Source organism: Pseudorasbora parva, chromosome 14, assembly GCF_024679245.1.
Source record: "Pseudorasbora parva isolate DD20220531a chromosome 14, ASM2467924v1, whole genome shotgun sequence".
In the NCBI taxonomy this organism is placed as follows: Eukaryota; Metazoa; Chordata; class Actinopteri; order Cypriniformes; family Gobionidae; genus Pseudorasbora; species Pseudorasbora parva.
The window spans coordinates 10,439,303-10,511,391 of NC_090185.1; the positions used below are offsets into that span (position 1 = coordinate 10,439,303).

Genomic DNA, 72,089 nt, shown 5'->3' on the forward strand with positions numbered 1-72,089 from the left:
TTGATACGCAGTGCTGGTTTCAGTTAGTATAAAATAATTATTCACACCCAATTGTTTGATAAAGATCATATCCTGTTTTTGTCAATTTTAGACTGAAATATATGAATTCTGTAATTTAAAGAATAAATTAAACGATTCACTGTAGTAATAAGGGATCATGCAAATGTCATGTGACTGATCAGGTTATTTTAAACTCCAGCCAGCAGCAAAACATACAAAAAAGTCACTACTATAGTTATGAATAGAATCTGATTGTCAGTGTAACGGAGGCCAGCTAGTAGAAGTTGCTGTGCGAGTAAACCTCACTCCTCTGACCTCAAGAGACGCTCTAGCAACTGACACTAGAGGTTGCAGCCTTTAGCCTCCTTGTTAGAGCGTCCGACTCCCATGCCGGCAGACCCGGGTTCGAGTCCCGGTCCGAACAGTAGGGGTTACATCAGCAGGGGTTAATGTAACAGAAAGTGTGCTTCTCTCTGTATAGAGCGCCATCTAGTGTTCAAAATGAGACTTCACATCTGGAACAATAATACTAGCGTGCTCAGGGTGTTTGATACAGGTCAAAAGAGCCATCTCAAGTCTCTGTGATCTTCTGCTCTCTAGATATGGCTCAGGTTCCTCCTTCAGCGACAGTCAGTGGGATTTTTTCACCAGTTTATCATCTGGCAAGAGAAAATGGTGGTGAATATAGTGTTCATACAACAACATCATTTATCATAAGCAGGATCAGCTCTACCATCTAATATAAGCATATCATAAATGTTATTTACACACTGGGTTGATGTTAAGGACTGAATTGAACTGCTAGTTGTCTTGAGTAAAGGTCAGAAGATGAATCCTTTGATATTTACCCATCATCAGTGGTATGATATGAACTGAACTGATAAATGTCTCCATCTGGTGTGATTCTGAAGAACAGCATCATCACTGTGAGCTCAACAGGAAACAGACTATTATCCTGCCGGTGTTCTGACTAGATTATTTAGGCCTTTGTGACCCATCAGTTTTACCCGAGCACAGCAGTTCATTTCATATTCACAATGCACTAAAACTATCAAAACACTTCATTCATGTCTCACTGTTTATAATTCACATTAAATTATTGATTGTTTACTTCAATAAGTTATTACTGGAGAAATGTTGCAATGTAATTTAATGCATTACTCGCCTATTATTTGTATTTATTTGTGAAATTGTATCAATCTCTAAGAGAAAATGGGTTCAAAGCCAATATCGACAAATACAACGTTAGTTCAAAAATAACAGAAACTGTATTTTCACATTACTTAAAGGAAAATGCAGTGAAGGACTACTCACTATCGACAGTCACACTGAAGCTCTTCATGATTTTGCTGCCGATGATAAAGTCCAGAGTCTTCAGTTCTGGTGTTTGTGATGGTCAGAGATCCAGTCTGATGATCCAGCTTCAGTCTGTTAATGTAACGCATGCAAACAAACAGCAGAAGAACGTCATTGATTCACACATTCACTCAGTCTCATGGAAGATCTTCAGCAACTAAAAGGACATCATACAAACCACATCCTGACTCATACACTGCCAGCATATATGCATTCATACAACCAAGAGACCAAAGCACATTTATTAAAGTCTCTGAAACCCCTGATGAATATCAACACTTCAAAATGTCATGTTTGAAGTAAAAATACTGCATATATTTTCATATTTACAGTTTGCTTATCCAATAATTATTTTAATGATATTAATGTCTTTGGTTTTGCGTGCAGGACTGGCCAAATCAAACCTGTAGTCATTCACTATCGTGAGATTGTACTAAATAAACCAAATGTCTTATATTTATCACACAAACAACAGCCATTAAGTCAATGGAACAAAAGTGCCTTTTTAACAATGAGTGTAAACTTCACACAGTCCCTTATTTATTAAAGTTTGCCAACGGCTCTCATTATACAGATAAAGTATTCAGTTATTTTATATTAAAATCTGATGCATATAAGAGGAGCAGGTTTTCATCTGTAATAACACACTCCGGTGGAAACGGAGTACAATAATGTAAAAATGTGGTTGTGTGTGTGTGTGTGTGGTTATTTACTAATGTGATATAAAGCTAAACTACTGAAGGGCAGTGTTATATGATCATTGTGATGTGTTGCTTTTCTCTGTTAGATTGTCAACACGTTTTTCTTTTTTTAGCTGACAGGAAGAAACTGTTCACCTGCAAACTAAACACACATGCTCTGGATGCCCGTTGTCTCTCACACACAACATGTTTGTCCAACCCAACAGATCAAACCACATCTCTGAAGAACACCGACCGCAGCAGCTTTCAGTTTGACTCAGAGGCCAAACTTCACTAAAACTGTGAGATCAGACACGCTTTTAACTTTGTACTTTTTCCATATTTACTAAAATTAAGATCTGAATAAATCAACTCAACAGTTTTAAGATCACAGTTTACAGCCGCACTCACAGTGGCCACATCATTTATTCACACTGGAAAACTGACTACCAGCATGCATGTATGCATTATACCCATTTGTGTTCTGATATTTTTGTGAAATATCAGGACACAAATGGGTATAATGACATGGGTATTACAAGGAGAGGGTGAAATATGAGTACATTGCCCATGTCCCCACTTTTCTAAATGCTTATAAATCATACAGGATGAGTGTTTTTAGAAAGTAAAAATGCAGAATGTTTCCTGTGATGGGTAGGTTTAGGGGCTGTGGCAGTGTAGGGGGATAGAAAATATGTTTTGCACATGTGTGTGTGTGTGCACAAGTGTGTGTGTGTGTGTGTGTGTGTGTGTGTGTGCACAAGTGTGTGTGTGTGTGCACAAGTGTGTATGTGTGTGTGTGTGTGTGTATGTGTGCGTGAGTGTGTGTGTGTGTTGTACCAGGAGGGTCAGACTCTGTCGGAGGAGGACTGACATGTCATTACTTCTGTTGTGTTTGTTTAGATCAGTTGTGCTCGTGTTAATACATCAGAAAATGTTCGGCGTGTTTGTTTTGTTCTGTTTGAGCTGCTGCCGTCTGATCGGTAAGTTATAATTTCTGTCATTTATTCACGAATCACGACTCAATAATAAACTCCTGCTGCGACTCAAGTTAGATTATTTTCATCCACTGTGATCAAATCTCTCTTGTTGTTTTAGGTATTTTCATTTCAATGATTACAAATGCAAATCCTCCTAAGAAATTTAGAAGAAAAAAATTATTTTAATAATTTGAAATATTCTGCAGTAATCATAGACAACTAGAGAACTCATGGCGATTCAGTAATAAACAGTGTTGAATATATCCGGCATATTTGAACTATAATTAATTTATCCTATTTTTATTTTTCTCTACAGCAGATCATTTTGAAACACATTAAAGACTGAATGATTGATTCACACACTTCTGTCTGCTGTGATGTGAATTTTCATTTAGTTTCCCGTCTCTGCTGCTGTTAAAGGTTACAAACTGATCTCAGGCTTTCTAAAGCAACACGAGCATTAATCTGAAAACCTCTTCATGTTCTCCAGGTGTGTTTGGGGCCGAAACAAATGAAATACATTCAGTGTCAGTGATAGAGGGAGATTCTGTCACTTTACACAATGATGTTTCTAAAGTACATGAAGACAACATACTGTGGGAATATGGAGCTGAAAAGTACATTATAGCTGAAATCGTTAGAAGATTTGGATTATTCTCCACATATAACGGCACTGACGGGAGATTCAGAGACAGACTGAAGCTGGATCATCAAACTGGATCTCTGACCATCACGAAAATCAGAACTGAACATGCTGGAGTTTATGAAGTGGTGATATCTGGAACAAAACGATCATCAAAAGCATTCAGAGTTTCTGTCAATGGTGAGTGGAGATGTAACTCATCCTGTGCTTCTTGTTTTATTAGCTTTTTACATATTGAAATATTGAATTATGTTATGTAAGGGATAATGTACATGTAGCCGAAGGTTACTGCAGAATAAACCCCGACAGGGTGATCAGGATCAGGTCTCGCATCACTCTGAAGGGGTTTATTCTGTGATAACATTCGGCTACTTGAACATGATCTGCTTATTACACGGATACTTGCCACATGATTAAATAATTAGGCTTGAAATATTTTATTAGCTCTTTAAACATAAAGCTTCCACGGAGAAATCAGTTGCTAGCAAGAGCAAGTTCAAACGAGACAGACATTTAAGTGATTACAGTCATAGCACTGAACGAAAGACTGAAAAAAATATTGCATAAAGTGAGTGTAGATGGGAACTAGTGATTTTAAACTTGAGTTTATTCATTTAGATCTCAATGTTAGTATATGTTATCAGGTTTTACCGGTTGTTATCGGGGAATAGCATAATACACTGCTCATCATTATCACAATAAACCACAAATAACTGTAGATTTAACCATATGTATGCTTATTTATCTCATCTTTCTCAGCTCGACTGCCTGTTCCTCTCATCAGCAGAAACTGTTCTTCATCTTCATCATCATCCTCAAATTGTTCACTGGTGTGTTCGGTGTTGAATGTGAGTCATGTGACTCTCTCCTGGTTCAAAGGAAACAGTTTATTGTCCAGCATCAGTGTGTCTGATCTCAGCATCAGTCTCTCTCTTCCTCTGGAGGTGGAATATCAGGATAAAAACACCTACAGCTGTGTGCTGAACAATCCCATCAGCAACCAGACCAGACATCCCGACATCACTCAACTCTGCCACACATGTGCAGGTACGGCAGCACGGCTGATATAATGTGTGTGTTTATTCACTGACCTGATCTCCGTCTTCTGTTGTAGATCTGAATCACTTCTTTCTTTATCATTACAGCACCGGACACACCGTCTTCTCCTACTCCAGTCTCTCTGATAGTGCTGATCTCTGCTGGATCTCTGGTGACTGTTGCTGGATTTGTGATCTTCTGGATCTGCAAAAAACACAGAAAAAAAGACAACAAAGGCAAGTGTTACATACTGACTTTAATAAGTATTATAACAAGCTTTAAAAGTATACTCTAAATCATTACTAAAACGCCCTATTAGCTCTAAATGTTCGGTACCTTGAGTGTCTGAAAACATTAGGCTTAACTTTAAATTAACTTCAAGTTTTTAAAAACTGCAGTGTTAAACTTATAATGAAATGTGTGATGCTTTATCTCTGAAAGTCCTGATAATAACACACATACTGTGAAGAATCAGATCTAGTTTGGATTGAGTTTGTTGTTTTAATGAATCTATTATTATCATTGAAACAGTTGAGACGGCTGAAGACGAGATCACTTACGCTGAACCAGCGTTCTACAAAAGAAACGCACAGAAATCGGTAAGAGAATTTATCGTGTCGTGTGTATTGGTCTCATTTCAGCTTTGAGTCAGATGTCGATTAGTGTGTGCTTGTGTTTTTGTCTGCATAAACCATCACATCACAGACATAATAGCACCATTAAAGATATTTTAAAAGCCATAGGAGCATAATTCTATGCAATAAACTCTTGTTAGAAATAAAAAAAAGCTTCAGCTTGGACCTACCACATTTATTATTTTTATTAGGCGTTCATGTGTGTAGAGCTGAAACCTATTATAACTTAAAAATTGCAAGGATCTGAATTCTCTTCTAAAAGTGATTGGACAGATCAAATCGTAGGTTTTAGAGACTTGAAACTTTGAGGGAGTACCACCTCATCTACAACGCCACCAAGGCTCGCCCCAAACGGCCTGATGATGGCACTACAGCAGTCAAAAGTATGCACTATAATATACAGAAAACATGAACGGCTATAACTATGCAGAATTTAGTCCAAATGACTTAGGAATTACTTATCTTTGTCCAAGGTGCCATGACTGTATGAGGAGATTCTTGTATCTTGAAAAACATGGCTGCCATCGACCAATCAAATTAAAGCACCTATCAGACAGGGTTAACAGAGACCGATCGGAACAAAACTCTGTGGGCCTTATTTATGGTCCTAGAAGTCTGAGAAATTTGAAAGAAATTACTTGTTTTAAATCATTGGCGTAATTATAAACACATTGGTTTGTAGTGCAAATAGTTTTACCAAATACAGCACTTTGTTAATTGTCTTTGTGTTTCACACGTACACACAATATTCATTTCATTTGTTAGATCTCCTCATTCTGAACAATTTTTCCTCAAGAATCACAACTGTCAGTCAAATTGTTTCTTAAAGCTACACTATTCAAATTTTCCGTCCGCTCGGCGTCATCAAACTACGCCTTTGTTTTGAATAGGCACCCTTTAGCCAAGTTTGAGCTCAGCAACTTGGGACATTTGGTCTTCACCTCACAGCCGGGGGAAAATAATCGGGATAGGACTCGGCAGAAATCATGTTCATGAATCAGGGATGCGGTTATTAACGTTACTGTAGTGTAAAGCAGAGCAGGACCGAGTGTTGTGGAGCTGAGCACGACCGCTGGAGCGATTGTTACGCAAACACACGGCTCGCGAGGAGCGGGACTTTTATTATGACGGGACACAGTCACCAACACCATTTCCGCTTTTCCGGTCACGAGTATGAGGTAATGCAGCTCTGTTTATCATATCAAATACATTTAAGTGTGTTTAAAATTATGTAATGACGTTCATGTGTGTTCGCGCAGCGGCTGCTGTGACATGTTCACACTGTTAAGAGTAAAGCGCTTCTGCAGAATAAAACCGGAAACTGAGGGTAACGCAGATATGACGCTATTGACAGGCGACTCGCTCAGACGCCCCGGATCCTTGGTTAAAATAGCAATTCACAATTTACAAAATAGTTGGAAACATTTGGGATATTGTAAGAACTCAAATGAACAATATATATTACACTGGCCTGGTGTTTTTTGTATATTTTACAGCAAAAATCCTACATAGTGCACTTACATTTTTTTGACATTATTTAAAAACACTACTTTTGCGAACTAGGCAGAGGTTTTTCGCTCAACCTCAATAACACCACTGTAGTACAGTTCTCAGGTCCCGTTAGGTAAATTATCATAATCTTGAACTTTACCCTTTTAATAGCTATAATGGTAGTTTAGAAATGGAGCATGTACAAAAAAAACATACCTAAAAGCCTATAAATCCTAAATGAAAACTTCACGAAATTAGGTGAGGACATTCAACATATGCTTCTAAACAAGCATGCAAGCTTTTATGGAGATCAAACCATAGGTGGCTATAACGTAGAAAGCTTTCCTTGACAAATTGCTTGTATTGGCTGTAAATGTCGTCTCTTTTCCATGATGGATACAGGTTTGCTAAATAAAACAACTTTTTACGCACGTGTTAGGGTTACTTCACTGCTTTTTCATATTAAACTATGTTATTCCCTTAACTAAAACGAGTTGATACATACCTCTCTCGTCTCAGTGCGTGCACTTAATCTCTCTGAGGCGCGGTGACGATCTGATAGCATATAGCTTAGCCCACTAAGCCCAGTTCATTCACTATGGTACCAAACAGAGATCAAGTTAGAATCAACCAAACACCTCCAAGTTTTCCCTATTTAAATACAGTTACATGAATAGCAGAACGATCATGTATGGTGACAAAATAAAACGTGGCGCTTTTTTAAGCGGATTAAAAATTAAAAAGGAGAACTATAATGTATGGCGGAGTAGCACTTCTGGGAGTACTTCGACTCGGCGCAGTAAAAAGTCCCGGCTGAAAAATCCTCCCTCACATCTCCCTCTCCCTCTCCCATTTCTGTCAATAGGAGGATTTTTCAGCCGGGACTTTTTACTGCGCCGAATCGAAGTACTCTCAGAAGTGCTAATCCGCCATACATTATAGTTCTCCTTTTTAATCAGCTTAGAAGCGCCATGTTTTATGTCATCATACTTGATCGTTGAACTATTCGTGTAAATGTATTTAAATAGGGAAAACGTGGAGGTGTTTGGTCACTTCTAACTTGATCACTGTTTGGTACCATAGTGAATGAACTGGGCTTAGTGGGCTAAGCTAAATGCTATCAGATCGTCACCGCGCGTCAGAGAGATTAGGAGCATGCACTGAGACGAGAGCGGTATATGTATCAACTCGTTTTAGTTAAGGGAATAACAGTTTAATATGAAAAAGCCGTGAAGTATGCCTTTAAAGGCCTTAAAGCACTTGAACACTGATAATTGCTGTTAGCTGCTGTTTTCATTACCTTCTGTTGTGTTTTTTTACAGAAAGTTAAAGAGGAGGATAATGTGGTGTATGCACCGATCACATTGAGAAGATGATCAAACGTCAGTCTTTTTCTAAATGCCAGACCCCAACTGTGTGACCTGCCACAACCTTCGAGTGTATGTATCGTAGGGCTGTGTATTGCCAAGAATCTGGCGATACAATACGTATCACGATACATGTGTTACGATACGATATATTGTAATATATTGCGATATTGTAAGAGAGGCAATATATTGCGATATTTCTTTTTTTTTTATAATTTAAAAGAATAAAGAACACAACCATATGCCTAAAACACGAGACAAAGTATTTTATTTAATTAATACAGTATAATTTATATAACCAATCACTATTTTGTGCAATCTTAGTAAAGTAAAATGTAAAGTGACTGCAGGATTCTTTATGTGTAAATGTTTTAAAGGTTCACAGTATAGCAGTGGCTATTTAACAACAGAAAGTGCAGTCTATTTCATGACTGAATGACTGTTTGTTATATATTTAATAACGTTAAGCTATTTTCTATGAAGCAGTCTATTGTATAAAGTGCTATTTAAGTAACATTACTGAACTGCAGAGCTGGTCATCATATCCGCTATTATCTTTCGTTCTCCTGCCACCGCTGTCAGTTTTGGTGTGTGTTTATTTTGTTACTGAGAGGAAAACTTGCAGTACATTCTATCGACACGCTTCTCAGCAGCACGGGTGACGTCAGGATGTTATGCGAGCTCTGTTTCAATGTGTTTCCCGAGTATTAGATTATAACTTGGCCTATTTTGCAAACAAAATGATTCTTGTCGATTTCCTTAGTGGCTTCTTTTTAGCTGAAGCCAAAATGAGTCCACACTTCAGCTCTGTATACTGCAGGAGCGGAATAATGCTATCTTCTTGAGAGCTGGGTTTGCTAATGTAAACACTAGTGATTCACGCGCTTCTCCGGCTCCGCGTCAGTTATACGTTCTGAGATAACACTGCCATCTAGTGGTTGGGTGTTATATAGTCTGTGGATTAAACCGAACACAAAGCCACGAATCTTGGATGTAAATATATAAATATCGATACAGTCTTTTTGAGAATCGATACAGTATCGCCAAACATAATATCGCGATGTTCACGTGTATCGATATTTTCTTACACCCCTAATGTATCGTGTGATTTTTTTTTGGTGAGAATCCAATCACACTGATGAAAAGTGTGATACTTAAATGCTGATTCATGAAACGATCTGCAAAAGAACTTGCCTTGGAATTTAAGGACATTTAAAGGGATAGTTCATCCGAAAATGAAAATGTGATGTTTATCTGCGTACCCGGAGGGCATCCAAGATGTAGGTGTGTTTGTTTCTTCAGTAGAACACAAATGAATCAGCATATCGATTCATGATTCGGATCGCGTGTCAAAATGCCAAACTGATGAAATCACATGACGAATAATGAATCGATAAGCTGATTCATAACGGTTCGAACCTTTGTTTTGAAATCGGCCCATAACTATATGTCGTTATGTAGTCGTTGTTTTTCAAGAAGTCCTCGCTGCAGCCTGTAGCACGATCACGTACTGGATCAGTTCCAACACGTACTGGACACGCATGCGCAGTGGTCTCATTCACAATTTGATGTCGTCATATACTCTATATATATATACATATATATACACTATACATATATAAATACTCAAACCGCTCAAAAATAATGATTAATAACATGCTCACGCCATCAGGACACACGTTTTGCATTTTCCCTTGAATGTGTCGGCTACTGGTATTTTAAGTTCTTTACAGATCGTGTTGCATTGTACCTTGAGGATTAAAATTACAGAGACATTAACTTACTTGACTCATTTTTCCTTCCACTCAACAGCAAGTATGATCTGAATATAAATTTTAACTGTTTTGCATGCATGTACAGCAAAACTAGGATAATTTAGGCATCACATTTATGAAAAGATGATTTATTAATCAATAATTACTTAATACTATATATCAGTACTACAACTACACAGTTTAGAACATCATCTATATTCAATATTGACCATACATTAAGACTAGCGCATACGCATTATAAATTAACCCAGAGATCGGTAGGCTATGACATTGCCATAACGATCCACCATCCAGTACGTGTTGGATCTGATCCAGCAGCGTCATCGTGCTACAGGCTGCAACGAGGGGTCTCGTTTGTTTTTTTTGCGCACAAAAACGAATTCTCATCGCTTCATAAAATTATTGTAGAGCCACAGTAGTGAGATGGGCTTTGTGACGACATCTTTAGTGCTTTTATGGGTCTTGAGAGAGGAAATGACATTGGTGTCAATGAAGGCCTTTCTGAGCCATCGGATTTCAACACTAATATCTTCATCTGTGTTTGAAGATGAACGGAGGTCTTACAGGTGTTGAACGACATTAGGCTAAGTAATTATTGACAGAATTTTCTTTTTTGGGTCAACTAACCATTTAAGAAATGTTTTCACATCTGAACAGAAATGTGGTTTGATCTGTTGGCTAGACGCTCTTGTTCGTCTGTGTGTTTCTCGTGTGAATACAGTGTCTGTAAGTAGCGTGTGGTTGAAGGTTTTTTTTTTCCATTCCTGCTCTCATGAAACTATCTTCTGATCTACAGAAAACATGCTTTAAAAATAAGTTGCATATTCTTTCAGTAGCATGCTGTTTCTGGTTACTGACAAAGGTCAAATGTAAAAATTCACATTAATTCAATCAAAATAAAACAAATCTAAAATGGCATTTACATATTTCTGATTTCCTGTGTTGACAAAGTTAGCCAAATGGGTTTTTGTCTTTGCCATGTGAATGATAACTATATTAAAATTCCTTCATCAGAGAAAACACACACGTCTATTTTACCTTTTTACAAGACTTCAAAAATGTGTCAATAGTGAAACATCTACTATTCTACACTGACTGAATGAACATTAGATTATTTATGCGCAACTAATGGTGTAGTTATATAACATCAGGGGCTAGCTGGTCGTGTTGACCAGACAAACCTCGACCTTTCAGTTGAACAGCCAAAGGCCCCAAAAATCAACATAATAGACTTAAGGATTCTGGGGGGGAAATTCTAGCCTTTGGGGTTGCAAAGTTATGACTCAAAAAAATGCAATTTCTTTATTATATGTTGCCTAGTGTCAGATGGGTGTGTGTCTGAGCTGCAGGATTGGGGACCATCCAGACAATTTTGGGATCTCTATGATTTATGGTCTCTGGCAGCCATACACTTTTTGGACAGAAACATAAGGAAGTAGTAGAATAATGTGTTTTGGTGAACTGTTCAACATCTAACTCTCAAGAGAAGGACAAGTTGAACCCCAAGATCAGAGAAAATGTGGACAAAAATCTTACCTTAAAGTTCCAGCTCTGGAACCGCCAACTGAGGATATCCGAAAGTTAGAAGATTTTTGACTTCAACCGTTGCTGTGTGCCAGTCATATAATTGTGTGACAACAGAGCCCCTTTCACACTGCACGTCGGACCCGCAATATTCCCGGAACATTGCCGGGTCGCCTTCTGTGTGAAAGCAACCACGTCCCGGGACTGATTACCAAATTGAACCCGGGTCGGGGACCTAGTAACATTGCGGTATTCGACCCGGGACGAGCGCTGTGTGAACAAAAGCCGAAACTAATGCCGCAACGTGTACGTAGTTATCGTGCGACTCCTAGAGCTTGTTTATTCAATAATACAACCCTGCAGTGCCAGAAGAGCTAGTCGGTGTTTTAAACGCAGAGAGTGTTCGTATACAAAAGAAACTAAAATTAAACAAGCAGAAATGTGTGCAAACTGGACACAAGTCGAGACCACGGAGCTCCTTACTATCCGCGCTGAAGCTGAGATCGCTCGCCATTATACATCACATCAGGATGTCACGTGTCAACTCGACCTGGGACCGTTACGGGTTGTGTGTGAAAGTGCACATATTACGGTATTTCGCTGGCAGTGTGAATGGTATGGGAGCAAATGCCGGGTCGCATTATCCGTGTATTTGCCGGAATCACAGTGTGAAAGGGGCTCAGGTAACAAGTCTATGAGAGCAAAATGGGCAATGTGCACAAAAACCCTGCTGCTCCTGACGACACATTGATTTCTTAAGACAGGAACTGATCGGTTTCTTTGACAAACCGGACAGTATTTATGTTTTTTTTTTTTTTACCTCATATCGCGACGCGTCTCATCAAGTTCTCTCATCGTCTATTATGTCCGTCTGGTGAGGTCAAGCTGCTGCGAGCACAGAAGTATATATATAGAATCCTCATAAAGGCCTGCGCAGATCAGTCGAATGAGGTGAAATGGTATATATCTATGATCACAAATACAGTTGTAATTGCCACTTTCTTCATTAAGACGCTGAGCGAACTTGCTTGAAATGGGCCGAACTAACGAACGATCTTGAATTAAATTGTTGTGGTATCCAAATATAAACATCAACCATGACTGCTGACATTTATCTGTGGGAAGGGTAGAAAAGTCCTCACGCCTCCTACACAGCCTGGAACATGACATTTGTGTCCATGAGCTGCCGTTTTCACTATCGTCGAGTGTCGCTTGTTTACCTGCAGTCCCGATGATTCGGCTCTGTCAGTTCTGCCTGACAATGAACATGTTTGGACAGATGGAAATGTTTGGGCATGCATATAAATGATCCTTAACGATTGAGTCACAGTTGGCATCATGTTGAGAATCACTTATTTTTCTGTGGTGTTTTTCATGCACAAGATTTACATATGAAGTAGGAGGCAATGGTTTTTGAGACCCACAGTATGTGATGTCCATGTACTGAACTCTTCACTATGAAATGGTTAATTCCAGTTTTTGTTCTAGGGCACCTTTAATTCTACAAAATAACACCTCTAGGTTTTTAATTAGAAATAAAATAACACTTTTTGGTAAATTATTAGACTTACATAGTGTTGGGTTCTGGTGGCTGGATTCTAGTAGCCTGTTTGCTAGGTGGTTGTTTTCAAATAATAAAAAAGACCACATCTGTGAAATTCTCAATGCCTGTAATCTTTGATATGGCTCCACCTCAATGTGCATCTGAGGGACTTTTCACCCGATTCATCATCCAGCAGATAAACATCCTACGTCTGCTCTAAAAATAGCATCTCATGATGTGCAGAATCCACCAGCACAGGACTGCAAATGTTCAGTAAAGTTTACACACAGATCTGCATTCAATTAAACTCGAAAGTCACGATTTCCAACTTCTAATAAGAAAATGTCACCTGAAGTCAAGACGAGTCACAACTCATGCGGAAGTACTTCGATGCTGACGAGATTATGACGTCACGCACACATGGCGGCAAACGGGGAGGATGTACACACAAAAACTGAAATGGCATCAAATTAGACAAAGTTCTTACGCTACATGGTAATAAAACCCACGAATAAACGTTTGAAGTGACACTGTTGATAACCATAATAATAGTTCTGCCTGTTCATAATCTATAGTTGCCTTTGCTTTTAACTTCCAGGTACAAAAATTAGATACAGAGAAGCATCGTTTAACCACTTAATAGTGGCTGCCCTTAAATTAAATTATTTTTTCAAAAAATAAGAGCTCTTTAAACTGACAAAAATCAAAACCCCTATAGCAAAGAAAAGAACTGATTACATAAAAACAAAAAGACAGATCACAAGCTTCAATTTTAATGGAATTTATTTCTGTGTCCCTAAACATATTTAAAAGTGCTACTGATACTGATGAAAACTAAAAACAATAAATAAAAGTATAGATATTCACGTAACGGTTCAATAAAGCACAGTTCACAACAACACGATAGACGAAATCCCCGCTGCTGAGTCACACTCAACTGGGCGTTCAACACTGGCAGATTCGTGTGTCCAAATACACGCCAAACTTTTCATAAAACAAAAGAGGAAGAGAAAATAAATATTGAATACACATTTCGCGGGTCTAATACAAAACAACATGCAATCTTAAAAGATAAATACTGCGTTAAACTTAGAACAATAAAAAAAATAGTATAAGCAATAAACCAATGTGCGGATGTGAATGAGTAGTGTGGGGCACACTGACCAATTTCGGCGTACATAATCGTAGCGGGAGAGTATAGTTAAACTTCGCCAGACTCCAGGAAGGACGTTTTTAACGGACTTTGGACTCTTGTGAACAGCTTGCCATACAGCAGACAGTCTCAGAAGAGCGTCGCTAGATCGCCGGACTCCACATCGCATCAGACAGCTCGCATGGGTAACGTCAGCATCGGTTCAAACACGAGCCGTCTTCCGTTCCATACGGTAACGAGTTCCTTCAACTCTCTTTCTCACGAATCAACTAGCATACCTTGTGTCGTGTCCTTCTACCTGCTTAAATAGACCTGGCCTCCATTTCCTTTTCCGTTGTTAATTAAACACTCCACCCTTTCCGTTAAAAGTGAAAGTAAAAGTAAACATGGCCATCTCGTTTACTGTACTCAGGGTTGCCAGATGCCAGCAGGGTTTTCCAGGCCAAAACTTCGCGAACAACCGCCCATTTTTTTGGCGTGTTTCTCGTTTAAATACATTGAAATCATTAACAAGCTTTAAAATTACCCATGTGTCGACTAGCCTATCCAATTTAAGAAACAACATTCAATGAAATGAATGCAACGGTCCGTATCCTTCCATTCTTTTTTCGTTTTTAACCATGAAAAATTTTTTTTAAATGGTTGTTGTATTTTTAAATACTATGTTGAATAACAAAATTTATATCAAAACGTAGGCTATACACAAATTCCATGCGCACAAAATAAAATAACTCATTTTTGGATTTTTTTAAATTATAGCTACGTTTTGCATTTTTATAAACTAAAAACGAACAATGTAAATTTACAAATGTTCTTCTGTAAAATTATTTCCAGATAAAGATAGGATTAGTCAAATGAAACACAATAAACTTACAAATAATGATTAGCCCAACAAATTAAAAAGAGATCGGAAATGTCGTCCAATTTTCTAATACTATTATTTGATGACAATACATTTGGGAAACAAAATAGAGCCATTTCTGCTTTTTTCCTTTTAAACAAAAAATCAAGCTGCACCCTTTTTTAAATGACATCTTTCATTCCGAAATACAATAATGAATGAACATAAAAGTACACAGACTTTCTATGCCTCTGTTCGTAGTCATTCTATTGATTCCAGAAGAAAAGGCACTGCTATGGGCACTTTTAAAAAAACAAAAAAAACAAGTTATAAATAATTTATATTATTTTTATTATTAGCCTACTTAAGAAAAAAATATTAATATTATTTAAGAAAATTACCTTGTAGCCTATCTGCTAATTCTATTAATCAGTGTTAAAAATAAAATAAAACCGCATTTCCATATTTTATTTCTGGTTTAAAAAAGGAAAACGGAATGGACGCAAACGCATCCTCAGTCTGACTATCATACTATTAAACTATAAGCTTATGTCACGGAAAATAATGTGATCAACTTAGGCGATCAGTCAGTTTATTGTCAATAAAAGTCTCTTAGAACAAAAGCCTAACATGGAAACATTGAGTGGATATATGGACATACACAAAACCCCACTTTAACATTTCAATTATTTCAAATACATGAAACATGCATATTCATTAATAACACTGCATGAAAATCGTGCTGACCATATTATTTATAGAACATGTGTCAGTGTGCTCTTTGCAGAAGCAGAACGTTCGTGCAAGGTGGGCCATCTCTACACAAAGCACGTCAGCCAGGCCAGAGGTGTATAGCCTGTAGTGTGTGTGTGTGTGTGTGTGTGTGTGTGTGTGTGTGAGTGAGTGAGACGGCTGCCTGTTGAACAGAGGGTCGCAGGAAGAAGGATCTGAAGTGCCGGTGTTTCGGCTACAAAAAACCCGCCGCACTGATCCAAAACCAGCCCAATTGTTATCCACCCGCCCAAACCCATTTTGTGATAATATTTCTCCACATTAGGCGATATATTGTTCCTACAATCTCTCATAATTTAAGATCTAAGACTGTTCAATCAATTGTTTTATTAAAAGACAGTGCTGTCTGATATTACATTGCCACAGTCGTACTGTAGTAACAATCTCTATAATAACTGTTACTACTGTTTGCCGGCTGCTTCATAATTTATTATCATTTAGTTATTTGTTTAATATATTTATTTTTTGTATAGCACCTTTAAAAGCAGGTTTCTCAAAGCATTTTACAGACAAGCATAACAGCAAATGAATAAACATAATGTAAGTACAAGAAAATAAACACATAAAGTCAAGTTCATGTAAAAGCAATCCTAAAATAAAATGTTTTAAGAAGAGATTTAAAAGTCACTAATGAATTTGCTTCCCTGATATCGGCCGGGAGAGAATTCCAGAGCTTAGGAGCATAGACAGAAAATGCTCGGTCACCCCACGTATGAAGCCGTGTCTTCGGGACAACCAAAAGACCACTCTGAGAGGAGCGCAGATTGCGACGTGGTGTGTACGGGATTAACAAGTCAGTTAAATACTCAGGTGCCAGATTGTGCAGAGATTTATAGGCCAGCATAAGGATTTTAAAATCAATACGGTACCTAACAGGTAGCCAGTGCAGGGACTCCAAGACCGGAGTTATGGTCCCTGGCCCTGACCCCAGATAGTCCTCTAGCAGCTGAATTTTGAAGAAATTGCAATTTATCCAATGATGATTTAGATACCCCAGCTAGAAGACCGTTGCAGTAGTCAATGCGTGTAAAGACAAAAGAGTTAATCAACTTTTCAGCTACCGAAAAGGATAACATTGGACATAGCCGGGCTATGTTTCTGAGGTGATAAAATGATGTCTTAAGTGTATTCTGGACAAACGGCTCAAGTGACAGTGTGGCATCAAATATGACACCCAATTTTTTTAAGAACATTTCCCTTGTTATAAAGTGCATGACATTTCATTAATATAGTGTCAGTCCATACTGTATTAGAGCGCCATCTAGTGTCATAACTAGGAATTCATCACTCAAAGAGTCCAGTTATTGTGAGTAAATCAGATGTTTTAATGGCATTTATCACATAAACACGTTTCAATAAATACTTAAGCAAAGTATTTCTTCACAAAATAAAACTTCTTTGCACAGATTATCTACAATAGTTATATAATGAAACAGTCATCTATGGCCAGCTGTTATTTATTCATATTATGGCACAATCAGTTGAAAAGAATTTGGCAAATGACAGCATTATAACTCTGACATGTAAATGTTTTGTCATCACAAAAACAGACATCATTATAGTCAAACCAGAGCAGTGCAAATGCTCTTATGATCTTATAGTGTAAATGACACGACATAATCGATCACTGTTAGATCACTTTATCAGCTCTAATAAACATTCAAAGCACTCACTGGTAACACGTGTCTTTGTTCCTTATTGTATTACAGATTTACAGCCGAACCGTTTTAAAGCAATATTTAGAGAATTCAATTACTAAAAGAATAGTGTAAGTGTATGGTTGTACGCCTTCCACAAACGATTGCTATCAGGATATGAGGAGACTTTTAACCAGCATAACCGAAAAACATTTTTTTTAGAGAATCAACTATTCCACCTTAAACAAAATTCTGCTAGAAAACAAAATGATCAGATGTTATATCTTATGTAATAATTGAATGCATCATATAATGATGTAATATCAGATATCAGAATATAAATATCAGAATATAAATAAACCAAAAATAATAAATAAAGAAAAATGAATACAGTAAAATAATTACTCTGGGTGACTCTGGATGATCAAATATGTTTTTAGGATATTTTAGCTGATGAAAGGCTATTCAGCGAAATAATGCTCGGCCCCTCAGTCGATCTCGTCTGTTCGCAGTGTAACCTAGAAGAAAACACACAGGACAGTGAAATAGAAAACAGACATAAGAAAAGGAGCAGTGCTTTTGCATGTTTGAGTAATGTAAATGTGCTGTCTAGTAAAAAGAGTCTACTCGGAGAAATTACAGTTTATGTGAGGAGTTAAAGGGATAGAAAATTCTGTCATTGATTCCTCCTCCTCATGTCGTTCCAAACCCGTAAGACCTCCGTTCATCTTCAGAACACAAATGAAGACATTTTTAATGAAATCTGAGAGCTCTCTGACTGTAATTAACACTTTCAATCCTCAGAAATGAAGGAAAGGGAAAAAAAAAAAAAAAAAAAAAAAAAAAAAAATCGCAACAATAGTCCATGAGACTCCAGTGGTTCAACCTTAATGTTATGAAGCGACGAGAATACAGTTAAATTGCAGTCTATGGAGACCGAGAGCTCTCGGATTTCATCAGAAATATCTTCATTTGTTGTTTTTTTGTTTTACGGGTTTGGAACAACATGAGGCAGAATAATTAATGACAGAATTTACATTTTTACATTTTTATCCCTTTAAATACAGTATAAATATAAACCAACATGTTTGTATAGTGTTTTTATCAGATAATTGCAATTCAAGATTATTGGAAATGAAGAGATGGTTTAAAATAAGCTATAGTGCTGAGATGTGCTGAGATAGTGCTCAGCATGGCATTATTTTTACCACAAGTTCTCCTTTTTTCATACTGTAGACTATTGCTTTTATTTCTGTGTTTTATGCTGAGAGACTAAGAAACAAGAAGTGACACTACACTAGTCTGTTTGGGGGTCTATATAGACCAGCAATAAATAATAACGGTGTGTCTATTTACACCAAGTGCTAATAGCACGCCTTGTTTGCAAGCGCTATTCACACTCTGCTCAATGCCTGATTGGGCCACACAAGAGTACAGAAAACACACACACACATCATCGCTATCCTTTATAATATCTTACTGGACCCTCCTCTGATTTCAGCAGTGTGAGACTTTTCATTAGATGTCCACAATATCTGATCGCCTCTCTCTGTATTTTAAATGGACAGATTCTCTCTCCATTACGGACTCATCTGAGCCCAGATCACGTGACAACAGCACACAGAATATAGAGAGAGATTAGAGCAACAAATCTAAATCAACTCTGATCAACTCTGATTTATCTTTAAACACTATCTGACTCACATTTACACTCACATCCCATCATTACACTCACTACCCATCAATATGTATTTAAATTCATGTGCCTCACAGTCAATCTTTAATCAAATAACTTCCCCTCCCTCTTGGGGCGGGGCAACCTGTCACTCACATAAGATTCACCAATCGCAAACCACAATCATCCAATCAATTCCCTATGGACCAAGTCAAGTTCCAAATTTAATCTTATTCCATATTTCATATGGATACACGTCACCAAATGGAAGAAAATTCTTTAGTTTTATGCTAACTTTAATACTGATTTGATCTATAAAAAAACATTTGATAACTGAGAGATGTGTTTGAATGAAACAAGACCTAAAAGAAATGCCGGCTCCAAATACCCAGATGAGCATCATTATATAGCAACACATTATATAACAGTCATTATCGGACAATTAACTGACCTCATATGCCATGACTCTCCAATCAGAATCAAGCATTTAAGAGAGCAGTGTAATAAATAATTGTATTTATAATTCAAAAATGTAAAAGTGCCCTTTTGTATTTGAATTGTATTTCATTGAACTGTACAAACACACATACAATCACTTTGTGTACAGCACACACATAAAAACACACAAAATGCTGCAAAGCATGAAACGTTTGAAACATTATGCACAATTAAATACTTACTCTTTAGTGTTTTTTTGTCTAGACTTCGAGTAAATCAGACCAGCAGCAGCAGCAGCAGCAGCAGCAGCAGCAGGAGCTACTATGGCCAGCAGCAGCGGGTAAATGAGAACAAGTCTTTCTGCTTTATCATCTACATGAGAATCTGGAGAGAATAGAGAGAGGCGTTAGACAAGGCAAGTTATTTAATATAGTAAACCACATTTCACAGACTCACACACAATGGTAATATCTGTAAGAGATGAATACAAGCAATACAAAAATAACCGTAACAAACTTAAAAATGTATTTAATGAAGTGCTTACAGTGCAGTCAGTAATATGCTGCACAGCGCTCAGTCAGAAAATGCACAGCTCTACATAAATGACCATGAAGGAAACGGTCACAGTTATGTTTAGTCTTCAGTGTCTCGTTTGGTTTTAGGGTATGATCCCGTTCACACAGATCTGAGAAAACGGTTAAAACGCTGTTATGCTGCTAGGCCAGTAGATGGCGATGTCACTTTGCAAAGAAACAACACCTATAGGCCTAACCCTAACACGTAAAACACGACGTCATTGTTTTTACAAATTGCTCTGTTTGTAATTTACACAGAGATGAAGGAGGAAGGCGGAAGGAACTGTAAATTATTTTAGTGCTAAGAACTGCTTTTAAGGGAAACTAAATTAGCTTCAGAGTAGAGTCTAACCCAGCACAATAGTATGCTGACTGGCCGAAAGCTACATAGCCGCATACCAGGCAGGGTGCCCATGCTGACCCCTGACCTCTGCCGAAAGCACCAACAGTGGGCACGTGAGCATCAGAACTGGACCACAGAGCAATGGAAGAAGGTGGCCTGGTCTGATGAATCACGTTTTCTTTTACATCTGGTGGATGACTAGGTGAGTGTGAAGTGGGAAGGAGGTGATTCTCGTGATTCTTGGGTAATGTTCTGCTGGGAAACCTTGGGTCCTGCCATCCATGTGGATGTTACTTTGACATGTACCTAAGTATTGTTCCAGACCATGTACACCTTGGAAACAGTATTCCCTGGTGGCTGTGCCTCTTTCAGTAGGATAATGCGCCTGCCACAAAACAAAATTGGTTCAGGAAAGGTTTAAGGAGGACAAAAGGTTTTGACTTGGCCTCCACAATCCAATCCATTCATGCAAAAGAAAGGAACTTGCGTCAAAGGAGTCCTTTGGTTTGGCAGCAGGAGAAATGTACCTAGCGCAAACGAGACCGGACAGTGACTGAAGAGGTGTGTGTGTCTTTTGTGCTGGTGGTGATTGTGATGGTGATTGACTGCAGGTGCGGGTGATTAGTATTCTGGTGAGGGTGTGCGTGGTGAAGCTGTGACTTGGGAGCCTGGCATGTCTGTGACAAGTGAGTCCATGCCTCGACGGGTCAGGGCTGTTTTGGCAGCAAAAGGGGACCGACAAAATATTAGGATGATCGGTGAATATATATAGCCACAAAAATTACAGAAAAAAATGCTACAGAACTTTACATCTTTTAATAACAATCAGCCACAGTCATGACTTGAAAATAATATTTAAACAATAAGCCATGAATTTATTAATTCATGACATAATGGAGATACAGTTTAGGTTAATGTTAATGGAAAAAATATATAATTATAGACCTACTTTTTCCCCAACACAAATCATTGCTTGTCCGTGAAAGTGTTAATACAATCGGAGGAGAGGCACTGACCTGATGGTACCAGTAGAACTACAATTTTATTGCTGAGCCATTAATAACTAAATTATACTCACCATTAAGAGCGACATTGAAGATCTTTGTTATGCTGAATCTGTCTCTGTTGATCAGTAGTTTATAGAGTCCAGTGACTGTGTTTGTGATGTTTGTGATGGTCAGAGATCCAGTCTGATGATCCAGCTTCAGTCGGTCTCTGAATCTCTCAGGACACTGAACTTCTTTACAGTTATAACTGAGATTTCTAGTGATTTTAGCAATACAAGTATCATTAAAATACCACATCATCCCATCATTTGGTTTTCTTATTTCACCAAGATCAAAAGTGACAGATTCTCCCTCCTTCACTACATTTGTCTTCATTTTATTCATCTCTGCATCAGGAACACCTGAAAACACAAATAAACAGCAGACTAGAAACAAGAAATAACTGTCAAAATTAATATACATATTGATTTCCTAGATTTTGTGAAATTCACTCAAAAGCAATATTAACTGCAAAATTACTAAATATTTGTGGTTAAAAAAATATGTGCATATGTCTTTACTCATATATACTTAGAACGTTTAGGTTACAAATGTAACCCCATTCTCTGAAGTGTCTAGGTTACTGATGTAAGTGTACAGAGACGTTACGTTAGAGACTGACGAATTGACATCTCGCCTGAGCGCTCCATCACCTTTGAATATTAACAAAACCACCAGTGGACATTGCCGTGTGATATTTGCATATCAAGCCACGCCCCATGCTGCAAGGAAGTAAACTGTACTCAACCATTCAAGTTCAAATTTAACCCATTCAATCACAGCATAAGGGCACCGAGCCTAGCACAGGGTCTGATAAGCCATGCATGCACACAAGCACCGGACCTGGTGTCAGACACCTCCACCGCATCTGACTGCAGAAGGTGATGGAATTTCAAGCAGTGTTCGCCTGCTGGGAGTAAATGGAGCACAAATCCCATCCTAGGAGGGGAATGGCAGTGCAAATGGGAGACTGTCACAGTCGGGAACACAAAGAAAATGGTGCGAGGCAGACAAGGTAGAAATGAGGAAAACAAAAAAATTCAGGAGGCCATGGTGGCCCACAAAGTTCAAGTGGCCAGTGCTGCCCACTGCGTCCAGGCGCAGGCAGAGCAGGGCGCCTCAGTGGTGTAGGCAGAGCAGGGCGCCTCAGGCCATCCTTAAAAATATTCTTGTTTGCCGTAACCCGACCGACCCTGTCAATTTAGGGCCGACTCAATTTTTTTTTTTTTTTCCCTTTTAGTCCGACCGACTTGCCGCTTGTAAATTGGCTTTAAGACCGACCAATTTCTTTTTTTTACTTTTCAAACAACTAATACAACAGTAATAAAATAATATGAATTATATTTTAGTAAGTATTATAAATGTATAAATTGCCTGGGCCATACAAACGAAGGCTACGTTCTTTCGTTTATAGAAAAACCCGTGACGTCATCTATGTTTACACTATGGTTAACGGATGTCACACTATGGCCTGCACGTGCGTTCGTTTCGGTTCGGCTCATACTCTCATTCACTGAAACGTTAGACTGTTAAAGTCCTGTCGGAGATTTCGCCGCATTGTGTGACAGGAGTCAAGACCATGGACACGTTACACACACCAGGCAAGTGCACTGCAGAGGGGAGGGCTTTGAGCCCCTTCCCTTTTTGAAAATGAATCAAAAGTGCCCCTCTCAACATTTATCATTACTATATTGTGGCGAATAAAACAGATTTTGAATTATAATTAATATAACAACGTGTACAAAACAGTAACAAATGGCGGAAAAGTCGTTTATCTTGTCTCTGTCAGTCTGAAATGTCGTTGTCATAACGCGTTGCTATGGGTAGCGTGTGTTCTGCTCGACCCCAGCGCGTGGTGGGAGCGGCGGCACTGGTTGTAACTTGAAAAATAATGCTTTATGTATGGTTCTGTCGATGGATACACGTGCACTACAACAGCGATAATAAAAGAAAACGTGGGCAAAACGGTCTATCTTTGTAAACTGTGTTCAATGCATGCGAGTGCTGCGGTATGACCAGTCATTTTCGCCATCATCACTCAGTATATTCGCCAGAAGACGCGAATGAGAACCTTCTGCAGTGAGAGAAGATCTGTCAATGTGCGCAGCGCGCGCACGTCTCACAGCGCGCAAATATTGAGTTCTTTCAAGTCTTGCGTTTGAACGGATAAACTCACACAAAAAGTATGTCAACATGTCGATCTTGATGAGTATCCATCAGACAGTCTGTAAGTTATATGGCTTAAGAGAACTTTATACAGTTGAGAAAGACGAGCATATCTCTGTATTAGGTCTTAAAGGGGCAGTAGCCTTTACTGCTGTCTGTCAAACAAAAGTAACAAAAGGACTCACTCACTGCTCTTGATTGAATAGCTGGTTATAGCTACTTAATTAATTGAATTCATAAAAACAACTTTTTGCTTTTTAATATTCAAATGCACTAGTCTATATCACCAGATGCGTTGGTCTGGCAAGAAGTGCAAGCCACTTCAGAGACACAGATAGTTGCGTGTTCAGATTTAACACAATCGAGCGTAAAAATAAGAAACATATTACGGGGAAAATACTAAAACGGGAAGACAGCGGGAAAAGAGCTAAAATACGTGAGAAACCCGGTTGTTACCCGGTAGAACAAAGGGTTGACAGCTTTGAGTCAATGACAGCTAGCTGGTGGTTGGAGCCTTTTCTTAAAGAATGCACCTGAAATTTATGCAATAAAAATGTTTTTGACAAATATTTCAATTTGTTTGTGGTCTATATAGCCTGCAATTAGCCTACACGCCCGAAGGCACGGCTTGAAGACCCAGTCAGTGATGTCACGATATGCCAATTTGTTTAAATTCATACCTACGTAAATCACCATCACCAAAAATGTACTTTTTTTTAAATATTAAAATTTGAAAAAAAAAAATATAGACCTACCTACCGACCCTTTTTAAAAAATTTTTTACTGTTACTGCAAACCAAAATATTTTTAAGGATGGCCTCAGTGGCGCAGGCAGAGCAGGGCGCCTCAGTGGTGTAGGCAGAGCAGGGCGCCTCAGTGGCGCAGGCAGAACAGGGCACCTCAGTGGTGTAGGCAGAGCAGGGCGCCTCAGTGGTGTAGGCAGAGCAGGGCGCCTCAGTGGCGCAGGCAGAACAGGGCACCTCAGTGGCGCAGGCAGAGCAGGGCGCCTCAGTGGTGTAGGCAGAGCAGGGCGCCTCAGTGGCGCAGGCAGAACAGGGAGCCTCAGTGGTGTAGGCAGAGCAGGGAGCCTCAGTGGCGTAGGCAGAGCAGGACGCCGGGGAAACTTCTCCGGTCCAGCAGTGTCAACCGGAACAGAGTCCACCGGCACTGGAACCACCGGAATTCGGACCACCGGTGCAGGGACCACCAGAATACGATCCACCGGCACGGGAACCACCGGCATCGGGACCACCGGCACAGGGACCACCGGAACACGATCCACCGGCACGGGAACCACCGGCATCGGGACCACCGGCACAGGGACCACCGGAACACGATCCACCGGCATAGGGACTACCGTCACACGATCCACCGGAACTGGGACCACTGGAACAGGCACGGAGGGAACCTTCCTTCTCCTCCTCCGTTTCAAGACTACCGGAACACGATCCACTGGTACAGGGACTACCGGGTGGGTGTTGAATGTGGAGCCATTCTTCCTCCTCCTTCTCCCTGAAGGGGTCATCGGAGGACTGGGGACTTGGCAGTCTGTGGGGAAAATTGGGCGAGGCCCAAGAGGTGGAAACACCACCCCTCCAGGGCACTCCTACACCCTCACGATCGTACACATACCCTACAAATTGCCAAAATGATAGTGTCCCCAGCATTTCCATCTCCCAGGCAATGATTGGCTCATTAAGGCGGGTGTTAAAAATGTCCTTGAGCTCTGCCGGACTGATGTTGAGCCCCTCCGCTACAGGAACCGGTAAGCAAACTCCTTTATGCTAGCTCCCTCCTTTCCCTCCTGGAATGGAGTCTGCTGTGTTGACCTTCTCCTGATGCAGCTGAAGGGCAGGGAGATGGGAATAGGAAGATGCCCATTCTGCTGAGTCCTCTGATGGTCGTATCCTTATGTCACGGTCGGGAACACAAAGAAAATGGTGCGAGGACTCAAGTGCAGAAATTATTGATTTATTTACAAGAAAATAAAACATAAACAAAAATCAAAACCCACAGGTGAACTGAATCACATAGCTGAGTCTCATGCGGATGCCAATGCACTGAAGCATTCTTTGTTTAAATTAGCTCAAAGTTACTGTTAGATGTAATGTAATTATCTAGACAATCGTTAAAAAGTTCAATTTGTTAAATTTTTGATTTAGTGATAGGGCTCTCAGGCTAGATCCCAATTCACTGACATAACTCTTAGTGACTGACTGACTGGGAACTGTATAAGACATACATTTTTGAACCAACTGTCACATTCTGCTTGTCAACAAGCATAATAACGGAACAAAGTAATTTACACTGTATTTACATTTTTATATAGAAACCATTAGGGTGACCAGACATCCCGAAATCAAAACTGTTGTCCTGAATCCCGAATCTGGCCCTAATTGTAAGCAAAATCTTGAGTAGTTATTGTCTGATAAACATTAAAAACTGTCTGCGGAGGTTAAATCATCCTGCAACCAGCCCTGCGGGCTGCTCATTGGCTGCAGCATCTTTTTTCTAAATTCTAAAAAAATACCATAGGCGCAAATTTAGATATGCATTGATAAGCTAATTTTCATTCATTCCGTTGGCATGGCTGGTGTCCCGGAACCTTTGAATAAAAATATGTCTGGTTCAGGTTTGAAATTCATTGTGTTTTGTTATAGGCTATGCAGTCATATATCATAGAAGCCCCCCATCCCATCACCCCAGACCGCAGATATCCCCCATCCCATCACCCCAGACCGCAGACCCCCTCCCCCCCCCATGCAGAAACTAGATGTGAAATGAGATACTAGAAACACTTCCACGGATATTACATATCATATTATTGAAAGCATTTCTGATTTTAAACATTTAGTAAATGACTCACCCCTGACAGAAACACTAAAGGTCCTATCATAGCTTTTGCTGCTGATGATCTTTAGTTTATAGAGTCCAGAGTCTGTGGTGTTGATGCTTCTGATGGTCAGAGATCCAGTCTGATGATCCAGCTTCAGTCTGTCTCTGAATCTCTCAGTACCTTCATTACACTGAACATCTGTACAGATCTTACTCTTATTTCCATTGATTTGAGCGATGCGGATGGCATTAAAGTACCATTTAATTCTGTCTTGTTGGTTTGTTTGAACATCAGTGTGTAGAGTGAGTGAATCTCCTTCCATCACTGACACTGTTAATCTGTCTGTATAAACACCAGACACACCTGAAGAAAAATTAACAGTTCATTATAAATCATGTTTGAGACAGTGAAACAAAACAAAAGGAAAGCGCTGTGAATAAGAAAAAATTATGCAGACCCATAAAGATTGTATGGGTCGTGAAATATAACGTGATTCATGGTGCATATTCAAAATACAATATATGCCTGACATATGCGTGAAAGAAACAGTAGATGAAGGGATCAGGACGAATCTAAGGGCCCTACAGCGGGACCAGCAGAACCCCATACTTTCCTGTATGATTTTGGTATTTAAAGGTGCCCTAGAATGAGTTGGAACAATATGTAAAATCTGATATCTACATCTACGATATCTGCAAAACTTGTCAAGATACAGTTTTACAGGTCCATTTACAACCCTATAAATTGTCCCTAGGATGTAATGCTCTGTTTTTGCCTTATTTGGAAGTGTCATGAATATTAATGTTGAGCTCTGCTCTGATTGGCTTATTTCAGCAGCTCACAGCAGTTCAGTAAAGCGGCTCCTGAGTCCTGACAGAACACAGTCGGCCCGTGTTCTATAGAGTTGTTCATGAGAACGGTTTGTGTTTTTGTGATCGCTATAACTAATCTTGTCATAATTTTAATTTGTTTGTTAGTTGGACTGCCGTGCTCGTGTTCTATCGAGTTTCTTCATAAGAACTGTTTGTGTTTTTGTGATCGCTATAACTCTAATCTTGTCATAATTGTAATATGTCGTTAGTTGGACTATCTGCTTGTGTTCTGGACTATAGAGTTGTTCATTAAAACGTTTTCAGTTTTTGTGATGGAAGGGTTGACTTGTAGCCTAGAAATCTAGACGCACCCTAGCGGCAGCAAATTTAATTTGCCCGCAAGTGTGGTCTAGCAACTCTCAATTCCTATCTGAGCTGTTTTCCTCAGAATCTGGACGACCCAATCACATCGTGTAGGTAGGCTATAGAGTCGGCGGGCGGGGCCATAATGACGACGGCCGAGTTGCGTTTGCGTGCTTCTAGTAACACAGAAACTGGCGAACGGCGGCGATCTTTCGAATCAGCTCTGCCCGCGCCTCCGGAAGACTTGGAGTTAAGCTTTCCTCTGAGAAAAGAACAAAGAGCGGCACTGAAGTCATTCTTAAAAAGGGAAGATATGTTCAGAGTTTAGCCGACCGGAAACGGCGAATGTTTAATCAGTCAGCGAGCTCCCCTTCACCGACGTTGCTCCGGTTGGTGTACCGCTATCCTATCGCGTGCAGAGGGAGTTTGAAAGACAACCGTTTATCCCGCCCCTCGGACTGAGCCCTGTCTATGGTGAGTTTCCAGACCAAACATCTTGATGTGGGTCTGGCTTGTCAGGCTAGTTGACTTGTTCATTTAAAAAAAATAAAACTCACCTTTAAGGTTCAGTTCTGAGTGTCACTTCGGGTTCGAAACTCGCACCACTTTGTGGTCTGCCATTTCAGAGAAGTGTCAGGGGTTGTAGAAGTGTCAGAAAATCATGTCGTTGTCGTTATTGTGGTTTATGTGTTATAGCTATATATTAACATATATTACCGTTATATATCGATAGCTTACCACTGCCCATAAGGGCTGGGATTTTGAGAAGTGTCCTGTACTGAGTGTTTTGTCAATGTTTGATTAGTGGTGTTGAGAGTGTAAAGCACTGTTCAACTTATGTTGTTTTTAAACGTGCTATAGAAATAAAGGTTGTTGTTTTTGTTGATTAATACATTATACTATTATACTACAGTATACTACAGTACTACTATTAGGTTACTGGTAGATAGTTTTTCTCTAATAGAGTTTTCCTCAGGGTGGATCACAGTAGAAGGAGCGAAAGTGCAACAGACGCTAGTATTGAAGTAGACTGACAGATGTTGGAAGTAAATCTGATCCGACTGAGCTAATATCAAACAATCGTCATTGTAGTTCAGAAGCAAACTTTAAAGATTTCCTGTGTTGTGGAAGGTCCTTGAGGTCTATTGTGACAAACCAGTCCACGGATCTGATCTGTGGCACGATTTGTCTCAATTTGAACACTTTGAACTTAAGATAAGTATAACTGACTGGCTCAAAGGATGCAGATCCAAAATAGGATGCAGCCCACCATCCATCTTTGGGATGATAAAATAAAAGCTGTAGAAATGTTTTTCTCTGTCGGAAGGAGGAACATGTTCTAGGGCCTCCTTCCCCAGCAAATATTTTACCTCACTCTGTGTAGGACCCAGAATATCCTGGGTGGGTAAGACCCACAGTGTGTTGTGTAACCCTTTTCGATTGTATGCTCTGAGACTGATCAATTAACCAACTGAGTAACCAATTTGGTGCCCATGAAGCAGTGAACCATTAAGGGAACAACCAAACTAGTTTACTCTGGGATGCCCCTCAGGGGGAGCGAATGTAACCGGTCCTCTGCTGACCGCCGTTACGCTCTCTCTCTCTGCGTTGTGTTTAAGAAAGAACCAGGACACTCTCACTGCTGCTCATTAATGGGGATCTTTATTGACATCAAACTGGCTCAGAAATGGATGTTGTCTGTGAATTAATATGCACAAAGATATCTCTTCATGGAAGATTCACAAGATATCCTCTCTCCAGTGCATGCAATGCGAACTCATTTGTTTACAATTTAAAAGAAATAATACTAACATTGAGACATAGCATTATTCACAGTGCAAGAACATGAAAATGAAATAAAAGTGAAATACCTGTGAATTAATATGCACAAAGATATCTCTTCATAGGGCTGGGCGATATGGCCAAAAATTAATATCCCGATATAGCTAATTTGATATCCCGATAATGATATGCATAACGATATAGCAATTTTTCTGTTAATCCAGTTTATGAATAGTCTATACAAAATTGCAATGTGGAAATGCAGTTTGAAATGATATACAAAACAAATAAAGGTAGTATGGACTACATTTTTATTTTATTTAGAACCTTTTTTCAAGCAAGACTGTTGGTAAAGTTAACAGCTGCCTAGGGATGTTAACCGATGACCGTTTGGCCGATGGTTGACCGTATCAACGTTAACTGATCAAAGTTGTCGGTTGAAAAAAAAAGAAGTGATCTCTAAATTAGGCTATTATACAGTGGACTAAACGCTACTACAGTTAGCCGTCTCATTCCAAAATCTTTTTGTGTGAAGTGAACATATCCCTCGCACTCAATATTTCATAATTCGCCTGTTTGTACTTAATAAACCAATAAAAACATTTGGCGCGAGGTCACAGCGTTTGGGTTTGCGTGCTCACAAGGTTTGCAAAAAGTAAACACTCGAGGTTAGAACCAGGGCAGACGACAGTATGAAGTGTGCATTTCGCTTAAGATGGGCTTACATTTGGAAATGTATATTACATACATTTCAGTGGTAACACAAGGTGTTGATCGTCTTTCTTTATTATTGTTAGCTCTAACTCGAACTAAAGCGGCGTCTCTTCTGAGCTTTCATTTTCTTAAATGAGCCGCGGCAATGTTACAAATGAGCTTCTAACGCTAGACAAATGCCTTTATTTTCAACGCGATCACCTCGTACCCAAACCATTTCGAAACTAAGGAGCCATTTGTCCTCAGATTACAAACAAGCTCCTCGGCGGCGCGTTTGTGGGACTCATGTTTCACGCTGTGGGGGATTTTAAAAAAGTGACGTGATTGGAAGGGAGGCGGCAGCGCTAGGACAGTGCGTGTGTGTGTGTGTGTGTGAGAGAGAGAGAGAGCGGAGCGCGGCTCGCGGCTGTTATTTCAAATAGCGCAGCATATTTTAAACTAATCGGTTAACCGGTTTCAACCGGCTAATGAGGCTCGGTGGTCGGTCAAGAAAATGTTTAGTTTTCGCCATCCCTACACCTGCCATTAAAATATTTCAATATATGGCTGGTGTGCCACGCGTAAAAGCCCGTTGCAGCGTCTGTGTCTGAAGTTTGTTTTGAGCACTTATGCCACCACTCTGGCATAATTACTCTGAGAATTACCCTGGTCTGAACCGCGTCTACTACTCCATGTTTGTTGTTTATGTATTGCAGCGTGCATGGGCATGCCGTGGCGTGAGGTGCATCGTGACATAAAATTCTGCCGTAAACGCCTTATCGTGGCGTAAGCGATAGAGCCTTATATAAAACGATAGACATTTTCTATCGTCCAGACGATATATTTCGTCATATCGCCCAGCCCTCTCTTCATGGAAGATTTACAAGATATCCTATATGACATAATAACTGTTAATACTCAGAACCATGCCAACAACATATCATTCCATGCACTCGATATAACTACATATTCTCAATTCACACGGATACAAAACATACACCAGAACACTGCTAATAGTCTCAAGATAGTCCACAACAAGATATAGGACCAATTTATACACTTTAAAGACTTAATTTGACCATAATACAAAGAGCTCAGAAAACTTTCTTCTTCTTCTTCTTGTTATATGGCCGTTCACTCCGTTGGAGTATTACCGCCACCTACTGTATAACTTATTTACTTGCATGGGTGATGTATCTGTATAATTATTGTTTAATTGCCCCACCCACCCCCAAAGGATCAGATCCCATGCTTTAACTGACGCTGCATGTTCAGCTCCTCCAGTTTCCACAATGGGCTCCTCACTCTCTGAGATGGATGAAAGCATTAGGCTACTACATCTATATCTTATGCTCTAATCCTGTACACTTTAAGAAGGTTAAAACCGCCGTATATACCTGATTATCTCTCAAATCCTTTCCCAATAGGTCCACTACACTTACTGGTCTAATCTTTATATTGCTGAATAGACTATTACGATCATCATGATATTTAGTACACTTAAAAAACACATGTTCTACCGTTTCTAATACATTACATTCATCACACATACCATTTTCATGCTTCCCCATTATTGTAAGTGTTGAGTTTAACCCTGTATGCCCAAACCTTAATCTAGATATCATAACTTCTTCCTTTCTATGTCTTCCACAAAACTTCCTTTTTCCTTACTGATTTTTTAATATTATAAAACCATCTGCCTGTACTATTTTCCCATTTTTGTTGCCACAGTTTAATTATTTCCTTATTAATCACTGATTTTACCTCACTTCTTCCCAGGGGTACCTCAATATCCACCAAATTTTTCTTTAATGCTTCTTTTGCTAATTGATCTGCCTTTTCATTCCCTACTATCCCTATATGTGCTGGTACCCAACAGAAATAAATTACTATATCCTCTGCTTTCATTCTGTACAATAATGTATACATTTCCACCATCAGGTCTTCTCTACCAGTTCTTGTTAAGTTTATACTTTTAAGAGCTGATGAAGAGTCTGAGCAGATTACAACCCTATTTGGTTTAACCTGTTCAACCCACTGCAATCCTACTATTATAGCACTTAATTCTATGGAATATACAGATAGTTTATCACTTAATCTTAAACTTATTTGGGATTTAAATCTGGGAATATACACTCCTATTCCCACTTTCTGACTCACCGGTTCTTTAGATCCATCTGTATAAATCTGTACAAAGGAATGAAATGTTTCTCTGATAAAACCACTGATTTCAAAACTATTACTATACCCTTCTTCTTTTTCCCGGGCATCTAATAATCTCATTTCGACAACAGGTTCTGTAATATTCCATACTGATACACCATGTAGTGGTACATTAGGACAGATAACTTCATCCTTCAGGTCACACTCCTTGACCCATTGCTCATATTTCCATCCAAAACTATTCCCTCTATTCTTTTTATATTCCCAGCAATCTTTTAAAACTGTTCGTGTATGATGATTTCTTTCACTTCCCTGTAGATTAACCCAGTACATCAAAGACATTTTCTCTCTTCTCAAATCTAATGGCATCTCCCCCATTTCAACCCTGATGGCATCTAAAGGGGTTGATCTTATTGCTCCACAACAGATTCTAAGTGCTTTAGATTGAATATTTTCCAGTTTCTTAATCTCTAATTTAGATCCAGCCCCATACACTGCACATCCATAGTCTATACTAGAGCGAATTAATGCTTGATATACATGCAATAATGAGCTCTTGCTTGCTCCCCATTCATATTTGGATATTGCTACCATACAATTTATTATACCTTTACATTTGTGTTCAATTTTCTTAATAAGTCTTTTCCATTTTAATTTTTCATCAAAGATTAGTCCAAGATATTTGAATTCTGACACTCTTTCTAATGGTTGGTCATATAATCTCAGTGTAATTTGTTCCATCTTCTTCTTCTTTGTAAAAATCATATATTCAGTCTTTGATACTGAAAATTTTAATCCCCAGTCTACTGACCATCTTTCAACTTCATATATTGCTTCCTGTATTCCTTTGACTATACTCCTAAGATTCCTACCTCTTTTCCAAACTGCTCCATCATCTGCATACAATGCCTTTCCAGTGTTAGGATTAAGTTTTTCAAATATATCATTTATCATTAAATTAAACAAAATTGGACTGATTACACTTCCTTGTGGGGTTCCTTAATGTCGACGTAAGGGCAATTGGTCTATAACTGTTAGCTTTTGTTGCATCTTTCCCTGGTTTCACTATTGGTATCACTATTGCACTTTTCCAATCTTTGGGTAATATGCCTTCACTCCATATGTGGTTATAAAGATCCAATATTGCTTTATAGGCCACCTCTGGTAAATTTTTTAACATACTATAGCTGATCATGTCTCTTCCTGGTGTTGTATTCTTTGAATTATTAATGGCTATCTTTAAATTCTCAAAAGAATTAAATTCTTCATCCATACCGCTATCAATTCCTTGTTTTTTTTACATCGCAGTGTGAAAGGGGCTATAGGGCTCTCTCCTCGGGCACCAGCTCAGAAAACCGCTTACCTTTCTCCAGTGCATGCAATGCGAACTGGCGAGAGGCGCACACTCATTCGAAAATGGCGTCGATGGAGCACCAAAAGAAACTTCAAAATAAAAGTCCCCATAAAGTTTACAGCAAAATAAGCAAATAATGCTCAAGGAAAAACGTGAATAAAACAATAAAAGGGATTTTAGCGAAAAGCAAAGTATTACATACTTTTATAAAATACTTTAACTCGTTACAGGAACATCCCAGAATGGCTACGTGTCTGGACGGACACTGATATTTGTGCTTGCTGAAGACAGCTGCGCCCCTAACCACACAAGGTGGCTCGGTTGGAGGAATGGTACCCTGGGGTAGGGCTGTGGTCAAGTCAGAGTACAGGACAGGTCAAGACCAAGTCAAGTCCAAGTCTGAAGAGGTTCAAGTCCAAGTCAAGTTCAAGTACAGGACTAGTCATGAACGAGTCAGAACTGAATCCAAAGAGGTTGAAGTCCAAATCAAGTCCAAGTCCAAATCAGACAGTCAAGAGACAGAAAAATAACTTAACTATCGATAATTTATGTGATGCGAGAGACAGCATATCTTCTAAGATAATCATTTTACATTATATTTGTAATGATCAAAAAGCATGCGCAGAGTAACACAGGATCCAATTAGGCATTTTAATTACTTTAGGTATAGTTATTTCACTAGTTACATAAAGCTGAAGTGCCAAGCCCGGGCTAGTGTTACGGGCTTGGTAGTGCAACATTTAAGTGTATTAATGACAAAACACTTTTGATCAGTACATAGAGTTTGGTTGAGATCTGTGAATTAAGCCACTTTATGATGACTCAGTAAGTATTCAGTTGTTTTCAGAGGCTGTGCGTAAAGGGTTTAACAGTTTTTAATGCCTTTTATCTTTATGTTTTTCATGTTGTTTTACATTAGACATGTAAATTCAGTCTATTTTCATAATTTTATTAATATTTTCAGTAACACTTTACAAGAAGGGTTATTTGTTAACATTAGTAACATTAACTAACCATGAGCAATACATTTGTTATTGTGTTTATTAATCTTTGTTAACCTTAGCTCTAGGGCTGTCCCCGACTAAGGATTTACACATTCGAACCAGAATTTTCGAATCTCTCTATGGTCGACCGATAGTCGAATCATCTGTGTGTGTGTAAACCATAGACCGTAAAAAAATAAACGGTATAAACGGGTTGGGAAGGGCAGGACACTAGTCAGCAGGAGACTATTTTTATTCTACTTTACACACGGCACACAGCCACCACTTTTAATAAAGTGATCAAAACTAGGCTACACTACACATTCGTAAATTAACCGTTCTCTCATAACATTTAAAAGCCGCGATCGAAACACAGAACATCACACAAATATATAAAAGAACATTTTGATAAATAAACCTAAAAAAATACCTGCCTAGAGAGGAAAAGATCACTTTGAGTGCGTTTATATGCGCGTTCTTAAGCCGATTGTGCCTAAAGAGGGTCGCACACCGGACTGAAGCTCAGCGCCGTATCTCACACCGGGCAGACGTGAACATTATATACGCGCAAGCTCAATTTTGAATCGACTTCCGACAGAAGAGCTGCACGATGAGTGTATCTTGTAGCACAGGGTGAAATCAGTATTCACGATTTGAGGGAAATATACATTTAATCTCCGCGGACAGGCGTCGAATGCCGCCATCGGTGTATGTGTGTTCGAATTTTAAAGGCGCGTCTTTATAACACTAATATTGAGCACCCCCATTTTGCCAAAATGGTATGATCCTCGTTTCATAACACCCGCAAAGATTCGACCATGAGATCAGTGGTCAAATCCAGTCCTGCATATCGCTGCATCAAATCTTCGACTATTAGGGGTCACCCCTATAGCTCACAATGCATTAAACTAATATTCACAAGCACAACTTTTGATTTTAATAATGTATTAGTAAATGTTGAAATTAACATTAAAGCCGGTTTAAAATAGTCCCAATATAAAAACTAATTGTAAGTGTAGCTACTATAATGATTCAGGGTAAGACAAAAACACAGTTTGGAAAATGGATTCATCTACATTCTCATTATATAATTTTTGTCAATCTTAAACAGAAAAAAAAGTTATGGAGATCATCTTTAACTTAGATTAATAAATGCTGTAGAAGTGCCGTTCATTGTTATTTCATTAACTAAAAACATGCTGGATTCAGTTCAGCCAGCTGGGTCATTTTATTGGGTTATTATTCATATTTCTACCCAGTGCTGGGTCAATGTAACCCATTTGACCAAACAAGATATTATAACAAATAAATGACTTACCACAGTCGAGCAAAACACACGCTGATATCAAAATAAAAATGAAGTTAATTTTCCCCATATTTCCTCATGAAAAGATTCTAAGAAATGTGCATATTATGTTCCTCTCCTTTCACACCCTTTGTTAAAGAAAGGAGAACTGAATGTAAGAACCTTGAAGAACTGTTGAGAAGATTCGTCATAACAGAGAGCCTTCACAGGAAAGAGTCGTCATAGAAGATCTGTCAAGGTTAGGTTTGAGGGCTGAAGTGTGAAATTTTTGTTTGAAGTGTGAAAGGAGGAGTCTGAAATCCACTGCCGCTTCAATATACCTGTATATATTTCCTAATTAAATTCATAATCAAAACATTAATCAATATTTATCTTCCTATATTATTATAATGATTATTTCCAGTTATGATTTTGCTTCATGCTTCTTGTTTTCTAAAGTGTCTTTCATTTAATTGACCTTTTATATTTCCTTTTACTGAAACACTAAAGAGTCAAGATGAAGATTGCCTGTACTATTGTCTGTCCCTCTCATTGAGAGAAAGCACGTTATCAGTATGTTTTGGTTAGAACTGGAGCTTAATCAGCTCCAACCTTGGAGAGACTGTGTGTGTATGTGTGCAATATTCTGTGTTACAGAGTGAACCGTTTACCTCTCTAAGGGAGAGAATCCAAACCAGGAGTTTCTGTTGAAAAAGGGTACCTTTATCCTTTTCCGAAAAGGAGGGGATTGCAATTTGGCGCTTCTCCATTCCAGTGTTGCGATTGGCTGCTGGCATCAGAGGCCCACCCTTTTTTCCTCTGTGGAACTCATTTGCACAATTAGAAGTCTTTAAAGTGTCTTTAAAGTTTATCAATGTATTTCTCACTTTCCAGAAACAGAAGGGCAGAAACTGCATGTGGACCAATGAGAGGTCCTGTCCTTCCTGGGCTTGGTACCAGAGGTCTTCTTCTTGCCCTCAAAGAGGTGTCTGGTTGTTGTCCAAGAATCTTTATCTGATGGCGTTGGGCATTTTGTTTGTGCTAGTTTAACAAGATCCAATCAAAATGTAGCAAACCTTTGTCCACTGTAATGGACAGAGAAGGGCCCGGCCATAAACTGGGCCCTGGTGTGTGCTGTCCACTACAATGGGTTACACATTTTATCATCTGTGTCGCAACCAGTGATGCCAGTAACGCGTTACTCTAATCTGACTACTTTTTTCCAGTAACGAGTAATCTAACGCGTTACTATTTCCAAACCAGTAATCAGATTAAAGTTACTTATTCAAGTCACTGTGAGTTACTATTTTAGTCATTTTCCTTTGTAAAAACCGACAGCTTATCAAAGTTCTCAGCCCGAGGGCTGGAGCCATGTTTTTTATTTATTTATTTTATTTTTTACATTGTTGCAGCCATTAAAATAGTTCAGTTTTTTTTTAATGTCAAAGTAGTTATTTTTCGTTTCGTTTTTTATTATCCTAATTTTGTTTGTTAAATTAAAGTTTATATAGGCAAGACAATTCAAGAGTTGGTTTGAGAGACTATGCTATTAAACATGCGGTTAACTCACTGGGTCGTCACATAAAAAAATTAAAACTTTAATTTAACAAACAAAAATTGCTCCAAACATTTTTCTAAATGAACTTAAAAAATAAACGAAACGAAATATAACTACTTTGACATTAAAAACAAAGTAGGCTAGTTATTATACCACCACAAAGGCATTTCTGACGAGCTGAGGCAGCTGATAGATTAGCCTACTGCTCACAACATGCTCGCAACGGTGCTCAAAAAACCCGAAACGGGCTACACAATCTAAACAAACAAAAAAAAAAGTACAGGCAGGTTGTCTTATAGCCTACCTTACACTTCAGCAAAATTAATATAAATCCGATCTTCAATTCCCGCGGTATATGCTCATTTAACGGAGTTAACATCATGTCACGTCACAGACAAGGGAAAAGGGTGCGAGGACTCAAGTGCAGAAAAGGATATATTTATTTATAACAAATAAAACATAAACTCAAAACAACAACCCACGAGGGGGAAAACATAAACTAGAAAATACATAAATGGAAACTAAACACATACCACGTAGAAGTCACTGGGGGAACGGGAGACGCAGACATTACACAAGGATCCAACACAGACTGACAAACACAAGGAGATATAAAGGGAACAAACAAGGCAGATAATGAGGGAGAACAGGTGGGGCAAATTAACCAATAATCAGATAACAAGGGGGAGGGAACTGACAGGGACACGAGCACATGCTCAACATAACAAAACCCACAAGTGCACACACGACAGGACAGGCATGTGACATTACCCCCTCCTTAAGGAGCGGCTACCAGACGCTCCACTAGGGACGGGAGGGACAGACCCGGGCGGGACGGGAGGGACAGACCAGGGAGGGACGTGAGGGACAGACCAGGGAGGGACGGGAGGGACAGACCAGGGAGGGACGGGAGGGACAGACCAGGGAGGGACGTGAGGGACAGACCAGGGAGGGACGGGAGGGACAGACCAGGGAGGGACGGGAGGGACAGACCAGGGGGGCACGGGAGGGACAGACCAGGGGGGCACGGGAGGGACAGACAAAGAAGGTACAGACAAGGGAGGGGTAAACAAGGGAGGAACGAGGAAAACAAAAAGTTCAGGAGGCCATGGTGGCCCACAAAGTTCGAATGGCCAGGGCGGCCCACCGAGTTCGGGAGGCCCACCGAGTTCGGGAGGCCCACCGAGTTCGGGAGGCCCACCGAGTTCGGGAGGCCCACCGAGTTCAAGCGGCCGGGGCGGCCCATAGAGTTCAGGCAGCCAGGGCAGTGCGGGTAGAGCAGGGCGCCAGGGAGGCGCGGTGAGTGCAGGGGGCGCCAGGGAGGCGCGGTGAGAGCAGGACGCCTCAGCGGCGCGCGGAGAGCAGGACGCCTCAGCGGCGCACGGAGAGCAGGACGCCTCAGCGGCGCACGGAGAGCAGGACGCCTCAGCGGCGCACGGAGAGCAGGACGCCTCAGCGGCGCACGGAGAGCAGGGCGCCTCAGCGGCGCACGGAGAGCAGGGCGCCTCAGCGGCGCACGGAGAGCAGGGCGCCTCAGCGGCGCACGGAGAGCAGGGCGCCTCAGGGGCGCACGGAGAGCAGGGCGCCTCAGGGGCGCACGGAGAGCAGGGCGCCTCAGGGGCGCACGGAGAGCAGGGCGCCTCAGGGGCGCACGGAGAGCAGGGCGCCTCAGGGGCGCACGGAGAGCAGGGCGCCTCAGGGGCGCAGGGAGAGCAGGGCGCCTCAGGGGCGCAGGGAGAGCAGGGCGCCTCAGGGGCGCAGGGAGAGCAGGGCGCCTCAGGGGCGCAGGGAGAGCAGGGCGCCTCAGGGGCGCAGGGAGAGCAGGGCGCCTCAGGGGCGCAGGGAGAGCAGGGCGCCTCAGCGGCGCACGGAGAGCAGGGCGCCTCAGCGGCGCACGGAGAGCAGGGCGCCTCAGCGGCGCACGGAGAGCAGGGCGCCTCAGCGGCGCACGGAGAGCAGGGCGCCTCAGCGGCGCACGGAGAGCAGGACGCCTCAGCGGCGCACGGAGAGCAGGACCCCTCAGCGCCGCAGGCAGGGCGTTGGGGAAACTTCTCCAGTCCAGCAGTATCCACCAGCACTGGGACCACCGGAATACGATCTGCTGGCATTGGGACCACCGGAACATGATCTGCCGGAACTGGGACCACCGGAACACGATCCACCAGCACAGGGACCACCGGAACACGATCCACCGGCACAGGGACCACCGGAACACGAGCCACCGGAACTGGGACCACCGGCACACGATCCACCGGAACTGGGACCACCGGAACTGCCTCCGGGGCTTCGGATAAAGCCCTGTGCTCCTTCCACGCATGCAGGACTGCCACCACAAAGCATCCCATCACAGCCCTCCAGGCCGTTTCCGGACTCAGGACCACCGGAACGGAGTCCACCGGCACAGGGACCACCGGAACACGATCCACCGGCACAGGGACCACCGGAGCACGATCCACCGGCACAGGGACCATCGAAGCACGATCCACCGGCACAGGGACCACCGGAGCACGATCCACCGGCACAGGGACCACCGGAGCACGATCCACCGGCACAGGGACCACCGGAACACGATCCACCGGCACAGGGACCACCGGAACACGATCCACCGGCACAGGGACCACCGGAACACGATCCACCGGCACTGGGACCACCGGAACACGATCCACCGGCACTGGGACCACCGGAACACGATCCACCGGCACTGGGACCACCGGAACACGATCCACCGGCACTGGGACCACCGGAACACGATCCACCGGCACTGGGACCACCGGAACACGATCCACCGGAACACGATCCACCGGCACAGGGACCACCGGCACAGGGACCACCGGAACACGATCCACCGGAACTGGGACCACCGGAGTTGTGGATGACACCCTGTGCTTCTCCCAAGCATGCAGGACTGCCACCACAAAGCCTCCCATAACAGCCCTCCAGGCCATGTCTGGACTCGGGATTCCCGGACTCGGGACCCCCGGGACTGGCACCGAGGGAGAACTTTTCTGCTGAGTCCTCATTGTATGGTTGGATCCTTCTGTCACGTCACAGACAAGGGAAAAGGGTGCGAGGACTCAAGTGCAGAAAAGGATATATTTATTTATAACAAATAAAACATAAACTCAAAACAACAACCCACGAGGGGGAAAACATAAACTAGAAAATACATAAATGGAAACTAAACACATACCACGTAGAAGTCACTGGGGGAACGGGAGACGCAGACATTACACAAGGATCCAACACAGACTGACAAACACAAGGAGATATAAAGGGAACAAACAAGGCAGATAATGAGGGAGAACAGGTGGGGCAAATTAACCAATAATCAGATAACAAGGGGGAGGGAACTGACAGGGACACGAGCACATGCACAACATAACAAAACCCACAAGTGCACACACGACAGGACAGGCATGTGACACATCAAAGCAAAAGATTCCAGCATTTTATTCAGCAGCTCATTTTAAATTCAATGATCGCAATATGAGAGAGAGAGCGACCTAAGCACTGGTAAGATCATTAGTCTCATTATTTTATATTGAAGATGATTGTGTTTTGTGTGACTTATTTTAAAGTTTCATTTACGGCCATATGCGTTGGCTTGCTTTACTCATCTGCAGCGATGTTGCAGTAGCACCGTCATATCTATCTGACTACAACATAACACGCTCTCACACATTTATTTTTTAATTATTTGCCAGGAGTAAAATTTACACATGTGGTTTAAACAACCAGATATATTTACATTTGTCCGGTTTAGTTTGAAATGCTTTCATGCACCTTCTGAATTGGTTTGTTTGAGTGATCGGAATTAAATACGTCTGGAAAGACTCTCGGAAGGCATTTAGGCCTACTCCTGGTCATTTCGCAATCAGATAGATACCTGGTCAGAGAAAACGAATGAAGGAACCAGTTGTAAAAAGGCCATAACTCTAGCAGCTGCTCTGAAGAAACGGACTCTTTAACCCTGCGCGAGCCATATCTTGACAGTGGCGCAAGCTATCATGGTCTCATGTTGTTTCCACCAGCACATCTCAATGTTCATTTTAATTATTAAAATAAATATAAAACGAAGGAGAAGCCTAAAAAAGGGGGCGTAAAAAAGTCGGGACCGTCAGTCTCGGGCATAAATACAATAAAGTGTGTTGCCAAAAACGGTTGTCATTTCTATTTTGAGGCGACAGCGGTGTTGTCGGCAACTGCTGAATGTAACTAATAAAGTAACTTGTAATCTAACTTAGTTACTTTTAAAATCAAGTAATCTGTAAAGTAACTAAGTTACTTTTTAAAGGAGTAATCAGTAATCAGATTACTTTTTCAAAGTAACTGTGGCAACACTGGTCGCAACAGGAACGATATAGGCCACTTGCTTTTTATGGCTATCAGGGGGGCAAACTGATTTTGATTACTCAAGCTTCACTTCAGAAATGTATAATAAATAATAATAAAACGAGATGATTTGTTGAAATATTTGAGATGTACAGTTTATTTAAACTTCAATATATTAGGACAAGTGTTTTTTTTTTTTTTACGTCTGTCAGGTTTTTTAACATCAAAAGACTTCCATATAGTGCATCTCCGCTCATAACTCATCTGGAAGCTTCCTCGTTCCTCGCCTGAGATGTTCTTTTAAAATGGCTATGTTGATAGGTTCAAGGGTCACAGGATGGATGATTTAAGTATCGGTAAGTTATAAAGATTTATATTGCACTCAGGATTCCTACGTGTATTTTTACTTATCTCTGAATCTTGGCCATAATAAGCAATATAAATGTTTATATATTGCTGCTGTGGCGGAGTAAGCTTTTATTTATTTTTATTTTTGAAGGAGACCGATGCCCTGGGCGACAAGCAGACTGTGAGATGTTAGACTGTTTTCTGTTTGTTTGTTTTGTCATACCCAACAACTGAATGAATATACAACCGTTTTAAAATGAATACGTTTATTTTACCATGTCATTTTGAAAGATTTACACAATATTCCACTCCCCCATACTTTTCACAGCGTAGTCAGACCACAGTGTTCTTTTATGGTCTATGAGTCAGATCTCTATTCTTTAACACACAACATGTGTGAACTAGGAGGGTCTTCAAACTCTTCTGGGGGAGGTTCACAACCCACATGAACCCGTTTGTTGTGTTTGTTTCATTATTAAACCAGACCTTTAACTGAGCTGTTGAAGAAAATGATTCACATGCTTTTTTTGTTCTGTTTGTGCAGTGGTAAGTTATAAACCTTTATATTGCTTATTATATTCAAGATTCAGGTATAAGTAAAAATAAACAGAGGAATCCTGAAACCTGTTTTATACTGATCTAAATATCTCATAAAATGTATAATAAACTTGCAACTTGACACATAACTTCACACCTTTTGTTTGCTCTTTGCATTTGAGTCATTTAAAGGTTACGAACTAAAAATGATTTCACGTTTTGTCAACTGTCCTAACTTGTGACAACCCTTCCATGTTCTCCAGGTGTTTTTGGTGAGTCAGTGTCAGTGATGGAGGGAGATTCTGTTCTTTTACACACTAATGTTACTAAAATACATGAAGATGAAGATTTACTGTGGAAATTTGGAGAGGAAACGACTTTTATAGCTGGAATCAATAGTGAAAAAAAATTGTCCACATATATCGGCACTGATGGGAGATTCAGAGACAGACTGAAGCTGGACGATCAAACTGGATCTCTGACCATCACAAACATCTCAACTGAACATGCTGGAGATTATAAACTAGAGATAAGTGGAGAGAAAGAGTCATCAAAAACATTCAGAGTGCATGTCTATGGTGAGCAGACGTAATTTGTCCTGATTTTTATATTATTATTTTAATATTTAGGTATTCAAACAATTAATCACAGACACACTCACTGTCATCACCATTCACTGAACAAACTGAAATGAAAATAAGAGCCTTGATTAGATTTAACCTCATTTACATTTATACTGTATTTCAGCTCATCTGCCTGTTCCTGTCATCAGCAGAGACTGTTCTTCATCCTCAAATTGTTCACTGGTGTGTTCATCATCAGTGTTGAATGTGAGTCATGTGACTCTCTCCTGGTTCAAAGGAAACAGTTTATTGTCCAGCATCAGTGTGTCTGATCTCAGCATCAGTCTCTCTCTACCTCTGGAGGTGGAATATCAGGATAAAAACACCTACAGCTGTGTGCTGAACAATCCCATCAGCAACCAGACCAGACATCCCAACATCACTCAACTCTGTCACACATGTGCAGGTACGGCAGCACGGCTGATATAATGTGTGTGTTTATTCACTGACCTGATCTCTGTCTTCTGTTGTAGATCAGAATCACTTCTTTCTTTATCATTACAGAAACGGTCGGACCATTTCCTCCTCCTCCAGTCTCTCTGATAGTGCTGATCTTTGCTGGATCTCTGGTGATTGTTGCTGCATTCGGGATGATCTGGATCTGTAGGAAACACAGAAGAACTGACCCAAGAGGCAAGAGTTGCCTACTACTTTTAAACAAATATACTCTAAGTCTTATAATAAACTAACTCTTCACGTTTCTCAAAGTGCATCACAAATGTCATCTCAATTAATTCAATACACTGCAATTCGTCTACACTGCAATTCATACACTATATTGCCAAATATTGCCCAGTTTTGGGACGCCTACCTTTACATGCACACAACATTTAAGGACATCCCATTCTGAATTCGTAGAGTTTAATATGGAATTGGTAATATGGAGCTTTCCACAAGGTTTAGGAGTGTGTTTATGGGAATCTTTGCCCATTCTTCTAGAAGCGCATTCGTGAGGTCAGGCTCTGATGTTGGATGAGAAGCCCTGGCTCTCAGTCTCCGCTCTAATTTATCCCAAAGGTGATCTATTGGGTTGAGGCCAGTACTCTGTACAGGCCAGTCAAGTTCCTCGACACCAAACTCGCTCAGCCATGTCTTTATGGACCGACGCTTTGTGCACTGAGACGCAGTCATGTTGGAACAAGAAGGGGCCATCCTCAAACTGTTCCCAAAAAGTTGGGAGCATTAAGAATTCCTTTCACTGGAACTAAAGGGCCAACCCCAAACCCTGAAAAACAACTCCACACAATAATCCCTCCTCCACCAAACTTTATAATTGGCACAATGCAGTCAGGCAAGAGAAGTATATTTGGTCACTTGGTCTCCAGAGTGCTTTACACTACTGCATCCCACACTTTGGTATTGCACTTGGTGATGTAAGGCTTGGATGAGCTGCTCAGCCATGGAAACCCAGTCCATGACGCTTTCTATGCACTGTTCTTGAGCTAATCTGAAGGCCACATGGAGTTTGGAGGTCTGTAGCTATTGACTCTGCAGAAAGATGGTGCCTTCTGTGCACCGTGCACCTCAGCATGTGCTGACCCTGCTCTGTGATTTTACATAGTCTATCACTTTGTGGCTGAGTTGCTGTTGTTTCCAGTTGCTTCCACTTTGTTATAATACCACTAACAGTTGACCATAGAATATTAAGTAGCCAGGACATTTCACGAATGGACTTGAATTTGAATTCTTTTACAAATGTTTGTAGAAGCGTCCTCATGCCTAATGATTGATTTTATACACCTGTGGCCATGGAGGTGATTGTAACACCTGAATTCAATCATTTTGAGGGGTGTCTCAATACTTTTGGCAATATAGTGTATCATGAATGATGCAAAACCATCTTTAGTTTGCATCATTATTTTTTTCCCCTAAAAGCAAGTACTGTCCAAACCAAGTCATAGATTTATTCATAGATCCAGTCAAAGACATAGTTTAGTCATTTCTGCTTTAAATTGAGATCCTTTCCCTTTATTACTCGTCCTCTGCTATTCACAAGTCAAACAGTGTATGACCCAATAGCATATCTGGATTTTCAGTGATCCAGAATTGCTAACTTTTGACTACATTTATTTCAGAAGCATGTTTTTCTAACTTTATGGATATTGTTATTGTTGTTCAAACAGTTCAGACTTGTGAAGATGAGATCATTTACACAGAGCTAACATTCTACCAACAAAAAGCATGGAAATTGGTAAGATCATTTACTACTAATGTACTGTTTCTCGGAATCACTTCAGAGGTGAGAAACTGCCTCACGTCACACAAATGATGCTGTAATTTCCTGTGGTAAAAAAAGACAAAGCTGTTATTCCACTGACAGCATTAAAGAAGAGAGAGAAAGAAAGAGTGTTTAAAGGAAACTCAGAATTTACAGTAAAATGTAAAACAAAAGTGAAATTAGAATGTGTGACCTTTCAGTGGCTGATTTTGGGGAAATGCTTTGCCTAGCCATATTTAAGTTGATCACATGATTTTTCTTTTGCTTTAACGCTGTTTTTAACTATGTCAGTTCCATAAAAATATATTGGTCTAATTTGAATTTGAACTTGATTACCCTTTGACTAACTGCTGTAGTTGGCCAGATTACTTAAGACACACACAGTGCATCTAAAACCGCACAGCCTGAAGAGGCAATTAATTTGGATCTGAATTTACTTCATGACCGTTACAAAAATCATTTTAATATGTCACGGTAAGGCTTATTTTCTTTTGGCCTTGGTCATGGTTTTGTGGTCTAAAGTCCAAAAATGGAGGGATGTGCCTTGTACAGTATGTCCCCAGTCAGTCAGCTAGAAATGATCCATCTATAGCCACGTTTCCACCATGGGAACTTTCCGCAGGAACTAGGGACGTTGAGCTTACGCAGCATTTTGTTTCAACCTAAAAGTCTATTACAGTACGTGCAGTAAGAGTCGTTTGCTATTCGACCGATGACGAGGCTCTATTAAGTTTATTTGGGGAGGACGAAATCCAGTGGGCTCTGGAAAGTCACACGCAGTCCTACGTCAGCGGACTAATCTTCAAGATACTTTAGACCATGATGGGAATGCAGACGGCAGCAGGTCTGGGTGTGGGGAGTTCTCGGGACAAATTGTTTGGGGTAATTTAGGTGGAAACGGGGCTTTTATGTCAAAATGTGTCGATGAGGAGTGGATCTGCAGCATTACAACTAAATTTATTTCAACTCTGGTTTTATGTGTCTTCCAAATACTTGACAAAATTGGCATTAAATGTTTTTTTGTTTTCTATTCAGTTTGCATTATGCTAGTAATATAACATTGTTAAACCTCTGCAGTTCACCATAATATTGTCAATATTTGATTTTAATGGAATTCCCTTAATTATGAAAGATGCAAAAACAGAACGGCTGATATAGATTAATATTTGTATTAATTTTTTAAAGAATGTTAAAGAAGAGGATCACACAGAGTATGCACCTGTCGTCATGAGAAGTTTTTTTTTTCCCTACCAGATCCTGGTGTAATTGGGGACTGAAGTTTTTATTTTCCGCAAAATATTTAACAATTTTGGACTGGTTTTATTTGAAGTATTATTGAGAAATCCCAGCAGACATGCAGCCGAATCATTCTAAGGGGTTTGAAGAGAGATGTGGATTCATGATATGCTAAAGAATTGTTCTCCAATCTTTATACCAATTATAAAAATTGTATAGAGATCAATAATGCATTGTCAAGTTTGACTCTTAAAGCCTCAAAATTCTTTACATTTCCCTTTCTCTTTCTCTCTTTACATCTGTAGAAAAATGTGGTTTGACCTGATGGGTGGAGAAATAGGCTGTGCATGAAGTGAAGTTTAATAAACTCAGGTTTGCATCTTTACAACAAAGCAGAAAAGAACAACCTGGCACGTGGATTTAAATGTAGGCCACTAAAATGCTGGCCTAGCTCTGCCCTGCTACGTACTTCCGCTCAATTTTCATTTTCCTTCAGTACTTCGTCTGGGACTGCGGTGTAGTCTTAGGTTTTCTCAGAATAAATTTTTACCGGTCCAATCAGCGAACAGAGGGAGTGACTGAGAACGATGACGTTGATGTCGAGCGCTAGTTTGAGATGTAGTTCAGTAATGGCGGCGGAGAAAGATGCAAACTAAACCATTCATTGCATTGTGGCACCGCTGCCGAATATCCAGAAGTTAAAGCCGGAGCAATAACAGTCTTTGCTGGGGTTTGTTGGTGGCCATGGTGTTGTGGCCCTCCAACAGGGTAAACTCGGGAAAAGATTGATTTTCCAGATCGCTTTGTTAGTGATGAAGGAGTTGCTGAAGCTATTCGGACGGTAACTGTTTCTCGTGGGGTCAGAAGGTATTGCCATCATTTAAATTACAGGGACTGGTCAGTTATTTTATTGCCGTCCGTCTCTCACCACCCGCGGAAAAATCCCCGGCTGAGTTACCTAACTTACTGCTTTTGACAAACGCAAGGTCGTGTTGATGTAACAGCTGTCCGAATTCACATCTCTAAATTTTCAAGAATATATCACTTCAAAATTCACTGTTTATAATCCTTTTTTGACAACTGCAGAACACCGTAGGAGTGTGCTTTGCTGTTATTTAGATTCATTTCTGAACTCGTATTTCTTTAAAATGCTGGCAATTGTTTACAAGAGCAATATATTTCATCACCGCTCAAACAAATTAAAATAAAAGCATGTAAACATTTGAGTTGGTCTGTTATTTATGTCAGCATTTATCATACCAAGCATCTGACATTTTATTTACAGCATACAATGATGTTACGGACCACGTGAGCGCCGCGTTCCCGATCACAGAACTCTCCCCTCCACTGTGAATAAATCACAATCCAAATGCACGAGTTTTAGGTTTTATCACTGAGGTGGCCTGCTCAAGTGCACATTTATTTTGACGGATTTGTGTGAAACAGGCGAAGGGCGCATGAAATACGTCACGACCAAATGTTAGCGATTGGTTATGGCAGATCCAATAGTTTTAAACCTCAACAGAGTGCCTGCCTTCGCGGAAATAAACCCTTGTCAATGGAGAGTGGCTTATGTACAAATGAAATGTACGAGAGTCTGGTAAGACGAGGCTACTAAAATGCCAACTTGGGATTGAGATCACCACTTTAGGAAATATAATAAATATTTTGTTCACAATATAATGGGAAAAATCATTACTGCATGTTTCAAAAGTGAACATGATCAGTTAGAACCAAAAAATGTTCTCATCATTTCCTCACCCTGTTGTTCCAAACCTGTATGAGTTTCTTTGTTCTGTTGAATACAAAAGAATATATTTTGGTGACAGTTGACAGTACGGCACTGACTTCCATAGTATTTTTTCCCCCCCTATTATGGAAGTTAGCGGCTACCATCAACTGTCTGGTAACCAACATTCTTCAAAATATATACTTGTTGAACAAAAACTCATACATAGGTTTGGAACAACATGAGGGTAAGGTAACCCTTCAACTACATTGCGATTGCTCTTACTTCCATAAGTAGGCTTCCAGGGAGTATTACTTTAACTAGTGAAAGAACTGCATTGCAATTAAATCAGAAGAACTGAATATGAATCAGAATCTGCATTCATTTGTCTGACGGGAAAAGTGGTGAAAATGAAGCTTCTCTTTAATTTGCTATCTGTAATCTTGTTTTTACTCGACAATAGTAAGAACATTGTTACAATCCCATTCAGAAATATAATATGTACATATGAAATATCAATGCATGCTATATTTGCTCAATTGGAATTCCATACACTGACATAAAAATGTATTCCATATATCTTATAGGTTAAGTTATGCAAGTCGGCGGAGGCAGTGTGATGCTTCGGGCAATGTTCTGCTGGAAAACCTTGGGTCCTGCCATCCATGTAACTGTTGCTTTGACACGTACCACCTACCTAAGCATTGTTGCAGACCATACACACTTTCATGGAAACATTTTCCATACATGATCAGGACAAAAAACTTTTTTTCCAGTATTTAGTGGAAACTGTCTGCATGGTGCTAGCACACAGGGCCTTAGTTACACACTTTCAAAAATAAATTTATAACCAAACAAATCAAAGACTCTTTTTGGGGTGTTTATTACAGCTCAGACAACATATACTTATCACTTTTAGGAGTGGTTTGTTAAACTTCAAAGATTTTCCTGTAAAATGACACCAAAATTTAGTTTTTAGACTGTATTGGGGTATGGGAAGCTTTTCAATTTGGGTAGGTCAAATCCAGGCGGAAATGGTACCAGAGAAATTTAGTGTAAATAAGTTACTTTGTGTAAAAGAAATGCCAAAGTGATGCATATTTCCATTTCAAACACTTCTATCACTGACAACAGTAGTCGGGCCAGGATATTGTCATTTAAAAGTTGTTGTTATTGCAGCCCTCAACTGATGTTGATGTTGACATGTGTTTTGGCCTGAAGCTCCGCCCTCCACCTAATCGACCAATCATGAAGTCAGTAGTGGTTGGGCATCCGGGTTACCAGATCTGCTCTCGTTACCACAGCGGCAGCTACAAACGTTCCTGCTGATCCTGCAGCCAATCTGTTAGGTTATAACAGAAAAAAGCAGCAAATTAGCAAATTACAAAAACAATGTAAATTAAAGCTGTGAGCAGCGATGACGGACCCAAGCCGGCGGCACCGCCACCCCAGTGGCATCAGCTTAACTGTGCACATCAGGCAATAGGCATTTAATATGGGAAAAAATAAATAAAGGGACTATGTCAAAGTCATTTGAATTCACCTCATTAACAACTGGTGCTGCTATGACCAGGAACCACAACAGTCGCATCTATGAGATCAATTACATTTCTTTCATTAATTTTATGTCTGATGATGTCAAATGTCAATCTCAAATGAGTGCAGAATACTGTCCAAATGCTGAAGTTGTATTCTCCTTACACTTCTCTTTATGTGTTTTTGACCTACCGTAGCTTCTGTTTGTTCACCAATCTTATGCAGCAAAAACCAAGCTTGTTTTTATTTCGAAATGCGTAGCATTCAATATTTTTTTAATAAAAATAAAATAAATAAAGCCAAATCACAGAAACCTCAACAATGATTTTAATGTCAGTGTCAGGTAAGAGTATATGCAGGCATACATTTTATGGAAGTTAATTGTAAACAGCCACTTTTATAAAATCATGTGAAATTACCTTTTTTAAATCCATTTGAAGTCTATCAATAAATAATTGGTTTAAAGAGGTGTCATACATGATCTTTGGAAACATAGCACATGACCTTCTTTAAAGCCCATATTATAGAAAACACACACCCTGTTCTGAAAAAAATAAAAATAAATTACTACTGTCTGAATGACTAAATTAAATCACAGATGTCAGGTGATATAAATTGTAACTCGAATTGAATTTAGAAAACTAGTCCTGTCTGAATAGTGGTATATAGTGTCATAGTTTAATTTCAAATGTTGAGATATTATTTACTGCAAAATTATTTTAATCAAATGTATTAGGATATAATATCCTAATAAAATGTGCAAATGCATTTTTTTGAAGCTCAATTTTGAAAGTTCAGAAGACCAGTATTAATTTAAAGATATTATATATTTTTTAATTTTTTTTTATTTACTTATTTTTCACACTAAAGTGATGGTTATTTGTGATTGCCTATGATATGAAAGGGTTAAATTATGAAAAAATAAGAGATAAGGTGGCACACACACACACACACACAGTGACAGAGACCCCCTACACACACACACACACACACACACACACACACACACAGTGAGCCTGAGAGAGGGAGCGTGAGGGAGGGGAATGACAGACATAAACTCTACCACGCCCATTTCTGAGTCTTTGCTTGCACCTTCTGGACAGCATATCTGATGTGTGTGTTGAGTTTCATGCAATTTCAAGCATGCTAAGAGTCTCAAAAACACCCAAAAAGATTATTAGACTTTGACACGTTGCCATGACAACAGTATTTCAAATATCAGGAATCCATTTATATGTCTATTGGTTTAAATTCTGTGTTTTATGCTGAGAGACTAAGAAACAAGAAGTGACACTACACTAGTCTGTTTGGGGGTCTATATAGACCAGCAATAAATAATAACGGTGTGTCTATTCTCACCAAGTGCCAATAGCACGCCTTGTTTGCAAGCGCTATTCACACTCTGCTCAATGCCTGATTGGGCCACACAAGAGTACAGAAAACACACACACACACATCATCGCTATCCTTTATAATATCTTACTGGTCCCACACATACAATCACTGTAAGTACATCACACACATAAAAACACACAAAATGCTGCAAAGCATGAAACGTTTGAAACATTATGCACAATTAAATACTTACCCTTTAGTGTTTTTTTTTGTCTAGACTTCGAGTAAATCAGACCAGCAGCAGCAGCAGCAGCTACTATGGCCAGCAGCAGCGGGTAAATGAGAACAAGTCTTTCTGCTTTATCATCTACATGAGAATCTGGAGAGAATAGAGAGGCGTTAGACAAGGCAAGTTATTTAATATAGTAAACCACATTTCACAGACTCATACACAATGGCAATATCTGTAAGAGATGAATACAAGCAATACAAAAATAACCGTAACAAACTTAAAAATGTATTTAATGAAGTTCTTACAGTGCAGTCAGTAATATGCTGCACAGCGCTCAGTCAGAAAATGCACAGCTCTACATAAATGACCATGAAGGAAACGGTCACAGTTATGTTTAGTCTTCAGTGTCTCGTTTGGTTTTAGGGTATCATCCCGTTCACACAGATCTGAGAAAACGGTAAAACGCTGTTATGCTGCAGATGGCGATGTCACTAAAAGAAACACAACGCCTATAGGCTGAACACGTAAAACACATGACGTCATTGTTTTTAAAATTGCTCTGTTTCTAATTTACACAGAGATGATAGCAGTATTGTTTGAAATAAAGTGTGCACGTTAAAACCCATAATTTAACCCTTTCCATAGTTCCTAGAAATAATGGCGGAAAGGAACTGGGAATGATTTTAGAAGAACTGCTTTTTTTGGGGGGGGGGGGGGGGGGGGGGGGGGGGGGCTAAATTAGATTCAGAGTAGAGTCTAACCCAGCACAATAGTATGCTGACTGGCCGAACGCTACATAGCCGCATACCAGTCAGGGTGCCCATGCTGGCCCCTGACCTCTGCCGAAAGCACCAACAGTGGGCACGTGAGCATCAGAACTGGACCACAGAGCAATGGAAGAAGGTGGCCTGGTCTGATGAATCACGTTTTCTTTTACATCTGGTGGATGGCTGAGTGTGTGTTCTTCACTTTCCTGGGGAACACATGGCACCAGGATGCACTATGGGAAGAAGGCAAGCCGGCGGAGGCATCGTGATTCTTTGGGCAATGTTCTGCTGGGAAACCTTGGGTCCTGCCATCCATGTGGATGTTACTTTGACACGTACCTAAGTATTGTTCCAGACCATGCACACTTTTGGAAACAGTATTCCCTGGTGGCTGTGCCTCTTTCAGCAGGATAATACGCCTGCCACAAAACAAAATTGGTTCAGGAATGGTTTGAGGAAAGGGATGGGTACCGAAAACCGGTATTAAACGGGCCCCGGGGGTGAATTTTGAAAGACCGTTGGATCGATAAGCTCGGACGTTATCGGTTCTGCTGTCGGTACTTTTGAAAATACACGTGACAAGAGAGAGAGAGAGAGAGAGAGAGAGAGAGAGAGAGAGAGAGAGAGAGAGAGAGAGAGGCGAGAGCGCGGCGCAAACGACAGCCGAGGACAGAACTAAACATTCAAACATAGCCTGGTTACACTTTAGATCTGTGATAGCCGGCTTTTATTTTAGATTTTGTCTTCCAAAGATTATAATAATATTTATGTCTAGCGCAACTTAATTCCCTTTGCAGCAGTAGCCTACGCTGCCATTTCTCCCTAAAACTCAAACGCAATGACAGAATCAGCACGATCAGTGATTGTTGTAAAATACAGTCTAGCTACTGTTGGTAAATTGTGGGATGCGTTAAATAATAAAAAGAGTGATTAAAAGCACAAAAATGTGCGCAAGAGATTGTTCCCAAGTCGGCGCGCGCTCTGAAACAGCCCGCGACGAGACGAGCAAATTACACTTTCGGTTTCACACTCGCGTCTAAACGATCAAATGTACACAAACATCTATGTCAAAATGACCGGCTTGGATAGTCCCTTAAACACAACACAGTTTGTGTCTAAAATCGACGTAGTTATTATGGATATAGTTGGGAGAAAATGTAGTGCATCTGCCTATGATCAGTCGCCTATAGATATGTCTTAAAGAGGCAGCAGTGTAAATAAACATGCTGACGAATTACTGCGAATTAAACAACCAAATGCAAAGAGAAAATCACTCACAGCTCTTGAATGAATAACTTCTGCTTAAATAAGCATTATTTTGGCTATTTATGATGAACAGTGTTATTTTTTGATTACTTCTTTCTGAAATGAAAGCACTGCATGTGTAGGCTGTGTATTTTTGTTAATTGTGTGTGTGTGTGTGTGTGTATATATTATATATATATATATATATATATATAATCTCAAAAAGTACCGATAAGAATACCGTTAAAGTACCGGACCGATAAGCAGTATCGGTAAGAGTAGTAATACCGTTAAAACATTAACGATACCCATCCCATTGAGTTTGAGGTGTTGACTTGGCCTCCACAATCCCCAGATCTCAATCAGATCGAGCATCTGTGGGATGTGCTGAACAAACAAGACCAATCCATGGAGGCCCCACCTCGCAACTTAGAGGATTTAAATGATCTGCTGCTAACATCCTGGTGCCAGAAACCACAGCAAACCTTCAGGGGGCTAGTGGAGTCCATGCCTCGACGGGTCAGGGCTGTTTTGGCAACAAAAGGGGGCCGACAAAATATTAGGATGATCTGTGAATATATATATATGTAACGGTCGGGAACACAAAGAAAGTGGTGCGAGGACTTAAGTGCAGAATTGATCATTTATTTACAACAAAAATAAACATAAACAGAAAACAAAACCCATGAGGGGGCAAAATACATAATCAAAAACATGAACTGAAGACATACCAACACAGGGAACCGGGAGACGTAGACGAGACTAGGATACGACCCAGACTGACAAACACAAGGAGCTTATAAAGGGAAGAAATTAAGAGGTTCCCTCACCTCTCCAGGTGGGAGAAATCAAGCGCTAATCAGATAACAAGGGGGGAGGGATCAGACAATTACATGAGCACATGCTCAGAATGACAAAACCCAAATGTACACACAAGACAGAACAGGCACTACCCCCTCCTTAAGGAGCGGCTACTAGACGGTCCTCTAAGGACGGGAGGGACAGACCAGGAAGGGACGGAACAAGGCGGGACGGGAGGGACAGACCACTGCGGGACGGGGGGGGACAGGGGAAACAGACAAGGACGGAACACACCAGGGAAGGGTCAACAAGGGGAAAAAAAAATTCAGGAGGCCATGGTGGCCCACAAAGTTCAAGTGGCCAGTGCTGCCCACTGCGTCCAGGCGCAGGCAGAGCAGGACGCCTCAGTGGCGCAGGGAGAGCAGGAACGCGGCGCAGGGAGAGCAGGAACGCCTCAGTGGCGCAGGGAGAGCAGGAACGCCTCAGTGGCGCAGGGAGAGCAGGAACGCCTCAGTGGCGCAGGGAGAGCAGGAATGCCTCAGTGGCGCAGGGAGAGCAGGAACGCCTCAGTGGCGCAGGGAGAGCAGGAACGCCTCAGTTGCCGCAGGGAGAGCAGGACGCCTCAGTGGCGCAGGCAGAGCAGGGCGCCTAAAGCGGCACAGGCAGGGCAGGGTGCCGGGGAGACTTCTCCGGTCCAGCAGGAACAGAGCCCACCGGCACTGGGACCACCGTAATACGATCCACCGGCACTGCGACCACCGGCATCGGGACCACTGGAACACAATCCACCGGCACACGATCCACCGGTACTGGGACCACTGGAACACAATCCACCGGCACTGGGTCCACCGGAACACGATCCACCGGCACTGGGACCACCGGCATCGGGACCACTGGAACACAATCCACCGGCACACAATCCACCGGTACGGGGACCACCGGAACACGATCCACCGGCCCTGGGACCATTGGAAAACGATCCACCGGCGCACGATCCACCGGCATTGGGACCACCGGCATCGGGACCACCGGAACACGATCCACCGGCACAGGGACCACCGGAATACGATCCACCGGCACAGGGACCACCGGCACATGGACCACCGGAACTGAGTCCACCGGAACATGGACCACTGGACCTGAGTCCACCGGAACATGGCCCACCGGCACAGGGACCACCAGAATTGAGTCCACCGGAACACGATCCACTGGTATAGGGACCACTGGGTGGGTGGTGAATGTGGAGCCATTCTTCCTCCTCCTTCTCCCCGAAGAGGTCATCGGAGGACTGGGGACTGGGCAGTCTGTGGGGAAAATTGGGGGAGGCCCAAGAGGTGGAAAACCACCCCTCCAGGGCACTCCTCCACCACCACGATCGCACACATACCCCACAAACTGCCAAAATGATAGCGTCCCCAGCATTCCCATCTCCCAGGCGATGATTGGCTCATTAAGGCGGGTGTTAAACATGTCCTTAAGCTCTGCCTGACTGATGTTGAGCCCCTCCACTGCAAACAGGAACCGGTAAGCAAACTCCTTTATGCTAGCACCCTCCTGCCGGAGGGAAAGGAGTCTGCTGTGTTGACCTTCTCCTGATGCAGCGGAAGGGCAGGGAGATGGGAATAGGAATATCCTTATGTAACGGTCGGGAACACAAAGAAAGTGGTGCGAGGACTCAAGTGCAGAATTGATAATTTATTTACAACAAAAATAAACAGAAACAGAAAACAAAACCCACGAGGGGGCAAAATACATAATCAAAAACATGAACTGAAGACATACCAACACAGGGAACCGGGAGACGTAGACGAGACAAGGATACGACACAGACTGACAAACACAAGGAGCTTATAAAGGGAAGAAATAAAGGGGGAACAGGTGGGAGAAATCAAACACTAATCAGATAACAAGGGGGGAGGGATCAGACAATTACATGAGCACATGTTCAGAATGACAAAACCCACATGTGCACACAAGACAGGACAGGCATGTGACAATATAGCGCCAAAATTACACAAAAAATGCTACAGAACTTTACATCTTTTAATAACAATCAGCCACAGTCATGACTAAATAATATTTAAAAAATAAGCCATGAATTTTTTAATTCATGAGATAATGGAGATAAGGTTTAGGTTAATTTTAATGGGAAAAAAATACAAATCATTGCTTGTCCGTGAAAGTGTTAATACAATTGGAGGAGAGGCACTGACCTGATGGTACCAGTAGAACTACAATTTTATTGCTGAGCCATTAATAACTAAATTATACTCACCATTAAGAGCGACATTGAAGATCTTTGTTATGCTGAATCTGTCTCTGTTGATCAGTAGTTTATAGAGTCCAGTGTCTGTGTTTGTGATGTTTGTGATGGTCAGAGATCCAGTCTGATGATCCAGCTTCAGTCGGTCTCTGAATCTCTCAGGACACTGAACAGCTTTACAGTTATAACTGAGATCTCTAGCGATTTTAGCAATACAAGTATCATTAAAATACCACATCATCACATCATTTGGTTTTCTTATTTCACCAAGATCAAAAGTGACAGATTCTCCCTCCTTCACTACATTTGTCTTCATTTTATTCATCTCTGCATCAGGAACACCTGAAAACACAAATAAACAGCAAACTGAATTATCTTCTTAGGGGGGGAAAACTCCACAACAAGTAATAACTTTTAAAATGAATATGCATATTGATTTCCTAGATTTTGAGAAATTCACTCAAAACAAGATTAATTGCAAAATTGCTAAATAATTGTGGTTAAAAAATATGTGCATATGTCTTCACTCATATAGACTTAGAAAGTCTAGGTTACAAATGTAAGTGTATGGAGATGTTACGTTAGTGACTGACAAATTGACATCTCGCCTGAGCACCCCATCATCTTTGAGTGTTAAAAAAAAACACAGTGGACATTGCTGTGTGAGATTTGCATCACAAACCACGCCCCATGCTGCAAGGAATTGTACAGTACTCAACTATTCAAGTTCAAATTCAACCCATTCAATCACAACATACGGGCACCGAGCCTAGCACAGGGTCTGACAAGCCATGCATGCACACAAGCACCAGACCTGGTGTCAGACGCCTCCACCGCGTATGACTTTCATAAGGTGATGGAGTAACTCCAAGCAGTGTTCGTCAGCTGGGAGTGCATGGAGCACAAATCCCATCCTAGGAGGGGAATGGCAGTGCAAGTGGGAGACTGAGCCAGCCTCTCCCTACATCACATGCTTGTAGACAACCCATGGGAAGAAACAGGCTCTACACTGAGATTATAGAATCTCATTAATGTTTCAGGTGTCGCCCAGCCAGCAACTCTGCTTAGTGTGGTGCCTTGCGCCAATGCCCAAGAGGCAATTGATATGCCACTGCAGTCGAGGTCCTGTCCTGGTGCCAGAGGCAGCATGCCCATTTACACATCACCCCAGCTGGTGGAGGCATCTGTTGAGACAACATGCCTGCAAGGTCTGACCACAGGCTGAAATCTTGGCCTTAGTTCGGAGCAACTGTCACTGGAAGCGAGCCACGGTGCCATGGCCATTTCGGGAGTCAGTCCAGTCCTGAAGCTGTTAGCGTTAGGGTTATCCCTATCGACGTGATTGCGTCTGTGGATGTCATATGCCCCAGGAGCCTCTGAAAACTTTTCAGCGGAACTGCTGTCCAGCCCTTGAATGAATTGAAGCTGTTCAGCACTGATTGAGGCCACTTGTTCGAGTGATGAGCCATCATGTTGACAAAGTTCAACTCAATACCAAGAAAAGAGATCATCTGCACGGGAGATTTAGCAGTTTTCCCAGTTGATCTGAAGCCCCAGATATCTGAGGTATCTGAGCACCAGGTCCCTGTGTTCGCCCAACTGATCTCACAAGTGGGCCTGAAAGAGCCATTCGGCGAGATAGTTGAGGATGCAAACACCCACTTCCCGTAGAGGGATAAGGGCGGCCTCCAGAACCTTCGTAAAGCTGTAAAAACATTGTACTGGTATGCCTGTCCCTCAAACGCAAAGTATAAGAATGGTCTGTGTCGAGAGAGATTTGAGACATGAAAGTATGCATCCTTCAGGTCGATCGCTCCAATCTCAGGGACAGACACATCTGAAAAGACGCTTCTGTGTTAGCATTTTGAATGGGCTGCAATCTCCACATACAGGACAGGGGCCTCTACATCTTCACTGAGGTGAAACAGATGCTGCTGAACCTGGGGAGACGCCGGGTGAACTGAATCACATAGCTGAGTCTCATGCGGATGCCAATGCACTGAAGCATTCTTTGTTTAAATTAGCTCAAAGTTACTGTTAGATGTAATGTAATTACCTGGACAATTGTTAAAAAGACCTAAGACTCAAGCTTAAATTTTTTGGATTTAGTGATAGGGCTCTCAGGCGAGATCCCAATTCACTGACATAACTCTTAGTGACTGACTGGGAACTGTATAAGACATCAATTTTTGAACCAACTGTCACATTCTGGTTGTCAACAAGCATAATAACGGGACAAAGTAATTTATTTTTTTTACTTTTTTATATACAAACAATAGGGTGACCAGATGTCCCGAAATTAAAACTGTTGTCCTGAATCCCGAATCTGGCCCTAAATGTCCCGAAAATTATACTAAAGCAAAATCTTTAGTGATTGTCTGATAACGATTAAAAACTGCCTGAGGAGGTTAAGTCATCCTGCAACTAGCCCCCGCCAGCTGCTCATTGGCTGCAGCATCTTTTTTCTAAGTTCTAAAAAAATACCGTAGGGGACTTGGCGCGAATTCAGATATGCATTGACAAGCTAATTTTCATCCATTCCGTTGGCATGCCTGGTGTCCCGGAACCCATCCATCCATCCATCCATTATCTTCCGCTTATCCGGGGCCGGGCCGCGGGGGCAACAGTCTAAGCAGAGACGCCCAGACTTCCTTATCCCTAGCCACTTCCTCCAGCTCCTCTGGGGGAACCCTGAGGCGTTCCCAGGCCAGCCGGGAGACATAATCCCTCCAGCGTGTCCAGGGTCTTCCCCGGGGCCTCCTTCCGGTGGGACGTGGCTGGAACACCTCCCTGGGAAGGCGTCCAGGAGGCATCCAAAATAGATGCCCGAGCCACCTCAGCTGGCTCCTCTCGATGTGAAGGAGCAACGGCTCTACTCTGAGCTCCTCCCGAGTGACCGAGCTTCTCACCCTATCTCTAAGGGAGCACCCAGCCACCCTGCGGAGAAAAACTCATTTCAGCCGCCTGTATCAGGGATCTTGTCCTTTTGGTCATGACCCACAGCTCATGACCATAGGTGAGAGTAGGAACGTAGATTGACCGGTAAATCGAGAGCTTCGCCACGACAGATCGGTACATCGCCTGCATTACTGCAGATGCTGCACCGATCCATCTGTCAATCTCCCGTTCCATCCTTCCCTCACTCGTGAACAAGACCCCAAGATACTTAAACTCCTCCACTTGAGGCAAGAACTCTCCACCAACCTGAAGTGAGCAAGCTACCCTTTTCCAACTGAGAACCATTGCTTCGGACTTGGAGGTGCTGATTCTCATCCCAGCCGCTTCACACTCGGCTGCAAACCATCCCAGTGCATGTTGAAGGTCCTGGTCTGAGGTTGCCAACACGACAACATCATCTGCAAAGAGCAGTGATGAAATCGCGTGGTCCCCAAACCGGACACTCTCCGGCCCTTGGCTGCATCTAGAAATTCTGTCCATAAAAATTATGAACAGAACCGGTGACAAAGGGCAGCCCTGCCGGAGTTTGACTTTGACTCTGACTTACTGCTGGCAATGTGAACCAAGCTCCTGCTCTGGTCGTAAAGGGACCGTACAGCCCTAAGCAAGGGGCATACTCCCAGAGCACCCTCCACAGGGTGCCACGAGGAACACTGTCGAATGCCTTCTCCAAATCCACAAAGCACGTGGACTGGTTGGGCAAACTCCCATGAACCCTCCAGCACCCTGTGAAGGATATAGAGCTGGTCCAGTGTTCCACTTCCGGGAAGAAAACCACACTGCTCCTCCTGAATCCGAGGTTCCACTATCGGCCGAATCCTCCCACGCGATGCTGCAGAGGCGTGTCAGCCAAGACAGCCCCACAACATCCAGAGACTTAAGGTACTCAGGGCGAATCTCATCCACCCCGGCGCCTTGCCACTGAGGAGCTTATTAACTACCTCGATGACTTCAGCCCGGGTGATGGACGAGTCCCCCTCCGAGTCCTCAGCCACTGCTTCCTCAAAGGAAGACGTGTCGGTGGGATTGAGGAGATCCTCAAAGTATTCCTTCCACCGTCCAACAATATCCCCAGTTGAGGTCAGCAGCTGCCCATCTCCACTGTAGACAGTGTTGGTGGGGCACTGCTTCCCCCTCCTGAGGCGGCGAACGGTTTGCCAGAATCTCTTCGAGGCCAACCGATAGTCTTTCTCCATGGCCTCACCGAACTCCTCCCAGGCCAGAGTTTTTGCCTCCACAACTACCCGGGCAGCCGTCCGCTTGGCCTGCCGGTACCTGTCAGCTGCCTCAGGAGCCCCACAAGCCAGCCAGGCCTGATAGGACTCCTTCTTCAACATGACGGCATTCCTTACTTCCGGTGTCCACCACCGGGTTTGGGGATTGCCGCCTCGACAGGCACTGGAGACCTTACGGCCACAGCTCCGAGCAGCCACGTCGACAATGGAGGTGGAGAACATGGTCCATTCAGATTCAATATCTCCAGACTCTCTCGGGATCTGGTCGAAGCTCTGCCGGAGGTGGGAGTTGAAGATCTCTCTGACAGGGGGTTCAGCCAAACGTTCCCAACAGACCCTCACAGTATGTTTGGGTCTGCCGAGTCTGTCCAGCTTCCTCCCCTACCAACGGATCCAACTCACCACCAGGTAGTGATCGGTTGACAGCTCCGCTCCTCTCTTCACCTGAGTGTCCAAGACATACGGCCGGAGGTCAGATGAGACGACCACAAAGTCGATCATCAACCTTCTGCCTACCCTTATGCTTGAACATGGTGTTCGTTATGGACAAGCCATGGTTAGCACAGAAGTCCAATAACAGAACACCACTCGGGTTCAGATCAGGGGGGCCGTTCCTCCCAATCACACCCCTCCAGGTGTCTCTGTCACTGCCCACGTGGGCATTGAAGCCCCCCAGTAGAACGATGGCGTCTCCAGTCGGAGCACTTTCCAGCACCCCTCCCAAAGACCCCAAGAGGGCCGGGTACTCTGCACTCCCATTCGGCCCGTAGGCACAAATGACAGTGAGAGACCTATCCCCGACTCGAAGGCGCAGGGAAGCGACCCTCTCGTTCACCGGGGTGAACTCCAATACATGGCGGCTGAGCTGGGAGGCTATAAGCAAACCCACTCCAGCCCGCCGCCTCCCACCATGGGCAACTCCAGAGTGGTAGAGTCCAGCCTCTCTGTGTGGTTCCAGAGCCCAAGCTGTGCGTGGAGATGAGCCCAACTATTTCTAGTCGGTATCTCTCGACCTCCCGCACAAGCTTTGGCTCCTTTCCAGCCAACGAGGTGACATTCCATGTCCCTAGGGCCATTTTCCGTGTCCAGAGATCGGGTTGTCAGGGGCCTCGCCTTCGACTGTCGCCCGATCCACTATGCACCGGCCCCTTATGATCCCTCCTGCAGGTGGTGAGCCCACAGGAGGGCGGCCCCACGTCGCTCTTTCGGGCTGAGCCCGGAACCTTTGAATAAAAATATGTTTGGTTCAGGTTTGAAATTCATTGTGTTTTGTTATAGGCTATGCAGTCTAATATCATAGAAGCCCCCCATCCCATCACCCCAGACACCCCCCGTCCCCCCGTCTTGAATTTCAGCTAATCTCATCTGGTCACCCTAGAAACAATGCAGAAACTAACTGTGATACTAGAAACACTTCCACGGATATTACATATCATATTATTGAAAGCATTTCTGATTTTAAACATTTAGTAAATGACTCACCGCTGACAGAAACACTAAAGGTCCTATCATTGCTTTTGCTACTGATGATCTGTAGTTTATAGAGTCCAGAGTCTGTGGTGTTGATGTTCATGATGGTGAGAGATCCAGTCTGATCCAGCTTCAGTCTGTCTCTGAATCTCTCAGTACCTTCATTACACTGAACATCTGTACAGATCTTACTCTTATTTCCATTGATTTGAGCGATGCGGGTGGCATTAAAGTACCATTTAATTCTGTCTTGTTGGTTTGTTTGAACATCAGTATGTAGAGTGAGTGAATCTCCTTCCATCACTGACACTGTTAATCTGTCTGTATAAACACCAGACAAACCTGAAGAAAAATTAACAGTTCATTATAAATCATGTTTGAGACAGTGAAACAAAACAAAAGGAAAGTGCTGTAAATAAGAAAAAATTATGCAGACCCATAAAGATTGTATGGGTCGTGAAATATAACGTGATTCATGGTGCATATTCAAAATACAATATATGCCTGACACATGCATGAAACAAACAGTAGATGAAGGGATCAGGACGAATCTAAGGGCCCTACAGCTGGGCCAGCAGAACCCCATACTTTCCTGTATGATTTTGGTATTTAAAGGTGCCCTATTTCAAATGATTTGAAACAATAAGTTAAATTGTTCTCTGATATCTACATAGAGGGTATGTGGCTTATTTAAGGGCAAAAATTGTCCAGATACAGTTTTACAGGTCCATTTACAACCCTATAAATTGTCCCTAGGATGTAATGCTCTGTTTTTGCCTTATTTGGAAGAGTCATGAATATTAATGTTGAGCTCTGCTCTGATTGGCTTATTTCAGCAGCTCACAGCTCACAGCAGTTCAGTAAAGCGGCTCCTGAGTCCTGACAGAACACAGACCGGCTGAATGACACACTTTAAGCAGAACATCTCAAATGGAGATTGCTGAAATACTGAATTATTGCTGAATTACTTGTTGGTGTTTTCAGATCATCCGCGCGTGTGAGAGAGCTTGCGTGCATATGGTTGCAGGATTGCACATGTTTAGGTAAAGCACCGGATAGTATACGTGTTCTTTTCACAGAAAAGCTCTGATTGGGGGATTTAAATTACTGACTCTAATACTAATTCAATTTTTCATTCTAGGGCACCTTTAAATGATTTTCTTGTACACTAATCTATTAAGAAGCAAGCTATAATGAATGTTTTGTTTCAAGTGTATGCATGCTTGTGTGTGTCACCTTAAGGTTCAGTTCTGAGTGTCACTTAGGGTTTGAAACTCGCACCACTTTTTGGTTGTTCTTCCATTTTAGAGAAGTGTCAGGTGTTGTAGAAGTGTCAGAGAGTCATGTCATTGTCATTATTGTGGTTTACATGTGTTATGGCTATCAATTATCACATTATACTATTTGCTACAGTACTACTATTAAGTTACTGGTAGATCGTTTTTCTCTAATAGAGTTTTCCTCTATTAGGCTATAAACTGTCCTTTGGGATAGCAGGGTGGATCACAGTAGAAGGAGCGAAAGTGCAACAGACGCTAGTATTGAAGTAGACTGATTGTTGTCGGAAGTAAATCTGACAAATCGGATCTTTTAAGGCTGAAAAGGTTTTGTCCATGAAGAGGAATCGTCTAAACACCAAAACCTCAATAAATTCTGTTCCTCAATAAAAATCAATTATAATCTTTCCTTCACCCACCCCAAACTGCTGTGCTGCAGATTGCTCCACTATATTATCAGTCTTATAAGCACTACACTGGACTAAAACTACACAATAAACCAATAACAAGTCTTAACTTTTCCCACCCCAGACAGCTCTGTTTCAGCTTTATTACTTTCCCTCTGCCATAAGCAATGCACTCAACAGCATCACTTTTGTTATTCATACCATCACAATCCAAACAATTTATGAATAATTAATTAACAGTGTGTCTGACAGTTGTCTTTCTGCAACTGACGTTTCGACGCTGTATCGAGATCCCGAAGCGCGGATGCTATGGCGTTCCGACGGGGTCTTAAATATGACTTTGCTACATCCACTCGTCTCAATGAATGTCTCACTCAACGTCTTAACTTTTTTTTTCTGCTATGTATTCCATTCAATTTAAGACGCAAACAAAAGCATACACGTGACGCAGACGTCACGTAAATCATGCATGGCAGTGAAGTGTATGGCAAGCCTTTTTAGCATTAAATACACCTTCCCATACTAGTCATAAATCAGTTTTGACTAGTCATAATTTCAGTTCCAGATATCTCCTCTGCAATTTTGACTAGTCGTTATTGCAATTAAGATATCTACAATGTGATTGTGACTAGTCATAATATGGATTGAAGATATATTAATTTGACTAGTCATAATATACATTCAAGATGTCTATAATGCTATTTTTACTAGTCATATTCTTCCATTGACTTTCATTGGAAAATATTTCCAGATATCTTCAAATGTATAAATATGTGGTTTTTGACTAGTCATAATCACATTTAAGATATCTTTAATTAATCAATTTTAAAGATATTCAAAATACATTTGTAGATATCTGCAAATAATTTATTACTAGTCAAATTATAATTGAAGATATCTTGAATTGGATTTTTGTCTAGGCAAAACTTAATACGAGATCTTGAATTGGAGTTCTTCCTAGTCAAAACTCATTTAAAGATATCTGCAATTTAATTATAGATATCTCTGTCTGATTTTTGACTAGAAAGATCTTTCTTTGGAGATATCTGCAATTAGCTTTGTGACTAGGAAGAATATAAATGTAGATATCTGGAATTAACATTCTGACTAGTCAAAAATCATTTATAGATATCTTAAACATGCATGCAAATATGCCACACCTTAAACATTTTATTAACCAATCCTACCGTGGAAACCGTTGTCATTTGATATTTTGTTTAAGAATTGTATAATAAAAGTCCTGCGTCTTTGATTTCTTTCTGTATAAAGGAGTTTAAAATGACCAAAGACGCAGGACTTTTATTATACAATTCTTAAACAAAATAGCAGATGACAACGGTTTCCACGGTAGGATTGGTGAGATTTATTCTGCGCTTTGGTTAATTATATTTAGGTTAGATTTAAATGAGATATATTGACTGGTAGGTCAAGACAGTGACGGATAGTTAGTAATAGGATCGATATAGGCTAGTGACACATTCATATTGGCTATGTTAGAATTTTAGATATAGAATATATAGAATTACATTTATATATATAGAAGATATCCATAGGTGATATATAGATAGATATGGAGGCTCCACATAAGAGAGTACATCTGGTGTGGGAGCATATCCATTTGGAAACACCACAAAAAGTGAGATGTGTGTATTGTGTATTGTATTGGCCCAGAATGTATGATCCAAAATTTTCAGTAATTTTTCCTCATTTGTATGTACTTGCTAAAAATATATATATTTGTGCATGCCAGCAACAAGTGTCACTTATGAGAGGATTTATTCAAAGCCTGAATAAATTATATGTAAAAAAAAAAAAAAAAAAAAAGTCGACTAAGTCCTTCAACAGCAGAGCAATTCATATTTTGCATAAAAATGTTATGTAACAAATGACACATTGTGGCTTTTTTTCTTTTAATATTTAATTTTATTCTTAATTTTTCATTAAAAAAAAATAGGTAAAGGTTACAAAACCAAGTAGATGTCAGACGGATGTTAAAAACGGTTTTGTTTTTTCACAAACAGTAGATCACTGTCAATGTTTCTGAGCAATACACGCAAGTGTCCACTAGATGGCGTCATGGAGACGGGTGTCGGGTGTTGTTTCGAAGCTTTGGCACATTTGCTTACACTGTTTCAGTCCTTCACGAAGCCTCGGTCTGCCCATCACTTAGGACCCACATAATCCTGGGTGGGTAAGACCCACAGTGTATTGTGTAACCCTTTTCGATTGTATGCTCTGAGACTGGCCAATTAACCAACGGAGTAAACAATTTGGTGCCCTGAAGCAATGAACCAGCAGGGAACAACCAAACTAGTTTACTCTAGGATGCTCCTCAGGGGGAGCGAACATCCCAGAATGGCTACGTTTCTGGACGGACACTGATATTTGTGCATGCTGGAGACAGCTGCGCCCCTAACCACACAAGGTGGCATGGTTGGAGGAATGATACCCTGGGGTAAGGCTGTGGTCAAGTCCACCTTTGTCGAGTCCAAGTCAAGTCAGAGTACAGGGCTAGTCAAGACCAAGTCCAAAGAGGTTCAAGTCCAAGTACAGGACTAGTCAAGACCGAGTCAAGTCCAAGTCCAAAGAGGTTTAAGTCCAAGTACAGGACTAGTCGTGAACGAGTCAGAACTGAATCCAAAGAGGTCCAAGTCCAAATCAAGTCCAAGTCCAAATCAGACAGTCAAGAGACAGAAAAATAACTTAACTATTGATCATTTATGTGATGCGAGAGACAGCATACACTGAAAAGCTGCGTGAAAAATATATGTAACATGCACGTATGTGCAAGTTGTGTTAACTTAATATTACTTAGTAGATTCTATCGTGTGTTGAAGAAATTTTTATAATTTATGTTTGAGTTCACACAAGAAGTCAACATCTGTTTCTGCCATAATAAAACACCATAAGACAGTGTCTTTTGAAACCCAGGGGGTAGGGACGGGAACCCTAGTTTGAGAGTTTTCCCTCATCAGAGGTGTCGGCTAATCTAAATTAGATCTAAGACCACTGTTTGTTGCTTTTCATTTAAACGAGTTCTAAGACAGAAGGGTGGCCATGTATGTGTGTGTGTTTCTTACTTTCCCTCTGTAGATACAGGGACCATTGTGTCCCATGACAAAAGGGTTGGGGGGGGGGGGAGACATTTGTTTCATCTTTCCTTTTGTTTCTGTAAAACACTGACACGGGTATAAAAGCTTGGACCTTTCTTTGTTTCCTCAGTTCACACTCGATGCAGGCATACTTGGTTGTGTTGATTGTGGATTCATTCTTGCAAGGATTAAATCTTTATAAAGACACAATTGGCTAAGGTTTGTCTCTTATTCAGAAATGCAACGGAGTTAATATAATTTTGCCTAAACATTTGGTGTCAGAAGTGAGGATTCCTTGGATGTGCCTTCCGGACCCTGAGAGCGGACGGTGACTGATCATCCTGGGCGTTAGAGTCACAGCCTTACCCCAACTGATTCAGGGAGAAGGGCCGGCTGCTCTAGGGGTCCTGGAGGGTCCGACCACTGGAATTAGAGAAAACGAACCCGGGGTGGCAACGGGACGCTTCTGGTAAGAGACAAACTTAATAATTTGGGGAAGAATTTTAAATTTGGTTTAATTAAATTGAAAATTAATTGCTAAGGATAAAACCATAGGGGAAGTTTGAGTTCTGTGGTCTCCGTTTTCAAGATATTCTGGGAGAATTGAGATCAATTGAGTGGTTAAGATATTCTGGGAGAATTGAGATTGCGTATGTGGTTAAAATATTCTGGGAGAAGTGAGATCACGGGGTGGTCAAGATATTCTGGGAGAACTGAAATCACGGGGTGGTTAAGATATTCTGGGGGAATTGAGATCACGAGAGTGGTCAAGAAATTTCGGGAGAATTGAAATCACAGGGGTGGTTAAGATATTCTGGGGGAATTGAGATCACAAGAGTGATCAAGAAATTTCGGGAGAACTAAAATCACAGTGCGCTTGAGTAAGCGTCCGAACTGTCTGACCTGGGTTAAGGATCAGATCTGTACGGAGACGTCCTACAGATTATTAGCGTGCACGCGAAAGGTCACAGACTCAGACTGCCAATATGGGGAAATCCCAAAGCAAGCTAGCAGAATATGATACACCGGTGTTTTTGTCAAATGGGAAAATTATATGGCCAAAAAATGCATGCAAGGTATAGAGAAATTAATTAAATTAATCATGATTTCCAAAAGAGGGAATGCTGTGTTTCACCAGGCTGAAAGTGGTCTGTTGAAGAGAGGAGATTAATCTAAGGGGCTGTTGTGGGGGATGTGTGTGAGAAATGCAAACTAACAGTGTTGAATGAAACTGATAGCAGGGAAAGGAAAATGTTGTCTGATCACACAGAAGCCACAGCTGTTTAAAGATCGCTGGTGAGTAAGAACTTTGATTAAGGTATAGATAACAATTTATGATAACTAAATTAGAGCTAACAATTTGAATGGCATGATAAGTAACTTGATTAGTCCGAATAAAGATTTTGAGACTAGAGAGCAAATGCTGTAAGCAGCTCTGCTCTGAAGATGGCAATTGAAATAAATAAGCAGAACGTATTAAGAAAATGGCCAGCAATGTTTTAATTATGTGTAGAAAATTATACGGCAACTTAACTGGCTACAAATAAATTGAGAACAAAAGAAATTCAAATTTCTAGGTGTTAATGCTTATTCATGGGTTGTAAAATGGATGGAATGCCATTAAACTCTGAAGGAGAGATCCCAGTAACTGAGGGATTGTATAATCTGATAACATTAAACCCTGAAGGAAAGATCCCAGTAACTGAGGGATTGTATAATCTGATAACATTAAACTCTGAAGGAAAGATCCCAGTAACTGAGGGATTGTATAATCTGATAACATTAAACCCTGAAGGAAAGATCCCAGTAACCGAGGGATTGTATAATCTGATAACATTAAACCCTGAAGGAAAGATCCCAGTAACCGAGGGATTGTATAATCTGATAACATTAAACTCTGAAGGAAAGATCCCAGTAACTGAGGGATTGTATAATCTGATAACATTAAACCCTGAAGGAAAAATCCCAGTAACTGAGGGAATCTGATAACATTAAACTCTGAAGGAAAGATCCCAGTAACTGAGGGATTGTATAATCTGATAACATTAAACCCTAAAGGAAAGATCCCAGTAACTGAGGGAATCTGATAACATTGCTGATTGCTGAATAAGTGTTCATGTGTGGTCAGCGGGGCATTTTTGCACATAACTGTGTCCACTCACCCATAAAGTGTTGAAAATGTGGCAAAATGAGACTACCAGACTAAATTTTGAAAACAAAACCAAATAAAGAATAAATTAAATAATTATTTTTTGGAAAGGAGTTGTGATAACTTTAATTTTAATTATGAGATAAAATTAAAGACGATAAAATATGTTGCAAAGATACATACATTTTGATGTAGAGGATTTAAAATAAATATGCTCTTGCTCTTCTCATTTTTGCAAAACTTTGATAATGCTTATTTGACTGAAATTGGATTGTTAAAATAACTATAGGTGAGTTAATATGTTGGAAAACCTAGAAGCTGATGTTTTGGGTTGATTATTTGAAAATGTGATCTCAGTCCAAGAATAGAGTTAAAAGGAAAATGTCTGATGTTTATTTGGAACCAATTTTAATTCATAGCCAAATCTTACACTGAGTTAGTGTGAAGAGTGAAAAGTTTGCGAGAATGCAGTGTGCCAGCCCTGAAGGCCTCAGAGTCTCTCTCTCTTCCCAAATTAGCTCAAAGCTGATATCTGGACCAGTGTCACAGGATGTCATAGGATAAAGACACAAGGCATCAGCTGACAATCATAGAGACAAAGATTTATTAAAAATAAACGATTGCCAATGAGAGAGCAATGGTAAATATTCACGAAGAATATTTCAAATTTTTCAAATATAGACTACAAAATGATCTGAAATTTTAGACTAATCTGTTATATGACCAGTAACTTCCATGCCTGCTCTTAGCCACCACAATGTACAGAACTGATGGCTTTGGTCACAGAACATTAAATTGTTATGACCAGATGTACTGAGTATAATCTATTAATTTTAATGATTAAGTTGTGTTGTAATTAACCTGTCTCCATGTTTTACCAATAGTAAGCAGACCAAACGGCTCTAGTGACTCTTGAATGCACTTTCCCCAAAGTTCCAAAACACAGCCGATCCTGTTGAGGGTCAAAGATCTCAAGCGGGGAGTGGGCACGAAGTGATTTTCCCAATGACGGGTAAGATCCCCTTTTGGCCACCGGGGGGGCGACCTAAGGCAGGTTAATCACGCTGACACTCAAGCTCCGCCCCCAAAAGGAGGGTGGAGTCTATGTGAGGTGTGTAAAGTTGAACAGATGTCTGTATGAGGCAATCAGACTCACTGTGTGGGGGGAGCTGTGTCTTGTAGGGGCCGAGAGTCCAGACAGAGATACAGCAGTCTGCCCCAAAGAAATTTTCTTCAATACCGCTCACCAAAACAAAACAAAAACCTGCATATATTGTGTATTAATGCCAGGGAATGCCAGGGAGCACCCTGAGGGAAAGTTATGATGGTAATGATGGAGATCAGAACAAAATGTATTAATTGGTATCAGTAAAACTGTGTGATATTGAACTAATATGTCTCTATCATAGTTTTAAATCCTGCAGGTCATTAGATATGGCAGAGGATAATTCAGAGACATGGTGATGGCTTTGAGATGAGGACGAAATTTGAAGTTTAGAGGGAAGGTCTGGATAACAAAGGTATTTAAACTCAAGATAACTTGAAACAATTTCACAGAATTTAATACTATAAGTTGCTCTGAGTTAAAGTCTCAGAAGCTGTTGAAAAGATTATCTGTGTAAGAGACAGAGAGAGATAAAGTGAGAGAGAGAGGCTGCTTGTGGAAGCAGGGATGGCACAGTGTCTGTTAAAACTGAGACGGAAAAATAAATAAATACATTTGGAATCAGCTGACTTCTAAAAGACAACTTAAAAGTGAACAGACATGATTTGAAACTGGTTAAGAAACCAAGTAGAAGCAAATTTTGAGAATGAGCAGTTCATATTTATGTGTCCTGATTAAGGTAGTGTTTTAGCACTACATATAATAAAGTTAAACAACAAACTTTAAAAGAAGCTGATTATTCTGAATCTGATAAAGAAGATGATCCAGAATAAAATTGGGACGAGCTTTAAGTGGATTGATATCCAGCTCTGTCTGTTAATGTTAATTATGACTACTTTTGTCATTTATGATGTTGAATTACACTCTGGATTAGTAAATGCTATAGATTTAGAGACAGAGGCAAAGTGACAGATTGGCTTAAGTCACTATTGAAATTATCCAGAGACTCCATCGCATTTATGAAATGCTGGAGGGCGAACAAAGGAATAAAACCCCTAAAAAAATTTTTTTTAAAAATAGTAAAAAAAAATATATATAAAAAGTTTAAGTTGTATGGTTCATAAGAAGGAAAGCATGACATTTGACTTATAAACAGAATTACAATTAATGTAAGAGAATAATAAAAAATAAAAATAAAAAAGACTGTGATGCTCTCTGTGTGACTGGGATTGAGATGAGGTAAAAATAGGGATTGTTTTAAAACAAGTTTAAAATAAATTTTGGAATTATAGTACAAATTTGAATACTTTCTTAAAGTAATATGTATGACAGCAGGGAGCAGGTGGGGTAAAGTCTAGAAAGGTGGAGGTTTTGATATGGAGAGAAGAGGAATGAAGGCAGCAAGACAGCATACATGTGTATGAATGAGAGGAAACCAAGTGGAGCAGTGAGGTTTACAGGGAAAGGAGAAGTAGGGGAAGAAGTCTGTGCAGGCAGGTTGGAATGGGTGGAGAAAGGTGTAGAGGACAGTAGTGAGACCAGCGATGGTGTATGGTTTGGAGACAGTTGCACTAAGGAAAAGACAGGAGGTTGAGAGGAAGACAAAAAAAGAAGGTTTATGGATGTAGGGAAGATGGCCATGAAGGTAATTGGTCTGAGAAAAGAGG

General features: G+C 41.0%; 3 protein-coding genes across 3 annotated transcripts; 1 reads left to right on the forward strand and 2 right to left on the reverse strand.

The window, feature by feature from the left end:
* Positions 1–2,899: 2,899 nt before the first annotated feature.
* LOC137040724 (SLAM family member 5-like) lies at positions 2,900–4,729 on the forward strand. Its single transcript, XM_067416495.1, has 3 exons — positions 2,900–3,019; positions 3,507–3,839; positions 4,419–4,729. The coding sequence occupies exons 1-3, from the start codon at positions 2,911–2,913 to the stop codon at positions 4,727–4,729; spliced, it is 753 nt and encodes a 250-aa protein (XP_067272596.1). The 5' UTR covers positions 2,900–2,910.
* A 13,191-nt stretch (positions 4,730–17,920) lies between these two features.
* On the reverse strand, positions 17,921–36,288 carry LOC137040725 (uncharacterized). Its single transcript, XM_067416498.1, has 5 exons — positions 36,003–36,288; positions 26,565–26,897; positions 21,565–21,894; positions 19,851–19,952; positions 17,921–17,973 (listed from the first exon to the last, which is right to left on the reverse strand). The coding sequence occupies exons 1-5, from the start codon at positions 36,058–36,060 to the stop codon at positions 17,921–17,923; spliced, it is 876 nt and encodes a 291-aa protein (XP_067272599.1). The 5' UTR covers positions 36,061–36,288.
* A 13,455-nt stretch (positions 36,289–49,743) lies between these two features.
* Positions 49,744–62,693, reverse strand: LOC137040081 (uncharacterized). Its single transcript, XM_067415500.1, has 4 exons — positions 62,405–62,693; positions 56,742–57,056; positions 51,675–51,800; positions 49,744–49,892 (listed from the first exon to the last, which is right to left on the reverse strand). The coding sequence occupies exons 1-4, from the start codon at positions 62,691–62,693 to the stop codon at positions 49,861–49,863; spliced, it is 762 nt and encodes a 253-aa protein (XP_067271601.1). The 3' UTR covers positions 49,744–49,860.
* Positions 62,694–72,089: the final 9,396 nt, after the last annotated feature.

Bases quoted from the DNA above. Each gene is read 5' to 3' on its own strand.
- LOC137040724 (XM_067416495.1), top strand. From the start codon at position 2,911: ATGTCATTACTTCTGTTGTGTTTGTTTAGATCAGTTGTGCTCGTGTTA. The intron at 3,020-3,506 runs GTAAGTTATAAT...CATGTTCTCCAG, and splicing joins GAGCTGCTGCCGTCTGATCG to GTGTGTTTGGGGCCGAAACA. The intron at 3,840-4,418 runs GTGAGTGGAGAT...CATCTTTCTCAG, and splicing joins ATTCAGAGTTTCTGTCAATG to CTCGACTGCCTGTTCCTCTC.
- LOC137040725 (XM_067416498.1), bottom strand. From the start codon at position 36,060: ATGGGGAAAATTAACTTCATTTTTATTTTGATATCAGCGTGTGTTTTG. The intron at 26,898-36,002 runs GTAAGTCATTTA...ATTTTTCTTCAG, and splicing joins GTGTGTTTTGCTCGACTGTG to GTGTGTCTGGTGTTTATACA. The intron at 19,953-21,564 runs GTGAGTATAATT...TATTCTCTCCAG, and splicing joins CTTCAATGTCGCTCTTAATG to ATTCTCATGTAGATGATAAA.
- LOC137040081 (XM_067415500.1), bottom strand. From the start codon at position 62,693: ATGGAAGGAGATTCACTCACTCTACATACTGATGTTCAAACAAACCAA. The intron at 57,057-62,404 runs GTGAGTCATTTA...TTCCTGATGCAG, and splicing joins CTTTAGTGTTTCTGTCAGCG to AGATGAATAAAATGAAGACA. The intron at 51,801-56,741 runs GTGAGTATAATT...TATTCTCTCCAG, and splicing joins CTTCAATGTCGCTCTTAATG to ATTCTCATGTAGATGATAAA.